The sequence below is a fragment of the Triticum aestivum genome, chromosome 5A, assembly GCF_018294505.1.
Source record: "Triticum aestivum cultivar Chinese Spring chromosome 5A, IWGSC CS RefSeq v2.1, whole genome shotgun sequence".
In the NCBI taxonomy this organism is placed as follows: domain Eukaryota; kingdom Viridiplantae; phylum Streptophyta; class Magnoliopsida; order Poales; family Poaceae; genus Triticum; species Triticum aestivum.
Genome location: NC_057806.1, coordinates 690,547,928 through 690,619,123, shown reverse-complemented (window position 1 = coordinate 690,619,123; position 71,196 = coordinate 690,547,928). Strand labels below are relative to the sequence as shown.

Sequence of the window (71,196 nt, the reverse complement as noted above, 5' to 3'; positions counted from 1 at the left end):
CAGATGAATGAGGTGTCGCTAAAGCCTGAAAGTCTACAAAGGCTAGTAATGGAGAAGAAGATGATAAAATGCTCATACTAGGATAGACAATAATAGTTTGTTGTGAATGGTTCCAATCAGGTAGCTCGGGTCAGCATTGTGATGGTGACATTTATATGAATGGGGCAGCAAGGGATTTTCATCAAGTCAGCAAGCAACATGACTGACCGAAATGCAACTAGCACCATTGTGTAACCTTGGCACTGATAGTGAAGCAGACACGCAAGTGCGAGGGAAAAACTGTGAATCGGTCATGGAGGTTGAATGTTTCTCTTCGCCTACCTGCTCCCATGGCTTGTGTCATGTTGGTGCTATACGTGTCGGACTTGTCCGCGCCTGGCTCCATGGCGCTGTTCTCCGCGCTGGAAGTGGATGTCCCGGATGCCTGCAATCGCAAGTCCGCAAACGCTGAGACAGTTGATTCTGTAGAAACAAAAGCGAAATCGCAGAGGACGTTGGAATGCTTACAGTTTTGACGGTGTTGGAGCGGCGACTCCCTCCGCGAACCATGGCCTGGGCTCGGCCAAAAGCAGCGGGTTAGATTAGAGTTTCGATTCCGTGGCCGGCGAAATGAGAATCGAAATCGAAATCGAGATAAATGGGATCCGCGGTGGTTGAAAAAAGAAGAGAAACTCACGAGGTTGAGCGGCGAGGGCCGCCTCATCGATCTGGATCCCGCTAAGATCGGAGGCTCCCTGGGGGGTGGGGGGCGGCAAAAATCAGCCAAGCTGCGGGGGCGAGAGGCGGCGGCGGCGGCGAAACATGATTCCGGCGAGAAATCGAAAGGGGGGCCCCTGCCTGACTTACTTGAGCAGGTGCTGGAGGCAGTTCATGGCGACGGCGACGGCGGCGAGGAGGCGGAGCTGACAGGAGAAATATCTCGCGGCGGAGGAGGGAAGAAGGGGACGGGAGGAGGAGCACGGGCGCTTGCTCTGCTCTGCCTGCGTGGACGCGGCGTATCGACAGTCTGTGTGGTGTGCAGGCGGAGTGCGCGCGGGGTTTATAGGCTTGGTCCACGGAGACTCTGCGGGATGAGGAGAGAGAGAGAGGGGGGGACCGCGGTGGCCTGTGGCTAAATCGGGCGGGGTGGGGCCCAGTTTTAGTGTCCTTTGACCCGTTCCTCGCCGTCGCGACCGGACGACGTCGTCGGGGCGTACGGCGCCACCGGACGACGGGACAGCTGCCTGGTTGGGGAGTGGGGACGTCTGCTGCCATGCATTCCCTCCCCCCCGCTATCCTCTTCTTTTGTTATTTTTCGGATTCGCTAATTAATTTACATCCATATATGAGAATTATTCTTTTTCGGATCCCTTTGGCTTACTTAATTCTACTTTTAGCCATATATCCTTTTTTTCTAATTCATGTATGCACCAGCTTTGCTTTCTCCGTGAATCCCTAAGATTTTCATGCCTTTGCCCTGTACCCGATGTATCGGACTCATAATGTTATAGTAACTTTTATATATTGCATTACTCTTTCGACACCAATGCCCCTGCCTCCGTTCACTTTTGTAAGTGGTTTATATATTGCATTACTCTTTCGATACCAATGCCACTGCCTCCGTTCACTTTTGTAAGTGGTTTCAGACATCTCAAAATGAGCCGTTTTGCACATTGTCTGAATATCTTCAAGGTCTTATAAAAGTGAACATAAGGAGTAATAAACATTTATGAGATTTGAGATTTTTGAAGCAAGTCGGTTTGGTCTGCTTACACCAAAATGAGATGTCATGACACGTAGCACCAACTAAATGCATGCGCAAGCCAATGGTTTGATGATCATGTTTCTTTTTGCCAGATGAAAAGGAGTTTTATTCCATAATGATACGGTCACAATCTCGAGACAACAAGTCCTCACAATATTGAGGGCTCGAATTCAACCACACCGCAAATACAAGCTTCGGTATGGCTATAATATGCCAATTGATGTGCTGCTTTATTCTGTTCCCTACTAATCTTCAGAGAAACAAACTCTAACAGTCATATTTTCTCTAATCTCAACAGCTGTGTCCATACACCGACCTGAATAAGGTGTCGCCTGCAAGAATGGCTAAAGCATTAACAAAATTTGATTGCGCCACCATTGGAAAATTCGAATGCTTAATCGCCAGTGTCATCCCTTGCATAATCGCATGTATTTCCACTTCAAGGGCGTCATTGCAGTGAAATATGCATCTATATGCCACAAAAATCAACGAGCCACCTTCCCTTCGTAAGACCATTCCGTCCGCTGCCCGATTATCCATGCTCGAAAAGGAGCCATCAACAGAAAGTGCCACCCCAGCCCGACTACGATGGTGGCCATAGCTTAGGGAGATGGTTTGTTTTTACTTGATATAAACTCGTTTGTCATCACACATTGCCAGCTTTTCTTTTATAATTTCCTCCCATAGAGTGAAGTGCATCATAGGTCGTCGAACTATTTCAGAGGTGTCACATAGGTCCTCGAACTATGAAAATTGTCATCCAGGTCCTCAAAATGCAATATGTGTGTCATTCCTGGTCCTCAAACTATTTCAAAGATATCACATAGGTCCTTGAACTATTTCAGAGGTGTCACATATATACACAGTCATTACATTTCAAGGATTTTTGAGGACCTAGATGACACTCTTCTTAGTTTGAGAACCTACATGACACTTTCGAAATAGTTTGAGGACCTAGGATGCACTTGACTCCCTCCCATACTATATCTGTTGACAATATTCAAAGATTTGTAGTAACTGTCCAAATATTGCAGTCACCTCTATTGGGGGCTCCTTTTTTACATATTGGATTACTCTTTCGACAACATGCTAATGAACATTTTCGAGATATGGATGTTGGGGAACGTAGCAAAATTTTAAAATTTTCTACGCATCACCAAGATCAATCTATGGAGTCATCTACCAACGAGGGAGAGAGGAGTGCATCTACATACCCTTGTAGATCACGAGCGGAAGCGTTCAAGAGAACGGGGTTGATGGAGTCATACTCGTCGTGATCCAAATCACCGAAGATCCTAGCGCCGAACGGACGACACCTCTGCGTTCAACACACGTACGGAGCGAGGACGTCTCCCGCGCCTTGATCCAGCAAGGAGGAGGGAGAGGTTGAGGAAGAGGGCTCCAACAGCAGCACGACGGCGTGGTGGTGGTGAAGCTGCAGTACTCTGGCATGGCTTCGCCAAGCTCTTACGGAGGAGGAGAGGTGTTGGGAGGGGAGGGGTGAAGGAAATATGCCCTAGAGGCAATAATAAAGTTATTATTTATTTCCTTATAATCATGATAAATGTTTATTATTCATGCTAGAATTGTATTAACCGGAAACATAATACATGTGTGAATACATAGACAAACAAAGTGTCACTAGTATGCCTCTACTTGACTAGCCCGATGATCAAAGATGGTTATGTTTCCTAACCATGAACAATGAGTTGTTATTTGATTAACGGGATCACATCATTAAGAGAATGATCTGATTGACATGACCCATTCCATTAGCTTAGCACCCGATCGTTTAGTATGTTGATATTGCTTTCTTCATGACTTATACATGTTCCTATAACTATGAAATTATGCAACTCCCGTTTACCGGAGGAATACTTTGGGTACTACCAAACGTCACAATGTAACTGGGTGATTATAAAGGAGTACTACAGGTGTCTTCAAAGGTACATGTTGGGTTGGCGTATTTCGAGATTAGGTTTTGTCACTCCGATTATCAGAGAGGTATCTCTGGGCCCTCTCGGTAATGCACATCACTTAAGCCTTGCAAGCATTGCAACTAAATGAGTTAGTTGCCGATGATGTATTATAGAACGAGTAAAGAGACTTGCCAGCAACGAGATTGAACTAGGTATGGGATACCGACGATTGAATCTCGGGCAAGTAACATACCGATGACAAAGGGAACGATGTATGTTGTTATGCGGTCTGACCGATAAAGATCTTCGTAGAATATGTAGGAGCCAATATGGTCATCCAGGTCCCGCTATTGGTTATTGACCAGAGACGTGTCTCGGTCATGTCTACATTGTTCTCGAACCCGTAGGGTCCGCACGCTTAAGGTTACGATGACAGTTATACTATGAGTTTATGCATTTTGATGTACCGAAGGTTGTTCGGAGTCCCGGATGTGATCACGGACATGATGAGGAGTCTCGAAATGGTCGAGACATAAAGATTGATATATTGGAAGTCTATGTTTGGATATCGGAAGTGTTCCGAGTGAAATCGGGATTTTACCGGAGTACCGGGAGGTTACCGGAACCCCCCGGGAGCTATATGGGCCTTAGTGGGCCTTAGTGGAAAAGAGAAGGGGCAGCCCAAGATGGGCCGCGCGCCTCCCCCCTCCCCTAGTCCTATTAGGACAAGGAGAGGTGGCCGGCCCCCCTCTCTCTTTTCCCCCTCCGCGAATCCTATTCCAACTAGGATTGGGGGGGGGGGATCCTACTCCCACAGGGAGTAGGACTCTCCTGGCGCGCCCTCCTTGGCCGGCCAGCCTCCCCCCTTTAGTCCTTTATATACAGAGGCAGGGACACCCCAGAGACACACAAGTTGATCCACGTGATCTATTCCTTAGCCGTGTGCGGCGCCCCCAGCCACCATAGTCCTCGATAATACTGTAGCGGAGTTTAGGCGAAGCCCTGCTGCTGTAGTGCATCAAGATCGTCACCACGCCGTCGTGCTGACGGAACTCTTCCCCGACACTTTGCTGGATCGGAGTCCGGGGATCATCATCGAGCTGAACGGGTGCTCGAACTCGGAGGTGCCGTAGTTTCGGTGCTTGATCGGTCGGATCGTGAAGACGTACGACTACATCAACCAAACGCTTCCGTTGTCGATCTACTAGGTATGTAGATCACACTCCCCCCTCGTTGCTATACATCACCATGATCTTGCGTGTGCGTAGGAATTTTTTTGAAATTACTACAAAACCCAACAATGGCATCCGAGCCTAGGTTTTATATGTTGATGTTATATGCACGGGTAGACACAAGTGAGTTGTGGGCGATACAAGTCATACTGCCTACCAGCATGTCATACTTTGGTTCTACGGTATTGTTGGACGAGACGACCCGGACCAACATTACGCGTACGGTTACGCGAGACCGGTTCTCCCGATGTGCTTTGCACATAGGTGGCTTGCGGGCGACTGTCTCTCCAACTTTAGTTGAACCAAGTGTGGCTACGCCCGGTCCTTGCGAAGGTTAAAACGGAGTCAAATTGACAAACTATCGTTGTGGTTTTGATGCGTAGGTAAGATTAGTTCTTGCTTAAGCCCGTAGCAGCCACGTAAAACATGCAACAACAAAGTAGAGGACGTCTAACTTGTTTTTGCAGGGCATGTTGTGATGTGATATGGTCAAGACATATCGGCAACTGGCAGGAGCCTTATGGTTGTCGTTTTATTGTATGCAATGCAATCGCGATGTAATGCTTTACTTTATCACTAAGCGGTAGCGATAGTCGTAGAAGCACAAGCTTGGCAAGACGACAACGATGCTACGATGGAGATCAAGGTGTCACGCCGGTGACGATGGTGATCACGACGGTGCTTCGGAGATGGAGATCACAAGCACAAGATGATGATGGCCATATCATATCACTTATATTGATTGCATGTGATGTTTATCCTTTTATGCATCTTATCTTGCTTTGATTGATGGTAGCATTATAAGATGATCTCTCACTAAATTATCAAGAAATGTTCTCCCTGAGTATGCACCATTGCGAAAGTTCTTCGTGCTGAGACACCACGTGATGATCGGGTGTGATAGGTTCTACGTTCAAATACAACGGGTGCAAAACAGTTGCACACGCGGAATACTCAGGTTATACTTGACGAGCCAAGCATATACAGATATGGCCTCGAAACACGGAGACCGAAAGGTCGAGCGTGAATCATGTAGTAGATATGATCAACATAACGATGTTCACCATTGAAAACTACTCCATCTCACGTGATGATCGGTTATGGTTTAGTTGATTTGGATCACGTGATCACTTAGAGGATTAGAGGGATGTCTATCTAAGTGGGAGTTCATTAATTAATTTGACTAATTGAACTTAAATTTATCATGAACTTAGTACCTGATAGTATCTTGCTTATGTATGTTTGATTGTAGATAGATGGCTCGTGTTGTTGTTCCGTTGAATTTTAATGCGTTCCTTGAGAAAGCAAAGTTGAAAGATGATGGTAGCAATTACATGGACTGGGTCCGTAACTTGAGGATTATCCTCATTGCTGCACAGAAGAATTACGTCCTGGAAGCACCGCTGGGTGCCAGGCCTGCTGAAGGAGCAACGCCGGATGTTATGAACATCTGGCAAAGCAAAGCTGATGACTACTCGATAGTTCAGTGTGCCATGCTTTACGGCTTAGAATCGGGACTTCAACGACGTTTTGAACGTCATGGAGCATATGAGATGTTCCAGGAGTTGAAGTTAATATTTCAAGCAAATGCCCGGATTGAGAGATATGAAGTCTCCAATAAGTTCTATAGCTACAAGATGGAGGAGAACAGTTCTGTCAGTGAGCATATACTCAAAATGTCTGGGTATAATAATCACTTGATTCAATTGGGAGTTAATCTTCCAGATGATTGCGGCATTGACAGAATTCTCCAATCACTGCCACCAAGCTACAAGAGCTTCGTGATGAACTATAATATGCAAGGGATGAACAAGACTATTCCCGAGCTCTTCGCGATGCTGAAAGCTGCGGAGGTAGAAATCAAGAAGGAGCATCAAGTGTTGATGGTCAACAAGACCACTAGTTTCAAGAAAAAGGGCAAAGGGAAGAAGAAGGGGAACTTCAAAAAGAACGGCAAGCAAGTTGCTACTCAAGAGAAGAAACCCAAACCTGGACCTAAGCCTGAAACTGAGTGCTTCTATTGCAAGCAGACTGGTCACTGGAAGCGGAACTGCCCCAAGTATTTGGCGGATAAGAAGGATGGCAAGGTGAACAAAGGTATATGTGATATACATGTTATTGATGTGTACCTTACTAATGCTCGCAGTAGCACCTGGGTATTTGATACTGGTTCTGTTGCTAATATTTGCAACTCGAAACAGGGACTACGGATAAGCGAAGATTGGTTAAGGACGAGGTGACGATGCGCGTGGGAAACGGTTCCAAAGTCGATGTGATCGCAGTCGGCACGCTACCTCTACATCTACCTTCGGGATTAGTATTAGACCTAAATAATTGTTATTTGGTGCCAGCGTTAAGCATGAACATTATATCTGGATCTTGTTTGATGCGAGACGGTTATTCATTTAAATCAGAGAATAATGGTTGTTCTATTTATATGAGTAATATCTTTTATGGTCATGCACCCTTGAAGAGTGGTCTATTCTTGTTGAATCTCGATAGTAGTAACACACATATTCATAATGTTGAAGCCAAAAGATGCAGAGTTGATAATGAGAGTGCAACTTATTTGTGGCACTGCCGTTTAGGTCATATCGGTGTAAAGCGCATGAAGAAACTCCATACTGATGGACTTTTGGAACCACTTGATTATGAATCACTTGGTACTTGCGAACCGTGCCTCATGGGCAAGATGACCAAAACACCGTTCTCCGGTACTATGGAGAGAGCAACAGATTTGTTGGAAATCATACATACAGATGTATGTGGTCCGATGAATATTGAGGCTCGTGGCGGATATCGTTATTTTCTCACCTTCACAGATGATTTGAGCAGATATGGGTATATCTACTTAATGAAACATAAGTCTGAAACATTTGAAAAGTTCAAAGAATTTCAGAGTGAAGTTGAAAATCATCGTAACAAGAAAATAAAGTTTCTACGATCTGATCGTGGAGGAGAATATTTGAGTTACGAGTTTGGTGTACATTTGAAAAATTGTGGAATAGTTTCGCAACTCACGCCACCCGGAACACCACAGCGTAATGGTGTGTCCGAACGTCGTAATCGTACTTTACTAGATATGGTGCGATCTATGATGTCTCTTACTGATTTACCGCTATCGTTTTGGGGTACGCTCTAGAGACAGCCGCATTCACGTTAAATAGGGCACCATCAAAATCCGTTGAGACGACGCCTTATGAACTGTGGTTTGGCAAGAAACCAAAGTTGTCGTTTCTGAAAGTTTGGGGCTGCGATGCTTATGTGAAAAAGCTTCAACCTGATAAGCTCGAACCCAAATCGGAAAAATGTGTCTTCATAGGATATCCAAAGGAAACTATTGGATATACCTTCTATCACAGATCCGAAGGCAAGACTTTTGTTGCTAAGTTCGGAAACTTTCTGGAGAAGGAGTTTCTCTCGAAAGAAGTGAGTGGGAGGAAAGTAGAACTTGACGAGGTAACTGTACCTGCTCCCTTATTGGAAAGTAGTGCATCACAGAAAACTGTTTCTGTGACACCTACACCAGTTAGTGAGGAAGCTAATGATGATGATCATGAAACTTCAGAACAAGATACTACTGAACCTCGTAGATCAACCAGAGTAAGATCCGCACCAGAGTGGTACGGTAATCCCGTTCTGGAAGTCATGCTACTAGATCATGATGAACCTACGAACTATGAAGAAGCGATGGTGAGCCCAGATTCCGCAAAGTGGCTTGAAGCCATGAAATCTGAGATGGGATCCATGTATGAGAACAAAGTATGGACTTTGGTTGACTTGCCCGATGATCGGCAAGCAATTGAGAATAAATGGATCTTCAAGAAGAAGACTGACGCTGACGGTAATATTACTGTCTACAAAGCTCGACTTGTCGCAAAAGGTTTCCGGCAAGTTCAAGGGATTGACTACGATGAGACCTTCTCACCCGTAGCGATGCTTAAGTCTGTCCGAATCATGTTAGCAATTGCCGCATTTTATGATTATGAAATTTGGCAGATGGATGTCAAAACTGCATTCCTGAATGGATTTCTGGAAGAAGAGTTGTATATGATGCAACCAGAAGGTTTTGTCGATCCAAAGGGAGCTAACAAAGTGTGCAAGCTCCAGCGATCCATTTATGGACTGGTGCAAGCCTCTCGGAGTTGGAATAAACGCTTTGATAGTGTGATCAAAGCATTTGGTTTTATACAGACTTTTGGAGAAGCCTGTATTTACAAGAAAGTGAGTGGGAGCTCTGTAGCATTTCTGATATTATATGTAGATGACATATTATTAATTGGAAATGATATAGAATTTCTGGATAGCATAAAGGGATACTTGAATAAGAGTTTTTCAATGAAAGACCTCGGTGAAGCTGCTTACATATTAGGCATTAAGATCTATAGAGATACATCAAAACGCTTAATTGGACTTTCACAAACAACATACCTTGACAAAATTTTGAAGAAATTCAAAATGGATCAAGCAAAGAAAGGATTCTTGCCTGTGTTACAAGGTTTGAAATTGAGTAAGACTCAATGCCCGACCACTGCAGAAGATAGAGAGAATATGAAAGATGTTCCCTATGCATCAGCGATAGGATCTATCATGTATGCAATGCTGTGTACCAGACCTAATGTGTGCCTTGCTATAAGTCTAGCAGGGAGGTACCAAATTAATCCAGGAGTGGATCACTGGACAGCGGTCAAGAACATCCTGAAATACCTGAAAAGGACTAAGGATATGCTTCTCGTATATGGAGGTGACAAAGAGCTCATCGTAAAAGGTTACGTTGATGCAAGCTTTGACACTGATCCGGACGATTCTAAATCACAAACCGGATACGTGTTTACATTAAACGGTGGGGCTGTAAGTTGGTGCAGTTCTAAACAAAGCGTTGTAGCGGGATCTACATGTGAAGCAGAGTACATAGCTGCTTCGGAAGCAGCAAATGAAGGAGTCTGGATGAAGGAGTTCATATCCGATCTAGGTGTCATACCTAGTGCATCGGGTCCAATGAAAATCTTTTGTGACAATACTGGTGCAATTCCCTTGGCAAAGGAATCCAGATTTCACAAGAGAACCAAGCACATCAAGAGACGCTTCAATTCCATCCGGGATTTAGTCCAGGTGGGAGACATAAAGATTTGCAAGATACATACGGATCTGAATATTGCAGACCCGTTGACTAAGCCTCTTCCACGAGCAAAACATGATCAGCACCAAGGCTCCATGGGTGTTAGAATCATTACTGTGTAATCTAGATTATTGACTCTAGTGCAAGTGGGAGACTGAAGGAAATATGCCCTAGAGGCAATAATAAAGTTATTATTTATTTCCTTATAATCATGATAAATGTTTATTATTCATGCTAGAATTGTATTAACCGGAAACATAATACATGTGTGAATACATAGACAAACAAAGTGTCACTAGTATGCCTCTACTTGACTAGCCCGTTAATCAAAGATGGTTATGTTTCCTAACCATGAACAATGAGTTGTTATTTGATTAACGGGATCACATCATTAAGAGAATGATCTGATTGACATGACCCATTCCATTAGCTTAGCACCCGATCGTTTAGTATGTTGCTATTGCTTTCTTCATGACTTATACATGTTCCTATAACTATGAGATTATGCAACTCCCGTTTACTGGAGGAACACTTTGGGTACTACCAAACGTCACAACGTAACTGGGTGATTATAAAAGGAGTACTACAGGTGTCTCCAAAGGTACATGTTGGGTTGGCGTATTTCGAGATTAGGTTTTGTCACTCCGATTATCAGAGAGGTATCTCTGGGCCCTCTCGGTAATGCACATCACTTAAGCCTTGCAAGCATTGCAACTAAATGAGTTAGTTGCGGATGATGTATTACAGAACGAGTAAAGAGACTTGCCGGCAACGAGATTGAACTAGGTATGGGATACCGACGATCGAATCTCGGGCAAGTAACATATCGATGACAAAGGGAACGACGTATGTTGTTATGCGGTCTGACCGATAAAGATCTTCGTAGAATATGTAGGAGCCAATATGGGCATCCAGGTCCCGCTATTGGTTATTGACCAGAGACGTGTCTCGGTCATGTCTACATTGTTCTCGAACCCGTAGGGTCCGCACGCTTAAGGTTACGATGACAGTTATACTATGAGTTTATGCATTTTGATGTACCGAAGGTTGTTCGGAGTCCCGGATGTGATCACGGACATGACGAGGAGTCTCAAAATGGTCGAGACATAAATATTGATATATTGGAAGCCTATTTTTGGATATCGGAAGTGTTCCGGGTGAAATCGGGATTTTACCGGAGTACCGGGAGGTTACCGGAACCCCCAGGGAGCTATATGGGCCTTAGTGGGCCTTAGTGGAAAAGAGAAGGGGCAGCCCAAGATGGGCCGCGCGCCTCCCCCCCTCCCCTAGTCCTATTAGGACAAGGAGAGGTGGCCGGCCCCACTCTCTCTTTCCCCCCTCCGCGAATCCTATTCCAACTAGGATTGGGGGGGGGGAATCCTACTCCTAGAGGGAGTAGGACTCTCCTGGCGCGCCCTCCTTGGCCGGCCAGCCTCCCCCCTTTAGTCCTTTATATACAGAGGCAGGGACACCCCAGAGACACACAAGTTGATCCACGTGATCTATTCCTTAGCCGTGTGCGGCGCCCCCAGCCACCATAGTCCTTGATAATACTGTAGCAGAGTTTAGGCGAAGCCCTGCTGCTATAGTGCATCAAGATCGTCACCACGCCGTCGTGCTGACGGAACTCTTCCCCGACACTTTGCTGGATCGAAGTCCGGGGATCGTCATCGAGCTGAACGTGTGCTCGAACTCGGAGGTGCCGTAGTTTCGGTGCTTGATCGGTCGGATCGTGAAGACGTACGACTACATCAACCAAACGCTTCCGTTGTCGATCTACTAGGTATGTAGATCACACTCCCCCCTCGTTGCTATACATCACCATGATCTTGCGTGTGCGTAGGAATTTTTTTGAAATTACTACGAAACCCAACAAGGGGCTGCGCCTTGGATGTTGTGTGCAGCCCTCCCCTTGCCCCTCTATTTATAGGGGAAGGAGGAAGGGGGCCGGCCCCCTCTAGATGAGATCTAGAGGGGGGCGGCGGCCAAGGGGAGGGGGCTTGCCCCCCAAGCAAGGGGGGGCGCCCCCTTTAGGGTTTCCCCCCCCCCCCCAACCCTAGGCGCATGGGCCCAAGGGGGGATGCGGCCAGCCCATGTAGGGCTGGTTCCCCTTTCCTCTACAGCCCATTAGGCCCTCCGAGAGAGGTGGCCCCTCCCGGTGGACCCCCAGAACCCCTCCGGTGGCCCCGGTACAATACCGATATGTCCCCGAACCTTTCCGGTGACCGTATGACAACTTCCTACATATAAATCTTCACCTTCGAACCATTCCGGAACTCCTCGTGACATCTGGGATCTCATCCGGGACTCCGAACAACATTCGGTAATCACATACAAGTCTTCCTAACAACCCTAGCGTCACCGAACCTTAAGTGTGTAGACCCTACGGGTTCGGGAGACATGCAGACATGACCGAGACGACTCTCCGGTCAATAACCAACAACAGTATCTGAATACCCATGTTGGCTCCCACATGCTCCAGGATGATCTCATCGGATGAACCACGATGTCGAGGATTCAATCAATCCGTATAGAATTCCCTTTGTCAATCGGTACGTTACTTGCGCGAGACTCGATCATCGGTATCCCAATACCTTGTTCAGTCTTGTTACTGGCAAGTCACTTTACTCGTACCGTAATGCATGATCCCATGATCAACCACTTGATCACATTGAGCTCATTATGATGATGCATTACCGAGTGGGCCCAAAGATACCTCTCTGTCATATGGAGTGACAAATCCCAGTCTCGATTCGTGCCAACCCAACAGACACTTTTGGAGATACCTGTAATGTACCTTTATAGTCACCCAGTTACGTTGTGACGTTTGGCACACCCAAGGCACTCCTACGGTGTTCGGGAGTTGCACAATCTCATGGTCTAAGGAAATGATACTTGACATTCAGAAAAGCTACAGCAAACGAACTACACGATCTTTGAGCTATGCTTAGGATTGGGTCTTGTCCATCACATCATTCTCCTAATGATGTGATCCCGTTATCAACGACATCTAATGTCCATAGTCAGGAAACCATGACCATCTTTTGATCAAAGAGCTAGTCAACTAGGGGCTCACTAGGGACATGTTGTGGTCTATGTATTCACACATGTATTACGATTTCCGGATAACACAATTATAGCATGAACAATAGACAATTATCATGAACAAAGAAATATAATAATAACCATTTTATTATTGCCTCTAGGGCATATTTCCAACAGTCTCCCACTTGCACTAGAGTCAATATTCTAGTTACATTGTGATGAATCAAACACCCATGCAGTTCTGGTGTTGATCGTGTTTTGCTCTAGGGAGAGGTTTAGTCAACGGATCTGCTACATTCAGGTCCGTATGTACTTTACAAATCTCTATGTCTCCATTTTGAACACTTTCACGAATGGAGTTGAAGCGACGCTTGATATGCCTGGTCTTCCTGTGAAACCTGTGCTCCTTGGCAAGGGCAATAGCTACAGTGTTGTCACAGAAGAGAGTCATCGGGCCCGACGCATTGGGTATGACTCCTAGGTCGGTAATGAACTCCTTCACCCAGACTGCTTCTTGTGCTACCTCCGAGGCTGCCATGTACTCCGCTTCACATGTAGATCCCGCCACAACGCTTTGCTTGCAACTGCACCAGCTTACTGCCCCAGCATTCAAAATATACACGTATCCGGTTTGTGACTTAGAGTCATCCAGATCTGTCTTGAAGCTAGCATCGACGTAACCCTTTACGACGAGCTCTTCGTCACCTCCATAAACGAGAAACATTTCCTTAGCCCTTTTCAGGTACTTCAGGATATTCTTGACCGCTGTCCAGTGTTCCATGCCGGGATTACTTTGGTACCTTCCTATCAAACTTACGGCAAGGTTTACATCAGGTCTGGTACACAGCATAGCATACATGATAGACCCTATGGCCGAGGCATAGGGGACGACACTCATCTTTTCTCTATCTTCTGCCGTGGTCGGGCATTGAGCCATGCTCAATCTCGTACCTTGCAATACATGCAAGAACCCCTTCTTTGACTGATCCATTTTGAACTTCTTCAATATCTTGTCAAGGTACGTACTCTGTGAAAGACCAATGAGGCATCTCGATCTATCTCTATAGATCTTGATGCCTAATATATAAGCAGCTTCTCCAAGGTCCTTCATTGAAAAACACTTGTTCAAGTAGGCCTTTATGCTTTCCAAGAATTCTATATCATTTCCCATCAACAGTATGTCATCCACATACAATATGAGAAATGCTACAGAGCTCCCACTCACTTTCTTGTAAATGTAGGCTTCTCCATAAGTCTGCATAAACCGAAATGCTTTGATCATCTCATCAAAACGAATGTTCCAACTCCGAGATGCTTGCACCAGCCCATAAATCGAGCGTTGGAGCTTGCACACCTTGTCAACATTCTTAGGATCGACAAAACCTTCCGGCTGCATCATATACAATTCTTCCTTAAGGAAACCATTAAGGAATGCCGTTTTGACGTCCATTTGCCATATCTCATAATCATAGAATGCGGCAATTGCTAACATGATTCGGACGGACTTCAGCTTCGCTACGGGTGAGAAAGTCTCATCGTAGTCAACCCCTTGAACTTGTCGATAACCCTTAGCGACAAGCCGAGCTTTATAGATGGTCACATTACCATCCGCGTCTGTCTTCTTCTTAAAGATCCATTTATTTTCTATGGCTCGCCGATTAACGGGCAAGTCAGTCAAAGTCCATACTTCGTTTTCATACATGGATCCTATCTCGGATTTCATGGCTTCCAGCCATTTGTCAGAATCCGGGCCCGCCATCGCTTCTTCATAGTTCGAAGGTTCACCATTGTCTAACAACATGATTTCCAAGATAGGGTTGCCGTACCACTCTGGTGCGGAATGTGTCCTTGTGGACCTACGAAGTTCAGTAGCAACTTGATCTGAAGTTTCATGATCATCATCATCAACTTCCTCTCTAGTCGGTGCAGGCACCTTAGAAACATTTTCTTGAGCTGCGCCACTTACCGGTTCAAGAGGTAATACTTCATCAAGTTCTACCTTCCTCCCACTTATTTCTTTTGAGAGAAACTCTTTCTCTAGAAAGGACCCATTCTTGGCAACAAAGATCTTGCCTTCGGATCTGAGGTAGAAGGTATACCCTACAGTTTCTTTAGGGTATCCTATGAAGACGCATTTTTCTGATTTGGGTTCGAGCTTTTCAGGTTGAAGTTTCTTGACATAAGCATCGCATCCCCAAACTTTTAGAAACGACAGCTTAGGTTTCTTCTCAAACCATAATTCATACGGTGTCGTCTCAACGGATTTCGACGGAGCCCTATTTAAAGTGAATGCGGCAGTCTCTAAAGCATAGCCCCAAAATGACAGCGGTAAATCGGTAAGAGACATCATAGATCGCACCATATCTAATAGAGTGCGATTACGACGTTCAGACACACCATTACGCTGAGGTGTTCCAGGCGGCGTGAGTTGTGGAACTATTCCATATTTTCTTAAGTGTGTGCCAAATTCGTGACTCAAGTACTCTCCCCCACGATCTGATCGCAAGAACTTGATTTTCCTGTCGCGTTGATTCTCAACCTCACTTTGAAATTCCTTGAACTTTTCAAAGGTCTCAGACTTGTGTTTCATTAAGTAGACATACTCATATCTACTCAAGTCATCAGTGAGGGTGAGAACATAACGATAGCCACCGCGAGCCTCAACACTTATTGGACCGCACACATCAGTATGTATGATTTCTAATAAGTTGGTTGCTCGCTCCATTGTTCCTGAGAACGGAGTCTTGGTCATTTTACCCATGAGGCATGGTTCGCACGTGTAAAATGATTCATAATCAAGAGACTCTAAAAGTCCATCTGCATGGAGCTTCTTCATGCGTTTGACACATATGTGACCAAGGCGGCAGTGCCACAAGTATGTGGGACTATCATTATCAACTTTACATCTTTTGGTATTCACACTATGAATATGCGTAGCATTACGCTCGAGATTCATTAAGAATAAACCATTCACCATCGGAGCATGACCATAAAACATATCTCTCATATAAATAGAACAACCATTATTCTCGGATTTAAATGAGTAGCCATCTCAAATTAAATGAGATCCTGATACAGTGTTCATGCTCAAAGCTGGCACTAAATAACAATTACTGAGGTTTAAAACTAATCCCGTAGGTAAATGTAGAGGTAACGTGCCAACGGCGATCACATCGACCTTGGAACCATTCCGGACGCGCATCGTCACCTCGTCCTTCGCGAGTCTCCGCTTATTCCGCAGCTCCTGCTTTGAGTTACAAATGTGAGCAACCGGACCGGTATCAAATACCCAGGAGCTACTACGAGTACTGGTAAGGTGCACATCAATTACATGTATATCACATATACCTTTCGTGTTGCCGGCATTCTTGTCTGCTAAGTATTTGGGGCAGTTTAGCTTCCAGTGACCACTTCCCTTGCAATAAAAACACCCAGTCTCGGGCTTGGGTCCATTCTTTGGCTTCTTCCCGGCAGCTTGCTTACCGGGCGCGGCAACTCCCTTGCCGTCCTTCTTGAAGTTCTTCTTACCCTTGCCTTTCTTGAACTTAGTGGTTTTATTCACCATCAACACTTGATGTTCCTTTTTGACTTCTACCTCTGCTGATTTTAGCATTGAATATACCTCAGGAATGGTCTTTTCCATCCCCTGCATATTCAAGTTCATCACAAAGCTCTTGTAGCTCGGTGGAAGCGACTGAAAGATTCTGTCAATGACCGCGTCATCCGGGAGATTAACTCCCAGCTGAGTCAAGCGATTATGCAACCCAGACATTTTGAGTATGTGCTCACTGACAGAACTATTTTCCTCCATCTTACAGCTGAAGAACTTGTCGGAGACTTCATATCTCTCGACCCGAGCTTGAAAAACCATTTTCAGCTCTTCGAACATCTCATATGCTCTGTATATCTCAAAACGCTTTTGGAGCCCCGGTTCTAAGCTGTGAAGCATGCCGCACTGAACGAGGGAGTAATCATCAGCACATGACTGCCAAGCATTCATAACGTCTTGGTTCTGTGGGATGGGTGCGTCACCTAGCGGTGCTTCTAGGACATAATCTTTCTTGGTAGCTATGAGGATGATCCTCAGATTCCGGACCCAGTCCGTATAGTTGCTGCCATTGTCTTTCAGCTTGGTTTTCTCTAGGAACACGTTGAAGTTGAGGACAACGTGGGCCATTTGATCTACAAGACATATTGTAAAGATTTTAGACTAAGTTCATGATAATTAAGTTCATCTAATCAAATTATTCAATGAACTCCCACTCAAATAGACATCCCTCCAGTCATCTAAATATAACATGATCCGAGTTAACTAGGCCGTGTCCGATTATCACATGAGACGGACTAGTCAACATCGGTGAACATCTTCATGTTGATCGTATCTTCTATACGACTCATGCTCGACCATTCGGTCTTCTGTGTTCCGAGGCCATGTCTGTACATGCTAGGCTCGTCAAGTTAACCTAAGTGTATTGCGTGTGTAAATCTGGCTTACACCCGTTGTATTCGAACGTTAGAATATATCACACCCGATCATCATGTGGTGCTTCGAAACAACGAACCTTCGCAACGGTGCACAGTTAGGGGGAACACTTTTCTTGAAATTATTACGAGGGATCATCTTATTTAAGCTACCATCGTTCTAAGCAAATAAGATGTAAAACATGATAAACATCACATGCAATCAAATAGTGACATGATATGGCCAATATTATTTGCTACTTTTGATCTCTATCTTTGGGGCTCCATGATCATCGTTGTCACCGGCATGACACCATGATCTTCATCATCATGATCTCCATCATCGTGTCTTCTTGAAGTTGTCTCGTCATCTATTACTTCTACTACTATGGCTAACGCTTTAGCAATAAAGTAAAGTAATTACATGACATTTATGTTGACACGCAGGTCATAAATAAATAAAGACAACTCCTATGGCTCCTGCCGGTTGTCATACTCATCGACATGCAAGTCGTGATTCCTATTACAAGAACATGATCATCTCATACATCACATATATCATTCATCACATCCTCTGGCCATATCACATCACAAAACACTTGCTGCAAAAACAAGTTAGACGTCCTCTAATTGTTGTTGCAAGTTTTTACGTGGCTGCTATAGGTTTCTAGCAAGAACGTTTCTTACCTACGCCAAAACCACAACGTGAATTGCCAATTTTTATTTACCCTTCATAAGGACCCTGTTCATCGAGTCCGATCCGACTAAAGTGGGAGAGACAGACACCCGCCAGCCACCTTATGCAACTAGTGCATGTCAATCGGTGGAACCAGTCTCACGTAAGCGTACGTGTAAGGTCGGTCCGGGCCGCTTCATCCCACGATGCCGCCGAATCAAGACAAGACTAGTAACGGCAAGCAAATTGACAATTTCAACGCCCACAACTGCTTTGTGTTCTGCTCATGCATAGTAACTACACATAGACTTAGCTCATGATGCCACTGTTGGGGAACACAGCAGAATTTTAAAATTTTCTATGCATCACCAAGATCAATCTATGGAGTCATGTAGCAACGAGGGAGAGAGGAGTGCATCTACATACCCTTGTAGATCACGAGCGGAAGCGTTCAAGAGAACGGGGTTGATGGAGTCGTACTCGTCGTGATCCAAATCACCGAAGATCCTATCGCCGGACGGACGGCACCTCCGCGTTCAACACACGTACGGAGCGAGGACGTCTCCCGCGCCTTGATCCAGCAAGGAGGAGGGAGGTTGAGGAAGAGGGCTCCAACAGCAGCACAACGGCGTGGTGGTGGTGAAGCTGCAGTACTCCGACAGGGCTTCGCCAAGCTCTTACGGAGGAGGAGAGGTGTTGGGGAGGGGAGGGGCTGCGCCTTGGATGTTGTGTGCAGCCCTCCCCTTGCCCCTCTATTTATAGGGGAAGGAGGAAGGGGGCCGGCCCCCTCTAGATGAGATCTAGAGGGGGGCGGCGGCCAAGGGGAGGGGGCTTGCCCCCCAAGCAAGGGGGGCGCCCCCTTTAGGGTTCCCCCCCCCAACCCTAGGCGCATGGGCCCAAGGGGGGGATGCGGCCAGCCCATGTAGGGCTGGTTCCCCTTTCCTCTACAGCCCATTAGGCCCTCCGAGAGAGGTGGCCCCTCCCGGTGGACCCCCGGAACCCCTCCGGTGGCCCCGGTACAATACCGATATGCCCCCGAACCTTTCCGGTGACCGTATGACAACTTCCTACGTATAAATCTTCACCTACGGACCATTTCGGAACTCCTCGTGACGTCCGGGATCTCATCCGGGACTTCGAACAACATTCGGTAATCACATACAAGTCTTCCTAACAACCCTAGCGTCACCGAACCTTAAGTGTGTAGACCCTACGGGTTCGGGAGACATGCAGACATGACCGAGACGACTCTCCGATCAATAACCAACAGCGGGATCTGGATACCCATGTTGGCTCCCACATGCTCCACGATGATCTCATCGGATGAACCACGATGTCGAGGATTCAATCAATCCGTATACAATTCCCTTTGTCAATCGGCATGTTACTTGCCCGAGACTCGATCGTCGGTATCCCAATACCTTGTTCAGTCTCGTTACCGGCAAGTCACTTTACTCGTACCGTAATGCATGATCCCGTGATCAACCACTTGATCACATTGAGCTCATTATGATGATGCATTACCGAGTGGGCCCAGAGATACCTCTCCGTCATACGGAGTGACAAATCCCAGTCTCGATTCGTGCCAACCCAACAGACACTTTCGGAGATACCTGTAATGTACCTTTATAGTCATCCAGTTACGTTGTGACGTTTGGCACACCCAAGGCACTCCTACGGTGTCCGGGAGTTGCACAATCTCATGGTCTAAGGAAATGATACTTGACATTCAGAAAAGCTACAGCAAACGAACTACACGATCTTTGAGCTATGCTTAGGATTGGGTCTTGTCCATCACATCATTCTCCTAATGATGTGATCCCGTTATCAACGACATCTAATGTCCATAGTCAGGAAACCATGACCATATTTTGATCAACGAGCTAGTCAACTAGAGGCTCAGTAGGGACGTGTTGTGGTCTATGTATTCACACATGTATTACGATTTCCGGATAACACAATTATAGCATGAACAATAGACAATTATCATGAACAAAGAAATATAATAATAACCATTTTATTATTGCCTCTAGGGCATATTTCCAACATTGGAGCAAGTCTAATTTCGTTTAAAGGAGATGCCATGACCCGTAGCACCAACTAAATACATGCGCAAGTCAATGATTTGGGGGAAAAAAATCCCAGTTGATCATGTGTTGCTCCTCTAATTTCTCAAAATGGCATTTCAAAAATTTCTCATTCGCTTGATCCAGGTTGTACATATGGCTTCACACTGCCCATGATCCATTATATATCCTTACGAACATCTCACTTTTTACAAAAAAAAAACCTATTATAAAAGTTCATCAGAAATACAAAGCACCTCCAAAAAAAAAGAATTATATCAAGGTCTCTAGACCACTGACCACTATCACCGTCAGAGCGAGTCACTTACTCGCTGTTGTCGCCGGTCGCTTACCAGAGTTGGATTATCCCCTAACAAAACAGTCCCATAACCGGCGTGGCACTAACAATTCTATACCTAATAATACGATAGGATTGTTTTTGCTCATCCGTTGCCTTTTTTGTAGAAAATCCCCTGATGTTTCCGGTAACCAACCCGCAGTACAAGTTTAAGTAAGTCTTTCGCTTTTGCAGAGAACCCTTATTTTTTTAATAAACAAACCGCAATCTAGATTTAAGTGAGAACATGAAAATGTCTCGCGTTTGTAGAGAATCTCCTGTTGTTTCTCGTAATCAACACGCAATCCATATCAAATACTTTAAGAATAATATCCATCTTTTAAACCCTAACTTCAATTTTAACATGTTATATATGAAATTTGATTAGAAAAACTATATAGAATCTGAATACGATGTTATTTTGCGTCTCAATAATTTTTAAATGCTATTTAAGGTGCAACCTTAATCAACAACACATGATCCGATTTTTTTTCATACCAATGTCGTTTCGGATTGGAAATGAATACGTTAGCAAAAACCAGACTGGAGAAAGAAATCATATATAACCACGCATCTACGCCTCAGCAAAACCTCGCGAAAGCATATTCAAACGCTTGTGATTGCATGAGCATCGAGATCACTGTCGGGGAGAGTGAGAAGAAGGATAAGCGGCATCAAAGATGGGATGTCATGTTTGAATAAAGGACGTAGACCTATTGGGTTTTGAGTCATGATTATTACTAGTTCCTGTAGATCAATCGAGCTGTGTGCTTGGTAGCTTAGCGTGCATGGCCACCATGGGCGCGGTCGCTGCTGGCCGAGGTGCCGGACATCCATGTCGTCGCACCCAAACAATGCTGGCGGAAGCGACGGAGGCATAGTAGGAGAACTTGTGGCCGTCGAAGATGCCGATTGGTGCCTTGTACAGAGCTGACGGCGTCGAGGATGACTATTACGCCGGTGGTGAGCGAGAAGGTGCCGGGGGTGAGCGAGAAGGTGTAGAGGGCACCACTGGTGAGGCTTGTGTAGAAGGCGTTGCCGGCCTCAGCCCCCGTCTTGGGTCGATCCCTTCCTCCTTCCCTCGTGCGCCGCACCAGAAGGGGAGTGCCACATCCTCGTCATCGGAGCAACCATGGCGCCGCCCCGGAGAACCCCTAAGCCGCTCACCTGGATCCGGATGCCACCGTCTTTTTGCGCGTCGAGCCCGTGCGCCACCGCCGCCCTTTGCGGATGTCGCTCGATCCGGAGCCGCCTGATGCCCCCCTGCTCGTTGACTCGCATCGATTAGATCGAATCACGGGGTGAATATACCAAACGACAACATTTTTTTCTTTTACTTAGGGGTGGCAGCGGGTAAATATAGACTTCCAATGAACAAGGGAAAAGAAAGGCAGGCTCAACTCGACCCATCTGGCCCATGAACGTTCCGGAAAGAAAAATCGGACATGTACGTTATTTTAGTACCACCTCGTTAGCAGCGGCTTATGCAAACTGAAAGCGTAAATTCACGGAAAGAAAGCGTATTGTGACGGTGAACCCACGGAGTCAATCCGTGCTTTATTATTAACTAGTACAAATGCCCGTGCGTTGCAACGGGCTAAAAATTCATAAAACATGCTCTGTGTGACAGTAGCGCCATTTCTTAGATCCAGTTCGGATAAACATCGCTATAAGTTTATAATGTTATCTCTTTCCGAAGTATGACGCATGGACGTAAATAAGCCATCCTAACATCTTTCATCAATGAAAGAATAGTGGTGCATGGGATAGTCTAGTAATCAGTTCTATTTTTTATTTCTCAAAAAACACAATTATTTCTTTACTATAAAGTAATTAAAAAAATTGAAAATTTTATCTTTTTATTAGAACTGAAACATCTTTTGAAGATGAATTTTTTTGACCACATGTTTTTTAACTATGAAATTTGAAAATTTTGCGGTCGATTTTAAATGGTTTTGTTAATAATTGGAACATTTTCGAGAGTTTTGTGCATTTTAAAAAAAACATGAACATATTTAAAAGCATGTCTTTCTAAATAAGAAGATTTTGGAACACTCTTTGTCTAAAAAAACACACACACTTGGTGTCCGCAATTAAAAAAATTTGTTGGTGTCCAGACCATGTAGTGTAAAGATGAGAAAGTCATCAGGGTGTCCTTTGATGGCCCCTCCTTCAACTTAGCACTATCATCGGGCAGAAGAACGTAAGTGTTTTTAGCGGGATATACAGATGTTGAAATTGTTGTATACTGTTCGAGAGTTTAATAACTAATCTAAATGTTTTTCCTAGAATTTTCAAAAGGTTTCAATGCAAACAAATTTATTTTGGATGAAAGAGTAGTGGTGCATTGAAGTGGGATTGTTTGTATACATTTTTTTGTTAATATTTAAAAGCAAACTGGCTTTTACTATGTTGACATTTTTTAAGGAAAATGTTGGTTGCTTGGTTTGCAAAATTATATTGTGTTCCTTTTCTTCTGCACTACTTGAAACTTGGCCCAAAGACCGAACCGCACTCACTCTGCATCATCACCATAAAAAGACAAACTTTTTTGATAAATTTCATGTGAAGGCCATGTACACCATCCATCACGTATACGCTTCTTCTACGTTTTAGCAAACAAACAACAGCATATAATTATCCCCACGGCCAGTCGCTGTCTAGTCGAGGCGTTCCTACCCTAGCCGCCGCCACCACCAAGCGTCTAGGGAGAGGCGACCTATTTCCTTTGATCTCCAACGGCCGGGGAACTGGCCCCCTCTCCCTTCGGTCGCTGCTCCGGCGACAGGAGGGAGGGGGACCCGTTCCTCCGCTCTGTAGTTAGGATTTGGATTTATAGGTCGTGGGGCGTCGTTGGGGTGGTGGGAGCAGTGCTTGGATGAATAAATCTGCCTCAACTCCACTCCCACACCGGCGGTGTTTTTCATGGCGGCTTCTCGGAGTTGATGGCATCGTGTCTTTGTCGATCCCTCAGATCGGCAGCGTTAGGGTTCATGGATGGTGTTGGCAAGGCGGCGGCGGCGACTCTATTAGGTGTGTCTCTCCTTCATCTCTGTCTCCATTGTTGCGTTGTTGCCTCCGACATCATGGTGGAGTAGGGAGGTTTTGTCGTTTAGGAGTACGCACAGGCAGTTGTCTACGCAAGTGACAGCTGGAAGATGGAGTATCTTGTGTTGGGTCTGTGGTTGACGGCTGACAGTTCTGGTTTCCTCCTCCGACTTCGTCGTCATGCGGGGGTGTCAGTTTTGAAGTTCGATGGCGTGTCCGGGGACATGTTGCCCCGGTCTGATTCTTTCAACATCTATGGTTTTGCTTCGAACAAACTACTTTGGAGGTCCGTAAAGCTGCTGATTAGTGATGGAGCCGCATCGAGCTTGGGTGAAGAGGTGATATGTCTTTTTATCCTTTGGTGGCCGCTTCGATGGTGTCGAAGGAAAGGGACAGGCGTTGGTATTCTGCATAGGATTTTCCTATCTTTTCAATTATGTATGGTCGGCCCTTACGTGCCTTGTAACTTGTTCTATATAAATGAGACGCGTATTATCATGGAAAAAAAAGAAAAAAGAAGATAATTATCCCCACAGAGAACACATACCAATATCCCCGCCGAGTTATCCTCCTGTGTGGCCCTCTTTTATCCACGCAATGCTGCTCCTCATCACCGAGTAGGCCAGCACCCAACATCCCACCCAGCAGCGCTGTTCGTCCTCTGCTCGGCCCAAGGTTCCCACCCACGGTGCCGTGTACCCCCCCTCTTTCTCTTCCCTCTTCCACAACTAACCAAGAAAACAGGATCGAGCACGCGCGCGGTCACACCTCCTCGGCGTCGACGGTGCACTCCTGGAGTGCCCGGCCTTGTCGTGTCGGCATTCGGCCTGGGCCAGGAGAAGACGCCGGGGCCGGTGGTATGCACCCCCCCCCTCCTTTCCAATCCCGGGTCCGTCGAGTGAAGCGTCGGGGTGGCAGCGGTGTCCGTCGGTGCCCCTCTCCTCTGACGCTCGACCTTGTCGTCTCAATTTCGCTTGGCCCTAGCTCGCGAGGCTCTGCGGTGTGATCACGCTGGCTTCATTCCGTTTCATTTTCTTCATCCTTCTAATTCCATTCCGTTCCCTCTCCTGGGTTGATTTCCCAGGCCGTTGCCGGCGGCTGCTGATTGTCCTTATCTGATTTTCCATATTTGGTTTGGGCCACACACGCGTGGATGTTGGCTGCCCGATTGTGCACTTATCTGATTCTTCCTTCGAACGTACTCGCTCTTCCCTCTCTTGCGGATTAATTCCTTCATTCTTTTCCCCTCAGAGGCTAGTTGATTTCTGATGCGGCAAAGTCACTCACGTATATAAATGGATTGAATTGGTTGAAAAGGAGCGAGGTGAGACTATTTATGAGTTCTAAAGTTTTTTTCGCTGTGCCCTCGTCTTCGCTTCTTCGACTTTCAAGCATGTTCGTCAGCATTGTAATGTTGTGGCTCATGTTTTAGCCAAGTTTTGTAAAAACTCTAGTCTATTTTTTTTCTGTCTGCGTGTATCCGAGACACTTTGTATGTCCAGTCGAGCGACGGACGAGACTCAACCCACCGCCATTTAGTCTCCTTGTCGAGAGGTCATGAATGCCATTGGGGCACTACTGAACTTTAGTCACATGGGCATTGCAATTATATGGATGATGGGTACAAAGGTAACAAAAAATACACCATCAAAATTGTTACCTTTTTACGTTAATGAGATTGAAAAGATGCACCCCGGCCGCATCAGATCAGGACGTGCGATAGGCAACTATGGCCCCGTTGGGCTATAAAGACTGAATGTATGTGTCGTAGCCGATGGCCCCGTTGGGCTATAAAGACTGAATGTATGTGTCATAGCCGATGAAATAGCTGGAGGCACAATAAAATTGTAGACCGAACACCCATGTAATTAGTGTTTTTAAGCTAGCAAATCTAAAATCTCTCTTTCTATTATTTCTCCTTCTTTATTAATTCTCCTTTCTTCTTTTATTTTTCTCATGCCCCTCTATTTTCGTGTATCGTGCAGCCACAACGCCAACCCACATCTCATCCTTCGCTAGTTAATCCTCGAGGCTCCTTGTTGATTGTCATACAACTCATAGTCCTATATAAATCGGTGGAATTAAATTGAAAAAGGCGAGGTGGGACTAATTAGCTGGCAACAAATAGGCCTGTTTGGTTGGCTGCGTCCTTGGAGTGGGCCAGCTCGGCCCATGTGTTAGAGAGATTAGATTAAGTTTCAGTTAATTAACGTGACAAGCAAGCTAGCTGAATTGGCTTGGGGCGCTGGGCTATCTCCAAGCGACCCTGGTTCAAATCCTGTCGGACGCAGTTTTCTGCATTTTTTTTCTTTTTCTGTTTCAAGAATTTTTGTTTCAAGAAAAAGACCTGAAAGCGTAAATTCACAGCAAGAAAGTGTATTGTGACGGTGAACCCGAAGACCCAATCCGTGCTTTATTATTAGGGAGAGAAATAGGGATTAGGGATAGAAGGGATAGATTGGGTTAGGAGCGTGCGGTATTTTTTTTCCTCCTTTGCAATCGTACGAGCTCTTTTTATTTTTTTTATTAGTGTTGCATAAGGCACCTCCCGTTAACTGTCACTGGCCCGTGGGCCCGGCGGGACATCGCCCGGGAGATCCTAGCCGCTCATCCGCGCTAATCTCCCCGCCCAGCATCAACCAGCGTCAAGCGAACATTCAGTGCGAGTGAGGCGAGACGGCAGGAGGCGGCGACAGGCAGAGATGGCCGGCGGTGGCGCCGCCGCGTCGACGCTCTCGAGCCCATGGAGGTTGCTGCTGCAGCGAGCGCTGGACACCAACGCGCACCTCAAGCACTCCACCTTCTTCCAGCTCGTACGCTCCCATCCCCCGTCCCCCTCCCCATCCCCTTCTTTTGGGGAGAAAAACTTGATACCCTAACGGACGGTCCGTCGTTTCAGGCCACGGTGGGCGGCGGCGGCAGGCCGGCGAACCGCACCGTCGTGTTCAGGTGCCGGCCTTGCTGGGAGTAGCTCCCTGCCCTCCCCCTCCATCGCTTACCGGTTTTGACCTGGAATTTTGGTCTTGCTAGGGGCTTCCAAGAACACTGCGACAAGATTCAGATTAATACGGATGCGCGGAGCAACAAGGTTGCTTCCACTAATCCCGTGCTTTTCTAACCTTGTTATATATACATAGTTCTTTTCTTGCTGCTCGCTGATTCCCTTGCTGGTTTGGTTGTGCGAATTGCGAACGAACAGATTGGTGAGATCAAGGAGTGGCCCCTCGGCGAGGTAGGGGATGTGAAGAATTTGCAGAATTGCGTATCACCATTTTAAGCGTCACAAGTGCCGAGTTCTCGCAGAGGAATGCCTGATATTCAATGTCTTGCAGATATGCTGGTATTTCACCGATTCATGGGAACAATTTCGTATCAGCGGCATCATAGATGTGATCGATGGTTCCTGTCCCGATCCTGCCAAGCTCCAGGTTAGAGCTGAGTACAGTCTGCTTTGTGCTCTGCGTAGTGGAGGTGTCTTGCATATGAAATGATATCTGTAATTGAAGATTTGGTTTTGCACAAAACTGAACATAACTGTTCTAGTAGCTAGTTTACTTCGGTATAGTTTCTCACACACAGGGTTTGATCATCTCATTGAGATATGACGGCTTAACATAGTATTAATGTCTCCACAACTTTCATCTTTCAAAGCTTTTGGTGATGCTTAGAAGCAGCACAGCTGCATTCATTGATATTAAGTGCTCTTTTATAATCCTTTTGCTCTTTTATAATCCTTTTGCTCAACATTGGTTGTTTTATCGCACAGCAACGAGAGAAAGCTTGGTTCGCCAGTTCAGTAAAGTCAAGATTGCAATACTTAGGACCATCTCCAGGGGTCCCCGTCGCAAATGATGACCACGTTACGGATGTTCATCTCGATCCGTCAGCTGGCCCAGTTGATGCCTATTGTCTTCTGACTCTTGATCCAGAAAAGGTTAGGTTAAGTTATCTTATCGCTATATCGGTATCTGCCTTTATACTTTAAAATACAGAATGAGTTATACTTATTGCAGATTCATATGCCTCTATCGTGTTGCTTAATACTGTTGATTTTCTTATTCAGGTTGATTACGTGAACCTGAAAAGTAATCAGAGATTGATGTTCACAAGAACCCAGGAAGGAGATGAGTCCAGTGATTGGATGGCCAAAAAAGTTAGCCCATAATTATCTTTTGTTATAGAGGGTGAACATAAAGGTGTTATTAACTAGTACTCTCTCCGTTCTAAAATAGATGACCCAATTTTATACCAACTTTGTACTAAAGTTAGTACAAAATTAAGTCATCTGTTTTGGAACAGAGGGAGTACAACTGATTTTATTGTGGATTTTCCATTGCAAGGAACTGCCTTCATTCCTCAATATATTTTCTAGCCCATCAGAATGCATGTTTGGCAGAGCACCCATGGATTACTTGTACTGGAGAATTGAGCTGTCTGCTTTTCCTGCATTACAGTCCTCTGTGAACATACCGCATATCGTGGAATGGTTCAAAGGCCAGGAAATACATCGAATCATTCTACATTTATGGCTGTGATTACGATAATATCACGCACACAAACTAGATTGGGCACTCACAATCCCTCTTGATGTGACGTGACCTTGGTGGGTTCCATGCCATGTCAGCATGTCATGTTGACCATCAGGTCAAGGACACCAGTGTGGATATGACCGGTTTGCGCTGTCAGATCAACCCCAACGCGTCGATCCAAACAGACGACAGTTTTATCAGTTTTTTGTCCGTTTGGGTCGGCCCGGCGGACACCAATGTCTGCTTCCGCATTTGGGTCGGCGCATGCGTCCAACGCTAGCATGACCTAATTTTTAGTTCACGTGAAAATAGAACACAAATATTTCAAAAATAGAAAAACATTAAGTAAACATTATTGCCGGCCACAAAGGCCGACGAGAGTCCATGCGTCCAAATTACATTGATTAAAACATTAATTAAGATTAAACTAGGAGGCGGCGTGTTGCCCTAGGAGTCCTCCTCGTCGACGTCGGGGCCGGTGAGGTCGATCAGCGTCGGCGTCGGGCCGGCCCAAGGGAACGTCGTGTTCCAGAGCCTGGCGATGTCATCTGCCAGAGGCTGTGCCGTCGCCGGCTGGGCACGGCGTGCCTCCTCCTCGGCGTCTGCTCTAGCTGCTCGAGGTACTCGCCCTCGTGGCGCTCCTCGGCCAGCCTTCGCTGGCGCCATTGCTCGAGGTAGGCCGCCTCCTACGCCTCCATCGCCCTCATCCAGATTGCCGGCTCGCTGACCCACTCATGCACCACCCTGGTCCAGGAGTAGCGCTTGATGGGGGTCAGCTCCGGCTCGGCCTTGGCTGAAGACGGTGGGGCTAGCGACGGCACAACGCAATCGCCGGTTGCGGACAACGCCATGGCCTCCACCATGCGCGCCTCGTACGCCGCCTCCTCCTCCTCCCTACACCGCGCCCTCCTCCTCATTCTCCTGGAGGACAGCCGCCAGGGCCGCCTGGTAGGCGACCTCCGCCGCCTGGTCCTCGTGGCAAACGATGAGGGGCGTCGGCGGGGAGCCATGCGAGATGCCGCGAACGCCGCGCCGCCTGAGCTCCTCGTGCTCGAAGGCGAACCAATGGGCCCAATAGGGCGAGTCGACGTCGTAGGCGGAGTCGCGGTGCTGCTTCGGCGTCAGCAGCGCCCACCGGCGCCACACCTCCTCTGTGTGCGCCCTCGTCGACCGTGGCGCCGAAGGGGTGGCTAGGGTTGCCGTCGACGGGGGAGCAGAGGGTGGCGAGATGGAGAGGGGGGCTTTCTGGAGCGGATGAGGACGCCACCCCCTCGCATGCTCGAATTAAAAAAGACCGACCGCCGTCGCTGACGCGTGGGCCTGAGGTGGGCGGTCATCATAAATTAAGCTGACCGCGGTAGTTGGACAGCCGCCAGGTGAGGACGCGGTGGACATCGAGAAATAAAGGCGCGCGAGGCGTCCGCTTCGCGTCCGCGCCGACACATTTCTATCGTAAATTTGGGTCGGCGCGGACGTGAAGCGGACGCGTTTTGCGAATGGGTCGACGTGTTGGGCCTCTAGTTTTTTTCATGCCGACCCAAACGGACAACGGCTGACGAAATGGGTACCTGTGTTGGAGTTGCTCTCAGAACCAGAACCATCACATCCGGAGCGCGGGAATACCTCATGCCCACGGACCTGCAGCGCGGGAACCAATTCCAACGTGCAGCTCGGTTCAAATTCTTTTGACACTTCTCAGAGACCAAGATGGTGTTGGTCACCTCGGATGTATTTCGATGTCAAGATTTGACTGCAAAGAGATTCTTTCGTCGAACTAGGTTCATGACCGGCGGTTGAAGATGAAGGCAACTTGAATGAGCCGGTTGAAGATGAAGGCAACTCGAATGAGCCGAGGAGAGTCCAAACTTGAAGACTGGTTCATGGGCTACTGATGATATCCTGGCTAGGGGGCCTCTCACCATGTTGACTCCAGGCTTGATGGGTCGGGCTGAGTATCCCATGACGGTTCCGACCTGGGCCATATCAGGCGGCTCATGATGTATAATCAGAAAGTTTCAGAAGACCTCTCACCATGTTGGATCTGTGGAGCACTTTGCCTCCTGGTACGTAGCTAATTAGGATCTTGTAACTCTAGAATCCCCGGTACGTATATAAACCAAGGGGCCAGGCTTATAGAAAACAAGTTACAATCTCGTGATAGTTTACCTGTACTCTATACCCACTCCAACGCAATAAATGCAAGCAGGATGTTGTGTATTATTTGCTTGGAGCCCGAACCTGGATAAAAGTAAAACCTTATGTCATTGTTGCCATCCCTCTTAGACCCTTAGCTTAGGATATTCTACCTCAAGATCTGTCGGTTTAGGTTCCATCACTTTCCCCATGTCTTTCGCCTCGGCCCGGCCAGATTGTGCTCCCCTCTTGGCGCTCTAAGCGGGGATACATTGATCTAGTTGGGGGTTGGAGCCGTGGCCACGTGGCAGATGTGTCTCGTGATGTTTGTGACTCCTAAACTGACCAGATTATTCTCAAATATACTCATACTAGCTGACAAGATAGAAGCGCTCAAACGAATGAGCATGGCTTAGATGGTAAGATTTCTCTTGATGGAATTAAATCCATCGGGGTTCAAATCCTAGACTCGATTTTTCTGACTTTTAAGTGATGTGCATTTAATGAAAAGAGACATTCTCTACAAGACATCTGTTGTTGTGACTTTGTGAACTTCAAGATATGACGGCAGCCTAGTATGTTGAAGGTGTGCACACATGGGTGATTATATGTGAGCGTATGTGGACATCTGTCATTGTACTTGTTAAAAAAACATAGAAGCGCTCGAAGTAAAACAACCAGATAACCACATTTAATAATAATAATAATAAAAGAATAAAAAAGTAAGCAGCAAAGCAGGAGCGGGATGACGGCCGGCGGAGAAAGAAAGCTCGGCGACGGCGGCGCACCTACATGCACACCTTCTCCATAGTCTATCTAGCGTTCCGTTGTTTTCCTCCATAGTCTATCTTCTCCCATGGCGCCCCCCTTCCCCCACCTTCCCCTGCTGTGTCCTGTTCTTCCTCCTCTCTGTCGCCTCTCCAACGGCCATGGCACCTCTCTCCCCGCCCCCCCTAATGCCAATCGGGAAGGAAACTGTACTAGGCCTACCGGCCTGCTTTCCCTCTTCTCCGGCGTCTCCTTCGGCTCCGCTTCTCCAGATCTCCAGATCAACCAAGAGGACCAAGTCCTCTTCGCTAGGTACTAAGGTCTTAGGTCCCTGCTTATTTGATTATCTACCACCTGTACTTTCTGCTGCTTCTTTTGGAAGCGAACTGGTCTCTGGTTGAATGAATGTTACCGATGCATTCGGTACAACTCCTCTGTGGTTCGTGATGCTGTTAGATGATTTCTGTTTCTATCAGGCCAAATTGCTTTTGCTGTAAAATGAATTATTATATGCATTAACTTGTCCGTGTTGCCAGCCACTTCATGGAGGATGCAATTTCCCGAATCTTTCGAACTGTTTACAAGCCACTAGTAAATGTGTACGTGCAATGCACGTTGATATTAGATAATATATTAATTACACGTAAATATTAGGCAGAATATTATTTGCGTATTAATTATGTGATTAGCATTGGCATTAATATTTGGTATGATATTAACTGCACACTAAACGTGTTGAACGCTCATTATTGGAGCAGTCTGAGTCGTTGGATTGACCTGATTTGACGGCCGGGATTTGTTGGATCTGCCCCTTTGAGTCTTTTTATATTGATATATATATAGATGTAATATGCTGACAACTGCTATTGCTTTGTTGCTATTGCACAACACCAGGATTTTTACCTTTTTACATTTACATTATCTGACATATTTTCCAAAGAAATGGCTGCGATAACAAACAAATGCCAACTGAAACGGTAGATGGTGTTAGGAATTAATTAATTAGGTTAATTAACTATTAATCACTGCTATGTCGGTGCCACTTTTGACAACTGCCTCCTTTTGTAACCGCCTTGTAAACTGGGTATAAATAACTGTTCATCTATTATTCTCTCTGCTCGAGTGCGGCGTTTCGGTGCCCGGGTGCATCTGCACCCGTTCAAAAAAAAAATTCGTAAAAAATTCCAAAAAAATTGAGGTGGTAGACAATTTGATGCGTGAGGTGCGCCTCAATTTTCAAAACATTTGGACTTATGTGCAGCTCTCAGCCAAAAAGACAAATCAGACCAAAACAGTATATGAACAGTACACATTTTTACAGACCTCCGATTTGTCTTTTTTGCTGAGAGCTGCACATAAGTCCAAATGTTTTGAAAATTAGGGCGCACCTCACTCATCAAATTGTCCACCACCCCAATTTTTTTCGGATTTTTTTTAATTTTTTTAGTATTTATTTTGATTTTTTTAGTGAGCGCAGGTACAGATGAGCTCGGGCTCAGATTTGGATTTTCGTCTCTGCTCTCTCTTTTCATCTTTACACGTTGTCAGCACCTTGCCCTAACAGAGCGATTAGGCCAGACCTCCTCGACGCCTCGCGCGATTCCCAGCGCTGCCGGCCTTATCTCGCGCGGCGGACTGCAGCATTGAGTCTTGGCGCGGATGGCGACATTAGTCACGGCGGCGCCAACGTCTGCCCCTGTACTCGCGATGTCGACTCCATCCAGCGCGCACGGCTTCAGCATAGGAGAATTTCAGTCGCTGCCGATTCGATCAACCGCAACCCTTCCATGGCAGGAATCAATAGACATGCTTCTGCAAGAGAGGAAAACTGGATCAGGAGATTCTTCTATTTGTTTTTGTCTTCTTGCAATCAATCAAGGATCTAATAACAAGTATTGTTTTTGCAAATTGCTTCATCCGGCGTATGCTCGTGGTGAGATGGATTGATCGCTACTCAAACAGAAAGAGGAAGGAATTCTCAATCAAGAAGAAAAGAAGAATCAGAATCAAGAACAAGGCTAGAAGATGAGGAACAAACTCCAACAAACTTGTTCTTCGCATTTTTTTCTCTCTTCATCGTCCACTATGACGATCTCGTCGCCCATCGCAACTATCAGCAACAAAACATCCAGAGAAAACAGAGAAAAGAAGGGAAGAAGCCCCAGCGAGCGTACCTCGACGTTTGGCGAGGACGGCGTCCTCCACCTCTCCGAAGCAGCATCCGATGCGGCGCTCCTCCCTCAGGCGGAGCACGACCACGGCGCGGCGCGCAGCCCTCCCTCGGACGCGGCTCCCAAGCCGATGGCACAGGTGGCAATCGGCCGGAGCGCGCGCTGTAGCACGGCCCACTCCCTGCAGCGCGATGGAGATGGCCCCCGGCCGGCACAGGACGGGAGCAAACGCGATGTGTCGCGGCAACGCGGCGGTGATCATCGACCGGCACGCGGCAACCCGGGCGGAGGCAGCCCACGGGGCGCAAGGCGGAACGCACTGCACGCGGCATCATCGGTAACCATGGCCAGAACACACGTACAGGAAGGAATCAATTGATTCCAATCCATTCCACGCAGGCACAGGAAGGAAAGAAATTGACTCCTATCCACACACGCACGGGATGTGGATTTGGGGAAACCTTATCCTTACGCACTTTTGCGTTTCCCTCCTTTCTGTATTTATTATTAATCGAAAGGCCCTGCGCTTCTTGTTAATCCCTCAGGCTTAACATTTCTTTTTGCAGATTTCTGTCAAATGTGTGTTCAAGCATAAAAGTTTTTATGCCTGTACATAAACCTATGGTCAGGTCATTGTCAGTAGTGTAATATATACCCTCAGGTTCTTCTGCATTACATTTTGATCTTATGAATGAATATTCTAGACCTATTTTCTAGAACATTATTAGTGCAACAACTGTGTCACAAAATGTCTTGCACATCTTGACAAGAAAAGAGAAGTATCATGAAATGTCATACTCAACATGACTAGTATAAAATTTATTTGTGAATCACAAGGTATTGATGGCATCTACTGCATGGTTTGCAGATTATCCATCATTACTGTGAGGTCTACATCTTGTGATTTCATAAGATGACTACCTTCAACGTGCTCTTCGAAATATTAAATGTGACTACCCAAAAAAAATATATTTGTGAATCACAAGGTATTGATGGCATCTACTGCAAAATTTTCTAGATTATCCATTACTACTGTGAGGTCTACATCATGTCGTCGTGACATATGACTACCTTCAAAGTGATTTTCCAAAATATAGCATAACATAAGGTAATAGAGATATGAACATCTACTGACAAAAGTCGGACTATGTTTTTCTATTACTGCGAGATCTACACCGCATCTGGTGATTTATCTTCAAAGTGTTATCCTATATAAATTGAGGTCTACACATATGAGTGTATAGCATCAGCTATCTAAAAGAAAATGCTCCTCTAAAGCAATTGTTGTTGTTCGCTAAAATTATTTACTCCTACTCCAAGAAGTAAATTAAATAATGCGTGATCATTTCATGTAACACATGACTATTCTATTGATAGCTAAATATGCACATATGCATTTTATATGTCACCAACTTCACTTAGTTCTCAAACTAAGTATATAATGGATAAATATTTATTCAAAAACCTCAAGTCTATCGCAGCTAACAACTCTGTTACTTATTCAACTTCAAGTTGAGATCCCTTGATCAAATTTTCCCTATATACAGATTCAGTTGAAAAGCCCTTAATGCACTTTACCTCCTCTTAAGATGGTACTACCATTTTTATGATCAAGAAACATGAATTTTCTTAAAATCATCAGATTCACCCAATAGATGATATACCATAATTTAAAATTCTTGTTAGTACCGAGAATACTATGCAAGTTAGTGGTCACAAAATCGAACCATGAGGGATTCGAAGTAAAGTGGAGGCTAATAGACAACTAAAGACAAAATTATCTCTTAATAGGAATCGGTCATTTTAAGATGATCAAAAGACAACCCTCAAGTTTGTCAAATGTGTGGTTATATAAATATTGTATCTATGATTACCAAACCCTCAAACATATGGTCAAAACACACCACAAATTTATTAAAAGGCCAATAAGTTCAATGGGATAAATTTGAAAATTTGCAAATAATAACCAAATTCTGGAAAAGGATTGTTCTCGGAATCTTCATCAGAAGGAGGACCAAAATCTAGTGCAGAAAATGGAGGATGAACTCATTTGCATTCAGTAATATCGGAGACCTCAGGTAATCTCCTAATTATCCCAACATATTATTAGCCTATACTTGTAGTACTACATGTAGTAAAATGTCCAATATCATATCCCTTGGATACAGTATTCTATAAATTTGAATGTATGTTTGAATTCATACTCAATATTGCTACGTACACAATGATTTTCTAAGCATCAATAAATTAAATATTAGGCTTGATAGCCTTAGCCATCCTGGTTTGGGGATGATTAGAAAATTGTTGACAATTCGGTTGGTCACACCTTAACAAGTTGCAAAATATTTCCCATATCATCAGATTATATGTGCACCACATGTGCCATAGGGGAAATTTGTTTTAAGGAGCTCTCACCTTAAAATTCTAAATGAGCCACTTATTCTTTCTTGAACACATTCAAAAATATGTGTGGAACGTTAATCCATTATCTGGGGTGATTTAGACACTTCATGGTACTCATATACACATTCATAAAATGTTTTTAAGTGTCTCTTATCACACACAACCATGCATGATCTTACTAAATAAATTGCTCAACTTATCAAAGTAAGAGTAAATTCTCCTGAAAACAGGATATATAAACCCATTTGAATGAACAATGTTGTTGAACTCATTCAATGAACATTTTTTTGCATTAAGTATTTTCTGTGCATACCCAGAATGGTTTAGCTAAATTTCTTATCAAAGAGAGTTAAATGAATTACATGACCACTTTTAAAGAATTGTAAACTTACCAGCCTCTTGCTGGACACATACGACCTTACACACCGTAAGTATGATCTAAATCATACCGATTGCATGTCATACTACTTTCCCCTTGTAGTTACTACGTGGAAATCAACAAAGTATTTCCCATCTGCGATAATTTGGTTATATACCGATATCACCACTCCAGCGTACATCAATGGGCACTCACAAAAATTAGGGATCTATGTGAGGAATAACAATTTAATCGTCAATCAAAATTATTTATAGCCCGTATGCTGATTGCATCAGCAATAAGGATATTTTTCGACATTATGGGGAGATAAGTACCACAAAGAATGCCGAGAAATAAATTAGAAATGTTATTGACATTCAATCCTTATATCCACGTATTCAAAGAATCTGAACTAGAAGTTTAGAGAATCATATATTTTCAACACATTGCAAATCTGCCACATACATTTACTGATGACAAGGTGTTACTAAATTCTACATTCCTGCAGTAAAGTGTCAGAAGAGTGGAGGTACCTGATAAACCACTCTTCTCCCCAAATGAGAGCAAGAGGGGGAGAAAATCTGACAATACGAGATATAACTTCTCATATGCTTCCGCCGAAACAGAGGAAATCACATCCTCAACTAGTAAATGTAATTCAACATCAAGTTGAAAGACACCTCACTGGATGCTCATCATTCAACGCCCGGCATAAATGTGCACAAATGTTTTGGTGCCGGGACATCGAAACACCTTGACTCCATTTGTTGTAGGAAATCACAAGGAGCTAAAAAGGAGTAAATATTTAATCCACAAACTTCAATGATTCCATCAGAATCATATAAACTAAAGACTACATTTGTCGACATATATTTCTTCTCAAATTGCTAAAACCTTTTGGGCCCAGAACCAAAATCCATGGTAGAGTGCCTCTTGCACTCATATTGGTTCACATAAAAGGAAGCAAGTAATGAAGAATAGCACTCGCTCTGCAAACGAGTGGTATTTACTGCAGTAATACCTACTCCTCATAAGTATCTTCCACATGAAATACTAAAAGCTTCTCATTCATAGACAAAGTCAATGAGGTGGTGAGAAAGCGAGGCTTGTAGCAAAAGGGTTCCCGCAGAGACCCGACATCGATTACGATGTAACATACCCTCTTGGTATGAGTGGAATTATGTTTCGATACTAAATATCGTTGGCAATAAAAAAAATATTATCCATGCAGTTGATGGATGAAGTGACTACATACTCATATGAGTCGCTCATTTCGGATATCTCTATTGAAGTCCCTGAAGGGCTAAAACTTCCGAATCCGAACACAAATCGCAACAAGTTTTGTGTAAAACTTCATAAGTCACTCTATGACTTGAAATAGTTGGAAATCATATGGTACTACCGACTAAATGAGTTCTTTCTTCAAAAGGATTACTCAAAGAATGATGATTGCTTGTGTGTTAATAAGGGAATCCCAAAATTTGATTTCCTTATATCACTTAGTGTATATCAATGACTTCATCATCAATGTCTATACAAGACCTAAACATACACAAAATCATCTCAAGGCGGAAAATTTGGATTAAGCCAAATTTAGCTTAAGTTTAAAAACTTGAGCAATCTCTCAAGAATACATATCAGTCTACATATATATCCAAAACATATATGAGAAGTTCAATGTGGATGTATCACACCAACAAAACGTATATGGTCGATATGAGGAATATTGAGTTATATCCCAAGTTCAGAATAAATCTTGGACAATTCCATCAGGAAAACCAAGATTGGACCATGATATGATATATGATATTGGCTCTTTACTTGATCCCAACAAAGCCATATCAATGACTGAATTTGATGGAATAGCCTTCTTATGGAAGTCATATAAATAGAATTTAATGGCTACTTCCATTTACCATTCTAACATAATTACTTTATCTAAAGGCATTGTAAATATGGTTGGCTTAGCAGAATGATTAACCACACGCAAAACCATGTGGTTGAGATTCATCAGAGTAACATAACTTGATTTATCAAGATGCTACCACTTGTATTACTCAATACATACATGTTATATGAAGAGCAATATCACAAAGCACATTGCTCGAGATCACTTATCCTCATAAATTATAGAAAAGTGATGAAACAGTTTGCAAACAAAATATTGGAAAAACCGACATACTATTCATAATGTCATGATCATGTCAATGTAATTGATATGAGACATCCTCCAAATTTGCAAAGTTCAAGGGCAGTAATCTCCCAAAGTATAACCTCTTAACAAACATCAGATTACATATATTGTACTCTTTTTCCCTTCATGAGTTTTTCCTAATGATTTCTCATAAAAGGTTTTTAATGAGACAATATAGATACAAGTGTTCATATATGTCATATCATTTTCTCCTTATATTTTTCCCATTGGGTTTTAAAGGAGTTTTTGATGGCATATATAATCGCACTCTTTTCCCTTATGAGTTTTCTCTCAAAGTTTCTCATAACGGTTTTTAATGTGGCATGTCATACTTTCTATTTTCCCTATCGGGTTTTTTAAAGAAAGTACTCAAGACATATTAATTGTTCTCTAAGCTCATCGATGATTTTTCTCCTTCTTCAAGGGTTTTTCTCATATGAGTTATCAAGAGACAATAATCATTATATGTTGCATCATTTTTTCCTTATTATTTTTTCCACCGGGTTTAAAGGAGTTTTAGCAACATATCTGCACTATTCTCCTCATATTTTTCCCACGGGATTTTTGGAGGAGACTTCCAAGATAAAGATAATGAACGTTCAAGGCAAATACATACTAGGAGGAGTCTACCAAGATGATGTATATTCACAAAGACAAGCATTGATTAGGGGAAGTGTTAGGAATTAATTAATTAGGTTAATTAACTATTAATCACTTCTATGTCGATGCCACTTTTGGCAACTGCCTCCTTTTGTAACCGCCTTGTAAATTGGGTATAAATACCCCAATCTTCAATCAATAGAATAACTGTTCATCTATTATTCTCTCTGCTCTCTCTTTTCATCTTTACAGTTGGTAACATCCTCTTAGGTAGGTAAGGTAGAGTGGAGATGGCGCGGACGGGCTTGCGCGCTCCTGCCAGCTGGACCAACAACCGGGCGCCGCGTTTCCTACTGTATTTAATACGGCCGTATATATACCAAGCAAGGGAGTACGACTAAAACGGACGTGCGGAGACGGACCCGTGCATGATAACGTGTGCATATCGGTACAGGATATTGATGTACCATTGGTACAGATGCGATGGAATTGTACGTGACGACGTTCTTATCCTATCTGTTCCCCTCCCCACCTTGCTCGCCGCCGCACAAATCGACACCATAGCCACCGCAAACCATGCGCCATATCCGGCCACCGCAGTGCAGCTGCGTGCCATCGCCTTCGTACAACATCTCCCGCCCGACGACCATTGCCTCCGCCGCGCGGCAAGAAGCCACACAGTTCCCGCGGCGGCCTCGCGGGGAGGAGCACGACAGGCCCTGGCGGCGGCCTCGTGTGCGGGGCAGGGCACCACGCCAAGGAGAGCGGTCTCGCCCTCCACGGGATCCCGATGCGGGGTGGAGTCGCGGTGGAGGTGCTGCTCGTGGGGGGAACGATGGCCTGCCTCGCGCGATTGCGGTGGTGAGGATGTGGGATGGCTGCGGCGGGCGGCTATGGAAGCTGCCGAGTCGCGGCACCAGAGGCGGAGGGAGCGGCTAGTGATGGGGGCGAGGGCTGGGTGCTCTCCTCGTCTCACGCGGTCGCCGAGGGAAGCCGGCGGCTACTTCTGTTTCCGTTGGCAGCCGCTCCCGCTTCTAATCTGAGTGGATCCTGCTCCCGCTCGCCCCTGGTCAACCTCCTGCATCGGTGCACCCCTGTCGCCTCCGTCGACTCCACCCGTGGGTTGAGGAGATGGCTGAATCGGCCGCCGTGGCGTGCAAGCTGCGGCGGGGAGGTGTTCATCTACTCTTTTTTGTCACTGGAATAAGGTGCACCTGTAATTACGTCTGATGATTTTGCTAGGAGTTAATCTACCTGCTGGATGATGACTACGACCTGCTAGATGATGAGTACTATGAGCTTTTTGAACACAGTTTGCCAAGATGCTTGTGTATGAAACAGTCCCTAAAAATTGCCATGCTACACTAAAATCAGAGTAGCACACACTTTTGACGTGATTTAGTTACTAAATTTGCCATGTGAGTAGTACAGAATTTTAGGATTTTGGTCTATACATGGAAATTTCTAATCATGATGTTTAGCAAAACATGGCAATTTCTTAGATTATTTACAAATTATCACAGCATGGCTTAGTTCATTCACCAAACTAGAGAAAATGTACATAAAACATGGCAAGTTATGAAAGTTTTTAAATCATGGCAAACTTGCCATCATTTGAATAGTTTTCCACCATTTTCTTGAAATTTGGATTATTTTTTTATCTCTTTCAACATGGCAAACTTATTTCATGGACCAGGGCAACATTAAATGACCAAGTTTAATCCATGTACCATGGCAACTAACATATACTCTTACCATGCCAATTTAAGATGTGTTTTTGCCATGGCAAATTAAGATGTGTTTTTACGGTGTGTAAAATTTTGAAAGTTTCTAAAAACCAGGCAATCTTTGTTTTTTTATTAACATATAAATTCTTTGTTTTTTTATTCTTGTAGGCAATGACGTTTTTGGGCTTCCCTCATTTTTGGGCTGGTCCGCCGGAGGGGAAGAGCCAGATCGTTGTCCCTGCTAGCGACAAGTTTATCTGACGTGGGATGGTTCGGGCTAGAGGGGTACTTCTACCGAACGAGTTCGTTCGTTCCAGCGACTCTCCCAGCACGAACGACTCGTTCGGGCTGGGGTGTCCCCAGGCCGATCGTTCGGCAGTTATCGATGTTCAAGATCATGGCTATGGAGATTAGGATCACCAGAGACGAGGAATTGGAGTTCTTATCGGATCTAGTTGACAGGTATGCCTTGCAAGCCGCAATAACTGTTTTTCCTGCCATCCCAAATGAGTACTTCAGTGTGTTTTCGCTCTGCTTGTCAATTTGAAATAGATTTCCCCTGCCGGATCTGGCCGGCGGCGAGCTGCCGATAGAGCACGGCAGAAGCTAGGCTATAATATGTGGACCTGTGGACTCAAGCATTGGCGAAGCAGGAGATGCCATGGCAGTAGTGGAAACAGATTTGAACAACACTTGTCAGGGGGTTGCCCTGTCGGCGCCGGCGTCCGAGCAATCTACAGGGAAGGACGACCCTGAAGCCCCTGGCTGGACGCGAAGGTAAAGACCCACTGCATTGTGTTCCTCGCAGTTAAATAAAGGTCTGTTGGTGCTCGAAAAAATATAATGTGGAAAATGCAGAATCCGTGTTGGGCGTGTGCCTGATGAATGGCCCCCATGTGCTGCCAGGATGAGTGCATTGGAGCTAACAATACGAAGCTATGCAGAGAAAAAAACTGAAACTGTGATAGTTCCTGCTATGGGAGCCAGTTTCGATACGCTGGGGAAGCTTATGACTACTACAATCTATATTCATGGGAGGTTGGGTTCAGAGTGAGATACGGCAAGAGCCATCTAAATGTTGAGAGAACAAAATGCATGCAGGAGATAGTTTGCACACACAAAATGCATGCAGGATACGGTAAAAGAAATTGTTCCAGCAATTGCACCCGCAAGCGGGAACGTTAGTGATGCAGAAGGCAGTGCTATCGGGGATTTCATAGGACTGAAACCACCTGAGTGGAAAAGGAAAGCCGCGCGACCAACAAATAGCAGAGATAAGCCTCTGTATGATGACCGAGGTGCAAAAAGCAAAAGGATGAAGCAACGCACAGCTGCTGAAGATGTCGATAGGTGTGGCACGAGCAAACGCACTCACTTCTGCAGCATATGTCGAGAACCTGGTCACAAGAGCACAACTTGTCCGCGACGAGGAGGTCTTGCACCAAAGGAAAGGAACGAGGCTAAATGCTCTATATGTGGTGTCGGTGGCCACAGGAGAAACACCTGCAACAAGCCAAAGGTTGTTCTATATGTTGCTGGGACAACTAATGTGGACGCGAATGCACTCACCAGTCTGATTTGAGATCGTCTGTTCAATCTGTGTAATAAACCTGTTCTTGAGGGCTCCGCAGCCGATAATTGATAAATCTGTGTAATAACATGTTGCGTCAATCTTTGTGTGCCATCTCTTGTGTTTGCACCTCATTATGTAATGACCTGTTGAATTTCAGATGTGTTTTCAGTTCCATATTTTATTTTTCACGTCATATATTGATGCCCATTGCACATTATCACTGATCCCTCCGCTGAACCCTACAATCATTAAATTCCGAACGCAACTGATTATGCCAGGTGACATCACAAGAGCTGCTGTGTCTGTTGAGCGGGAATCCCTCGTCCTTTGAATTTCAAATAGCATGAGCGCGCTGGGCTCAGCACCAACAGACCTTTATTTAAGAACGAGGCGTTGCATCTCTTGCTGAGCGCGAACGAGAGGTACAGAACCGAGCGCGAACGGCACTTTGCCAAATCGTCGTCAAAACCTCTTCCGACGTCAGCACCAACGTCCTCCACAACGCCGTCTTGTGCCCGTATACGCATTAACTGACCCCAACTGCCACCTGCAATACGTCTGCCAGTCTCGCATCTCCGCCTGATGGACGCCCGACGATAGCGCGCATTAACTGACCCCAACTGCCACCTGCAATACGTCTGCCAGTCTCGCATCTCCGCCTGATGGACGCCCGACGATAGCGCGCATTAACTGACCCCAACTGCCACCTGCAATACGTCTGCCAGTCTCGCATCTCCGCCTGATGGACGCCCGACGATAGCGCGCATTAACTGACCCCAACTGCCACCTGCAATACGTCTGCCAGTCTCGCATCTCCGCCTGATGGACGCCCGACGATAGCGCGCATTAACTGACCCCAACTGCCACCTGCAATACGTCTGCCAGTCTCGCATCTCCGCCTGATGGACGCCCGACGATAGCGCGCATTAACTGACCCCAACTGCCACCTGCAATACGTCTGCCAGTCTCGCATCTCCGCCTGATGGACGCCCGACGATAGCGCGCATTAACTGACCCCAACTGCCACCTGCAATACGTCTGCCAGTCTCGCATCTCCGCCTGATGGACGCCCGACGATAGCGCGCATTAACTGACCCCAACTGCCACCTGCAATACGTCTGCCAGTCTCGCATCTCCGCCTGATGGACGCCCGACGATAGCGCGCATTAACTGACCCCAACTGCCACCTGCAATACGTCTGCCAGTCTCGCATCTCCGCCTGATGGACGCCCGACGATAGCGCGCATTAACTGACCCCAACTGCCACCTGCAATACGTCTGCCAGTCTCGCATCTCCGCCTGATGGACGCCCGACGATAGCGCGCATTAACTGACCCCAACTGCCACCTGCAATACGTCTGCCAGTCTCGCATCTCCGCCTGATGGACGCCCGACGATAGCGCGCATTAACTGACCCCAACTGCCACCTGCAATACGTCTGCCAGTCTCGCATCTCCGCCTGATGGACGCCCGACGATAGCGCGCATTAACTGACCCCAACTGCCACCTGCAATACGTCTGCCAGTCTCGCATCTCCGCCTGATGGACGCCCGACGATAGCGCGCATTAACTGACCCCAACTGCCACCTGCAATACGTCTGCCAGTCTCGCATCTCCGCCTGATGGACGCCCGACGATAGCGCGCATTAACTGACCCCAACTGCCACCTGCAATACGTCTGCCAGTCTCGCATCTCCGCCTGATGGACGCCCGACGATAGCGCGCATTAACTGACCCCAACTGCCACCTGCAATACGTCTGCCAGTCTCGCATCTCCGCCTGATGGACGCCCGACGATAGCGCGCATTAACTGACCCCAACTGCCACCTGCAATACGTCTGCCAGTCTCGCATCTCCGCCTGATGGACGCCCGACGATAGCGCGCATTAACTGACCCCAACTGCCACCTGCAATACGTCTGCCAGTCTCGCATCTCCGCCTGATGGACGCCCGACGATAGCGCGCATTAACTGACCCCAACTGCCACCTGCAATACGTCTGCCAGTCTCGCATCTCCGCCTGATGGACGCCCGACGATAGCGCGCATTAACTGACCCCAACTGCCACCTGCAATACGTCTGCCAGTCTCGCATCTCCGCCTGATGGACGCCCGACGATAGCGCGCATTAACTGACCCCAACTGCCACCTGCAATACGTCTGCCAGTCTCGCATCTCCGCCTGATGGACGCCCGACGATAGCGCGCATTAACTGACCCCAACTGCCACCTGCAATACGTCTGCCAGTCTCGCATCTCCGCCTGATGGACGCCCGACGATAGCGCGCATTAACTGACCCCAACTGCCACCTGCAATACGTCTGCCAGTCTCGCATCTCCGCCTGATGGACGCCCGACGATAGCGAGAGCGCGCGAGCTCGTCCGCGCATGATGATTTCCGTTTGGTCCTACCGCTTCCTTGTGTTTTTCTGCACACATGGACAGTATATACTACTTTGTTAACAAACAGCCTGACTGACTGCTGATTTCCTTGGATCCACAAATTCGTTCATGTTCTTAGCGTACTGGATTGAGGATGTGATTCCTCGAACCTTTGGGGTTTTTGAGAACCCATGTAGTATGCTGACAAGTACCGTCTCTGCAGTGCTATTGCACAAAGCTAACTTCACATTTTTCTGATATGGTGCAAATCATATGGCTCCGATAATAAACAAATGCTTCCTAACTGAAGCGGCTTGTATTATTACAGGGTCATATCTTGCATGCTGTAATTGCTTCTGCTTTGGTAATATATGGTTCAGGCCGGCGTAAACCCGCCGTTGACGCGTCAAAAAAAAATCGCTCCAGATCAAATATCTCGAGCCGAGACTCCTCATTTGCTCCATGCTCGCCTATTTGCTTACAAGAAAACAGGGGGTACGCATCTCTACTGCTGCATCTCTTATCAACGCTCGCTCTCGAGGCCGTATCTTTGAGCAGGATATGCCAAACCTCAACACAGAAACCAAGCACCCCTGAAAAATTCTATCTTTATGTATGTATCGAAGAGAGAGCCTTGATGATGGCTTTAGGTTATACTGTACTACCTTTTTTTGCAAATAAAAAACTAATTTACTGTACTACCTGTATGACAAGGATGTGCTCTGACAACAAGTCAAAACACACTTGCTTTGGTTAGGCTGGTCACAATGGGCAAGAACATAACCTAGTAACTTCACACTTCCCTAGACTATGTTACTACCTCCATAGTGGGTAGGAACATCTATGTAGTGTCATGCAACGATGTATTTATTAGGTTATAGACTCATTGTTTCTTGGAGTGTGTGATGTTCCGGTAACTTAGCTAGTTACCACAAGCACCTCTCTCTTCATTAAATACGTGCCACATAAGCAAAGTTGTATTGGAGTGTGTGATGTTACTACTAAGTTTCTCCTCACTGTGACCAGCCTTATATGAACATGATATCTCTGCAATGCAATTTAATTTAATTAGCTTCTGTGTTGACTTGTGTGAGGGTTCGAGGTAGGCAGGTAGCCATGACGGCTTAAGTCCTACCAAATTGTGTCTACATTTTCAGCTTTCATTTCCTTTTCTGTAATATAAACTAATAAAATTGGATCGTTTCCTTTGAAAAAAAACTTCTGAAACTCTACAATTTCAGCTCTACTGGTTTACCTGGAGCATGAACTAATAATGTTGCCTGCATGCGTACACTTTTGAGAATGGAAAAACAATAACACTGCTTCCTTTCTGAAACTTTCTAGAACTTGCTCTAGAGCTATTATTGCAGAACACCATGGTTCTGCATTTATTTCATACAGTTGTAAAGCAACATAGCTCCTATGAGAGCAATCACTAACTGAAACGGTACATTTTTTTTGGTCATGCAGGATCCGCAGGAACATGAGATTCCGGATGGCCGTGGAGAGTGCTCTGGTGGTGCTGTTCAATCGCAGTGCCACCAGCTGCGCTGGCCTGCGGTGGCTGCTCGTCATGCCTTCCCAGCTGAGAAGCCGGTGCTGCTGTTCCAAGAGGCCGGCGAGCCACCATGGCTAACATGGGCTTTGAAAGCAAGCAACGCAGACTCGCTATGGAAAGTAAAATATAAAATTAGAAGAGTATCAGTTACCTGGAGCAACATAGCCTATGGAACCTCTAATTCCAGTTGAGCTATTTAAAGCTGGCATCCCCTCGCTTGTATTTTCTTGAAGGATCCTTGATATGCCAAAGTCTCCAACTCGGGCGCTCATGTCTTCAGCAAGAAGAATGTTGCTTGGCTTAAGATCACAATGGATTACCAATGGTTGGCAGTAGTTGTGCAGATATTCTATTGCATCCACAATATCAACAGCAATATCAAGCCTTCGGGCAAGGCTGAGTGTGTTGTTTATAGTGGGATCTTGCGATTTTGGATGAAGCCAACCATCCAAGTTACCATTGGGCATGAACTCAAAAACCAATGCCTTGAACTCTTGACCTTGGTGGTTGACGCTCGAACAAGAAGTAATGATTTTAATGAGACAACGGTGTCGTATCCTTCTAATCGCCTCACATTCAACCTCAAAACTCTTGGAATATCTAGAATGACCAATATTAAACACCTTGACAGCCAATGTTCTTTCTTCAGTGTCCAAAACACACTATAAACCGCACCATAACTTCCTCTCCCAAGCAAGCTGACTTCCGAAAATCCGTTAGTTCCTCTCAATAATGCATGATAGGGGATTCTCATGTAATGGTCATCAGCAATTGAATTTTGTGCTAGTGTCTTCTGGCTTGGTTTGAGCTTCTTGCAAAGTATCCAAATAAGAATAGCTGAAAGTGAGAACAAAAACGCTCCAGCTGTCGCTAGAGAAATTACAAGAGACTTTGGCATGTTTTTTTTGTTCTTGCTTATGGAGCATGGGGCCAAATGAAGTTGAGGTGTACCACCACACAAATTGATATTCCCAGCAACCGCTAAGTAAGTGATGTTTCTGAAAACACCTTCATCTGGCACCTCGCCTTGCAAATTATTGAAGGATACATCCAGTTTGGATAATGATGTCAAATTCTGTAGAACTACTGGGATTGATCCTGACAGGTTGTTGTGTGCTAGGTACAGCTCTTGCAGGTTTCCAATACTACCAAGGGCTTCAGGAATATTACCAGAGAACTTATTCATGGTCAGGTTCAGTTTACTGAGCCCCTTTATATTCTTCAGTGACTGTGGTATGCTTCCTTAAAAGGAATTATTGTCTAATAACAGACATTCCAACACTATGCGATTCTGAATACCGTCAGGTATCTTGCCAAACAGCTGGTTTCCTGATAGAATCAGTCGGTTAAGGTTTGCCAAACTACCAACTTCATTAGGAAGGGGTCCAGAAAGGGAATTGTATGACAAGTCCAAAAACGAAGAGAGACTGGGTAATTTGAAGATCTCTCTGGGTATTGAACCGTTAAGTCTGTAATTCATTGACAAATCAAGTTCAAAAAGATTTTTCAACTTCCCTAGGCTTGCTGGAATTGGCCCCTCCAAGTTGCCATTGTTTGCAATAAGCCCATTCAACTGTGAAAGGTTTCCTAGCGACGGCGGTATGGAGCCAGACAAGCTATTGTTGTACAAGCCTAGCTGGATCAAGCTCTTGAGCTTGCCAATGCTCTCTGGAATAACTCCGGATATGGAAGTATTTGCTAACACAAGTCTTGTGAGACCAACCAGATTGCCTATGTACGCAGGAATAACCCCGGAGATCATATTGTCAGTTAAACTTAAGTCCCGGAGAGTCGTTGATAGGTTGACAATTGAACCTGGTAGTTGTCCACCTAAAGGATTGACGCTGAGTTCTAATATCTGCAGTCGGCTGCAGTTTGCCAGAGAGGTGATGAATTCCCATCCCTTGTTGTCATTTGCTTCGAGCCGATTGTCAGCCAAGTTCAGATATTGGAGAACTCCCAGTCTCCCCAATGTGGGAGGCACATACCCACTAAATCTATTTTTCCAGAGAAAAATTCTTGTGAGATCAGACATATTGGATATTGATGAGGGGAGGGGCCCACTGAAGTGATTGGAAGATAAGCTTAGAGCTTTCATCTTGGGGAACTTGCTTCCAATATCATCCGGAATGGTTCCATATAACATATTTAGAGCTACATCAAGTACTTCCAATGATGACCAGTTGTAGAGAGAAAGTGGGAGCATACCAGAGAGGAGGTTGTCGTAGAGACTGAAATATTGCATGTTCTGGATGCTTTCGAGGCCCGGTGGGATCGAGCCCACGAGCTGGTTACTGGTGAGATCGAGGATTTGTAGATGGGATAGATTGGCCAGTGATGCCGGGATGTGCCCTGTGAAGCTGTTGTTACTCAGCGAGAACTCTGTCAAGGATGTCAGCTTCTCACCGAGCTCAGCCGGGATGCGCCCGCCAATCTTGTTGTTGTCCAGTACCATTTCGTTCATGCTGACGCATGAGCTCAGGTTCACTGGGAAGGTGCCGGAGAATGCATTGTCGTCCAAGTAGAGCCCCTGTAGGCGGCCGAGGCTTGCCGGAATGCCCCCATGGAGCGAGTTGAAGCTCAGGTCGAGCGTCCGCAGGAACGTGAGGTTCCCGATGGCCGGGGAGAGTGCCCCGGCGAGCCCAGTGCCGTTCAATAGCAACGCCACCACCCACGCCGGCCTCCGACGGCTGCACGTCACGCCTTCCCAGCTGCAGAAGCCGGCGCTCCTATTCCAGGAGGCCAGCAAGCCACCATGGTTGATCTGTGCTTTGAAAGCTAGCAGCGCGGCCTCGTCGCTAGCGGTTGCCATGGCAACCATCAGGACGGCTAGCAAGGAGCATAGCAAACACATGTCCCCCATTGCCATGCCCTCTTGGTTTGGTCTACTTTGGTTGGCAAGTACATTAGCCTGCTCTACATATGCTTTTGGCCTTTCTCTTGGTTTGGTTTGCAAGTAGTGTGCTAATATTCCCAGCAATAATGTAGACTTTGTTCTCTTTTGACCACTTTGGAATGACTAGGCCTCAATCCTTTCAGTGGCTGGACTGAATTTGCAGCGGGTGCATGAATGGTACCCACCCAGTCCAGTCCACTTGCACTAGTAGTCCCGGTTGGTAACACTAACCGGTACTAAAGGTAATTTTTCTGATTTTTTTTGAAATTTTTTTTTATTTTTTTATTTTTAAATTTCTGATTTATTTTAACCTCTAATCTCTAATCACCCCTCTCATCACTGCTCAATTTAATCCCTAATCACCCCTCATCATTCTAAATCATCTAACTTCCCGGACGGTCATCCATCCTCCCACTCCTCCAGCCTGAGCACGCTTAACTTTCAGGTTCTATTCTCTCTCGTTTCCAAGTCTGCACTCGTTGTTTTCCTGACAATAGTAAGATGTTAATCCTATTAACCCTCAGGATTTTAGCTTGAGCATGAAGTCACACATTTCACTGTTTGAGTTTGAAACTATTGTTCTAAAAAACAATAATTATTTAGTTACACTAATATTTCTTGAATAAGTAGTTTGACCATAGTTTGACCAGATTTGACCAAAATTCAAAAAAACTGAAATAATTATTTAATAACACTAATATTCTTGAATAATTATTTAGTAACACTAATACTTCTTGAATAAGTAGTTTGACCATAGTTTGACCAGATTTAATGAAAATTTAAAAAAAAACTGAAATTTGAGCATAACTTTTTTTCCTTTTGGAATTTGAGAATTCTACAAATTTGCAAACAGGCCGTAGGCAGTCTCCATCGGATGTAACTTTTTGAGTAGATGATTTTTCATATAAAAAACTTTTTAATCCGAGTTCGTATGCAAAAGTTATGCCCATTTTACAAATTCCAGAGAGATTTTGTAAATAAAGTCGAAATTCATATTTGTAAATTTTCCCAACAACTAGACCACATATCACATGGGAAACTTGTTTTATTTTATTTTTTTGATATTTCCATCATTTTCTTTTTTTTTCTAAAACTGAAAAGGCGGTCCGGGGGGGGGGGGCGAGAGTTTGAAAATTAAACCTTTAGTACCGGTTCGTGCCATGAACTGGTACTAATGCCTCAAAGGCCATTAGTCCCGGTTGGTGGCACCAACCGGTACTAAAGGTTAGACCTTTAGTCTCGGTTGGTGCCACCAACCAGGACTAATGGGCATTGCACCCTTTAGTCCCGGTTCGTGGCATGAACCGGGACTAAAGAGCCAAAGTGAACCGAGACTAATGCCTTAGCCGCACGAACCGGGACTAATGCACCCATTGGTCTCGGTTCTGGACTGAACCGGGATTAATGGGGTTACCCAGCCTGGACCAAAGCCCCCTTTTTCTACTAGTGTTGCGTGGTTAATTAGGCAGTAGCACGACTGGTGCTGCTGCATGTGCCAAGACCGACGACCAAAGTCTTGGCATGAAGTTTCGTCTCACATGCACTTCAACTCTTGTGTTACTACTTAGGGCTCTTTCCATTTGCAATCGAATCTACTCCCTCCGTTTCTGAATATTTGTCTTTCTAGAAATTTCAACAAGCCGCACTTAAAAACCGAGTACTCTACCATTGAGTTAACAACCTAGATAAAAGAAAAGGATCTTAGATACGATCGAAATCCAAAAATTAATGGAATTACACCGCGTGCTTCTGTCAAAACATTGAACTAGCACATTTCAACAAGTGACTACATACGAAGCAAAATGAGTGAATCTATACTCTAAAATATGTCTATATAATACATTCGCATGTGGTAGTCCATTTAAAATTTCTAAAAAAACAAATATTTAGAAACGGAGAGAGTAAAAGATGATGCATGCATGCATATAATCTCAATCATACAAAGAGCATCACTCTTGATTAGACAAGTCTACTGAGAGATACTCCCTCTGTCCATAATATATAAGCAAAAACGCTCTTATATTATGGGATGGAGGGAGTAACAAAGAAAGTAGAGGCTTGCAGCTGCATTTTTTGTGTGTGTTGGTGCAGGAACACTCGGAACAGAGAGAGATACAGGTGTTTGCACCATGTAAGCGACTTCAACCTTGCGTACCTGGATCCATGGCCAGCATCGATAAAAGCTTCTTTCCAAGACATGCACAAGGAATTTGATTTATTTATTTTTGCCCCAGGGACAATAGCAGCCAATTCACTCGGCGTGGACCTGATCTGAGAGGCGGCAGCATGAAGACTTGGGAGTTCGTATGCATGCTCGGTTGGCAGGTTGTTTCGGACAACTGGAGTGGTAAATATTTACAAATTCGGCTCCATCTGAAGCAATAACGCAGACGCGGTAGCTGTAAGGAAGTTGGGACAAGGAAGACGTGTGAACCTGTGAGCAAGCACCACTACAATTAAGCAATTTGGAAGAACGCAGACCTCAAACTCACCGCCTGCAAATCAGCTAATTTGCAAGTTCGTGTGTATACTAATTTCTGAGAAGCAACTGTATGCAATATTTTTTTTAGAAATGGAGGAGGACCCCCGGCCTCTGCATCTAGACGATGCATGCAGCTGTTGTGATTGTAGATCGGTTAGGCTAGATTAGATCGGTGGTCCTACCTTCACTTGTGGCTCGAGGAGGTTCCGGTGCCGGCCATGGTGACGGTGGCCGGTGATGGCAAAGAGTAGCGATGGCGGTGCTTCCCGTCAGCACTGCACTAACCCTAGATCGATAGGGGATTTAGGTGGGGTGTGCGGCGTCGTAACGAACCTCATGTAGCGAGCCGCCGGCCCCCACCTCTTTATATAGTGCAGGTGACAAGGGCCCGTCACCCATAGTGGGTTGAGCGCCCTCGATCAGGGCGCGGATCTAAGGGCCTGGTGGGCCGTTGGGCCCATGCAGTGGAGATCATCCTAACATTCTTCCCCTTGATCTCAATTTTTACTTTTGACCTTATACTTTTACTTTACTCGTTTCATAACAGATCAATACATAGAACATGTTTCATGGTTACAACTCAATTGCCGATAGAATCAGACAGCCACAACGTACCTCTCTGTTTTGAAACAAATTCTTTAACCTTGGACCCTTTATTGTCCGGGAATGTTAGACTATACCATAAAACCCATGTCGACTGTGTGTTCTTCGAACACACCGGGCGGTAAGCCTTTAATAAGCAGATCTGCAAACACTTCTCTGTTGCTTTTATGCTTCAAGCATTTCTACATAATTTTGGACTTTCTCCTTTACAACACATAACTCTGAGTCAATGTGTTTGGCATCAACACTTGACTCGTTGTCATAGTAGCGAAAAAATTAAAATGGTTATCGCTGTTGTCAACCATTATCAACTCCGGGTACAGGTCTCTTTAACCATTTTGCCTGTCCCTCAGCCTCATATCAAGCTATAAAATATCCTTGCATCACATTGATGATAGTTGTTTCATTCTTTGGAGCTTTTCCACACAAAAACCTCCAAGTATGAAAATTAGCGACAATTGTGGATTTCGCTATACATTTCACAAGTCCTGTCTTTGTACTCACAATCTTTTGAGAGCACTTATTTCTTTCAGCATGAGGCCGATATCTTTGAATCCATTCCAGTGATCTATATATGGACTGGACATTGCCAAAACAATCCGGATACGTGAACTGTGTCAGGGTAATGTATTGAGCTTCCAACAACTCAAGCATATGGTACCATATCCGTTTTCAATCTTTTCTCATCAACTCTTGGAACACCATAGTTTCCAGTTCCATTACCCTTGACTATAAGAACAAGCGTAGGTTTTCTCGCATGCATACTTTAGAGACCTATTTCTTAGCATGTCCATTCGACATCCCTAATACCCCCCTTTTATTCTTTTCTTCGTGAATCTCGTTACTTATAATGAGAGACACTCTACCGAGAACATTCTTTTGAACTTTGAGGACAAGAACTTCTTTTCTCCTCTCGTAGTAGGTTGACATCACCACTAGCAAGTAGGATGTCATCCACATGCATAGGATTAGGAAATGAATTTCCCATTCTATAACTTTGCACGAATAAAATTGTCCTCTCATTTTCTTTAACCCAAAATAACATATGATTCTTTTAACTTTAAATGCCACTGCCTAGAGACTTGCTCTAGTCCATAAAAGACTTCTTGAAGCAGCATCCCTTGTGTTCTTTACTTTCATCTGATGTAACTCAGATCATGCACAAAACTTTCAATTTAAGTCGTGCTTTACACCTTTACATATTTCCTTTGGAGTCACATTGACCTTGTAGACCCTTTACAGCCTACTATTTTGGCTCCATTGAAAATTACTTATGAGTCTCAAAACTCGATTGAGCGCTTTAAATGAGGTGTGATCAACCTCCATTTGAATTTCACTAACATAGACTTTATAGTAATCAGAAGTATCTGATTTTCTCATTCCTTAAGACCATCTGTGTCTTAGGTACTAGCACTTCTTTCATATGGGGCTGTTGTTGCTTTGTCATTGCCAAGAAGCAAATTAATTCTATAGTCTTTGGTATTTTCATACCATGCTCCCCCAGATTTACTCCATCTTCACTAAAATGGGGTATCTTTAAACTTTATTATTTGGGTTTATTCTGTTAAAACTTTCTTCTTTATGGCACTTTTAAGCACCGTCTTAGTATTCCTTAGTCTGCTGTTGAAACTATAAAAGATCCAGGGATCCAACTATTTCTATTCTTTAGGGGTATTATTATGACCGTCGTACTCCCCCAGACGATCACATTCTTCATTAATGGATCACTTTAGATGCATAATGTGCATCACATCATCTAAAGTATAGGGGAGTTTCATCATTCTTAATTTATCTAATATTTCTTTCTCCCCCTCGAAATGTTGCAAGAAATTTTCTACCACAATTTCAAAAACCATTCATAACTTTTGTGAATTGAGGAAACTTCAATTATCTATTTCATTCATCTGTTTACTTCATGTGAAATGAAGTTATCTGTTAACTGATATGGGAGTACTTTTTCATCATTCCATTTCAGAAACTCAACAGAGTTCTTTATTATTAGTACTTTTGCAAGTCACACTTGCATATTAATCTTATCTTTAGGTTCGTCTGTCACTTTTATTCTCTTTGGATTTATTGAGTGGTTAATGACCGTTACACATAAGGTGTACGGACGATACTAGGAAAGTATAATAGCAACTCCATACTTTTCTCCTAGAGTGGGACACATTGAAAGCACATGAGTCATCATATCTTTCTCCTGTCATACAGGATAAGTCCTTTGCCAAAATTTCTCCCGCCATACAGGATATATATATATACTATGTCAACTTTACCCCGTTATGCAGATATTGTCCCAGACTTTTCCCGCCATGCGGGTTTTATCATAATCATCTTTTTCCCGCTATGCGGGTACTTCCCTATAAGGGACATAAATGTCAAAATTGGCTCTTTTGGTTGCATATTCATTCATCAAATTCAGAAATAAATTCGAATGCTCTTTGACATACATGCTTCATCCGACGTTGGTCAAATTAAACACACATGTTGCTTGTTTCAGCTCAAATCGTGTTGACTGAAATCTTCTTCATAGAGAGTACATGAAAAACATTCGTCAACCAAGACTCTCAATGATCTATCTCTTTTCTTTCTTGGATTAATATCCAATAATTATTTTCTTTTGAAGCCATTCTTTGGAGAGAACATACTCCCTCACGTTATGACCTTTCTTGGTCATCTTTCGGGTCATAAGTACCCAACCATTCGCTTTCACGAATGAAAGCATGGAAAACTTTTTGTCTAAGAAAACTTAGTCAATAATCAACATTAATGAGCATAAAAAATAACCCTACGTTGGTCTGGTTAAAAAATATGCACATTAAACCATTTAAAACTTTCTTTTTATATTCTAAATCAGCGTTGTGGCAAAATTAGAATAAAACATCATCCTTTTATATTAATTCCATATCACCAATGGGCGAAAATGGAAATAATGCATATAACTCATAAACAATGTGATGATAGTATTTCTATTAAACAACTTTGCTAAGAAATAATCATCATCATCAACTTTATTGCAGCGGGAACAAGAAATATACATTTCTCTAGTTCAAGAGCATTTCTTGATCTTTATCTGTTCTCTGAAAATTGATCACTTTGATACAAAATTTATCAGAGATTTAAGCTTTGAACATAAGACTCATAGAATTATAGTACAGTTATCATCAACGTTGGTCAGAAAATAATAATACCATATTTTAACTTTAAAACAAATATCTTTCTTTTGTCAAAGCGGAAACTATCTGCATCTTATTTCACCCACAGGGGAAAACATTGCTAAGAACAGTTCTTCCAATTAAATTTTCCGATTGGTTCCAATTTAATTGGAGGATAAAACTTTTTCTTTGCAGCAGAAACTTTCAATATTCTATGCAGAAACAATTCTGTACGCTTTTACTCTCTAAGCAATTTTAACCGGTTGGTTTAAAAAGCATTAGAGAAGCAACAATTTAATCTTTTACTTTAGTTCTATTCACTTTTAAAGGAGCACTTTTATTTTTATTTGCATTGGAAAAACATGAATAGAAAATTCATGAACTTTTTATTCTTTACAGAAACTTTTCTTTGACAAAATCAAAATTCATGAACTTTATTATTTTCTTTGTAAAATTCATGAAAACATTTCTTTTTCTGAAAATTTTCTATTTTCATTTTCAGAAACTTTTTTTGTTTAATTTTCTATTTACTAAGACAAAATTTTCGTTGGAAAAAATTGGCATAGAAAAACTATTTGAAAAACTGCCCAAAAACTAGACTAAAACTATTAAAAACAAAAATAAAAAATGGCAGTTGGCCCGGCGTGTGGCTACGGCGTCGACCCAGCGGCCCGCGCGCGCGCCCGCGACGACTGGCCACGGCCCAGCAGCGGCTGGCCTGGTCCGGCTCCTGCGCCCGCGCTGCCGAGGCCGGCCTGTGCCACTTTCGGCCCAAAAGGCCCGTGGCACCGGCTAGGGTTAATCGCAGCCACCGGTTGCCATCCGACGGCCACACGTGCATATCGGGTGAACAAAAAATCGGGCAGCACCCGTTGGGGGAAACCTAGCCCATTTCCACATCGCTCGCGCCGCTCGCCTCTTGCGCTGGCGCACGCATCGCTCGACTCCTCTGTTCATTCGAACACGGCGACGGCGGGCCACCTGCGGCGCTCAGCCAGGCCGCCAGCGACGGGGTCGAAGACCACCGCGCCGCCTCGCGCTCGCTTCTCCTTCCTCCCGTTCCCCTTCTCTTTCCTGTTGCAGAGAGGGCGGGGCCGAACTGTCTGCGCGGCCAGGGCCCGAGGCCACCGGCGAGCTATGTCTGGCCGCCGCCGACGGCGACCTGAAGCCACCGCGCTGCGCGCGTGACCCTCTGTTTTATCCTTTCCCTTTCCCGTTCCCCTTCTTTCAACCCCCTGTCCGTCTCCACCTCTCATCAGAGTAAACGACGACGGCGAGATGCAGCGCCGTGGCCATCCCCCTCGCCGGCTGCACGTTCCCCTTGAGGTGAGTGCGCCGCCGTCGAGCGATTTGGCTGCAGTGTACTTTGCCCCTCGCGGGGTTGTTCTTCGTCCGAATGGCTCGGCTTGCCGATGCCCGTTCGGATCGAGAGGAACCGGTGCGGCCTTGCGGCGACGCATCTTTGCCGGCGAGCCCAAGGCCCTTCTCCGGTGGAAATTTTCTTTGCTCTGTTCTAGGGTTCCAGAGGAGGGGATAACTTTCTGTGATTTCTTTTCAACCGAAAAAATCTAACCCAATCTGGCTGATACCATTGTTGTCACTGTAGATCGGTTAGGCTAGATTAGATCGGTGGTCCTACCTTCACTTGTGGCTCGAGGAGGTCCCGGTGCTGGCCATGGTGACGGTGGCCGGTGATGGTAGAGAATAGCGATGGCGGTGCTTCAGCACTGCACTAACCCTAGATCGGTAGGGGATTTAGGTGGGGTGTGCGGCGTCGTAACGAACCTCGTGTAGCGAGCCGTTGGCCCCCACCTCTTTATATAGTGCAGGTGACAGGGGCCCGTCACCCATAGTGGGTTGAGAGCCCCCGATCAGGGCGCGGATCTAAGGGCCCGGTGAGCCGTTGGGCCCACACAGTGGAGATCATCCTAACAGCAGCCACTTTATTAATTATTCACACAAGACCTTACAAAGTCATACAACAGTAAGATTGAAGTCACCGTCTAGGCAAAAAGTGTCACTACTCCTATCCAAGTGATGATGAGATGCTGATAGTCTGGGCCTAGTACCGAACATACCTCGCAGCCAAACCTAACATCTAAGACCTGAGGTCCCAATCAGGACGCCTGCCAGGTATGGGTCACCTACCAGTCCGGCGCACTCCTTAACCAGGACGCCTGCTGGGTCTGAGGCCGCCGCAACCACCTGCCACCAATCCATCTTCAGAGTTGTACTGCTGCATCTATCTTGCCCGGTCTAGCTGCCGCCGACGCCACCACGATGCCATACCGCGTCACCCTCCTGCGCGCATCGGACGCAGAGTCACCACAACGCTATGCCGTCGAGACCTGCCGCCATCAATGAGTGAGATGCCGCACCGCTCCACTAAAGAATCCGTCCTCTGGTCCTGCATCCAGCCGCTGCTCAAAAAACGATGCCCCATGAGGGAAAACGACGCCAAAAGCACCATCATCGTCCGATCCGGAAACTCCGGGTCTAGGTTTTCACCCAGAGCAGCGCAAGCAAGTCGACAGAAGCTGCAGAGGCGATGTCTTCAACAAGATAACGACATGAAAATGCCGCCATCACCCGCCATGACCTGAGTCATATCACGGTTTTCATCGGCAGCCTCATCTCCCCACTATACGCCGGGACTGGATGCGAGAATCCACAACCATCTAGCCGACCACCTCCGGCGAAGAAGATGGCCACCACCTCCATGCCCAGGGGCGGAGCCCCCGACGTCCTCGTGTCGCGTGCCTAGTCCAGAGGATGCGCACGACGGCTCGAGGAACCACCATCCAGATCCGAATGGGATCCAGATCGGACACCCTAGCCGCCGACGTGATCTCTTCGTCATCGCCGCCAGCACAACAACCTTGGTTGCCACCGGCCTGCGCCACCACCCTTGAATCGGCCGGAGTGGGTCTCCGCCACCCAGATCCGATCGCCGGCCGAGGAAGATTGCCGCCACCGCCGCTGCGGCCCGCAGGCTTAGCATGTGATGCCCTCGGCGGCGGTGGCGGGAGGAGAGGGAGGCCCGGCGGGGAGGCCCGGTGCTGCGCGGCGCCGCCACACGGGGGAGGAGGTCAAACTGTATGCAACATGCATCTATTTCTGTTTCGTTGGATGGTTCTTGATTGCAAGGAATGCACTGGAACAGTTACAGAGCATTGCTTTCGCATCCTGCAGTTATGTTTTTGTGCACAAATCGGTGCCTTATTACAATCTGCGTAGAAAATACGAAAATAATCATTGAAGCACGCGAAGTATAGTTACTTTCACGAGCGAACAATTTATATATATGTTTTTTACACTCGTATGAAACTAACAAATGTTGTTCCCAATTCGCTGTTCAACCGGCATCCATGTGTAAAATTGCGAATTCCATGTTTCTTTTTTCCTTTTTGAGGAATCAATTGCGAATTCCGTGCTGACCGGTATCACCATTTTCACCCGGCGCACCACATATGTTCCATGCGTCGGAAATTATCTCGGTGCATCTTGAGATTTGGTGCCGCCCATGGCGCCCGCCCAACACCCAGCTAAAATCACCCTCCTCTAACAAACTACTCCCTCCATCTCATAATATAAGACGTTTTTGTATACTATGTTAGCTTGCAAAAACGTCTTATATTGTGGGACGAAGGAAGTAGTAAACTACAAAAAGAAAAATGAGATTCAGGTAGGACTCGTCACATGACTATATTATATGACAAGTTTTTATATTCAAACTAGAAACAAACATGTAAAACACGCACGAGAGTACGTACCATATATTAAAGGGGAGAAAAGGGTACAGAAACCTAATCATTTGGGTGGGAGGCTGGGAGCAGATTACACGGTAGTCCACCCGCTCCCGGGCCACTCACACCATTTAGAGAGCTACTCCGGATACACCCACCTAGACCATACATGTAAAATTCATGTACGGTGAAGAAAAAAAAACATGGCTGGTTCGAGCGACTACCATGAACCGTGCATGTAAAATTCATGTACGATGAACAAAAAAATGTTAGTAATGTATTTTATAATTTTGTATCACGTACATTTATAAAATGTTGGACGTGTATTTAAAAAATGTTACTCATGTATTTTATAATTTTGTGTCGTATACATTTACAAAATGTTCAACGTGTATATAAAAAATGTTCATTTTATTCTTAAAAATTGATTAACTGCATATTTAGATAAATGTATGTCGTTAACTAGAAATTGTTTAGCGTGCATTTTTAAAACTGTTCATAGTGTATTTTAGTAGTATGTGACCAAATTTTCAAAATTGATTGATTTTCTATAAATAAGCGAATACTTTTTATTGCAATACATGACCATCTTTTCACTTTATATATATAATACTAATTATTTTCGTGCGTTCATATGACCCACCGGCGGCCCACGTAGAAAGCTAACACACTACGCATCATGTTAATCTCCAAAACTTGTCATATCCAAACTCAAATCGGCCGAAAGTATTACACCAAATATCTAGATATCAGATCAACAGATCCAACAACCGAACTTTGCATGGTTGTACTGATTTATATGCCAAGTGGATGAAAATTTCACATTGAAGAACATGTCCATGATTTTTTGTCAAAATTCCAGATTTCATTGTATACTTGCATCACAATTCACAAATGATGACAAGAATGAGTGCGTGTCAGGCGAGTTCTTGTCGGGTATACTTACACCACAAGTGTATGTGCTTTCCTCGTCCATCATCTTGGCAGTGGCACGGCGACCTTCCAGTCGTACACCGTGACGTCGAGGCCGGCCGCGGAGTCCTGAAGCACGCGCCGGAGGTCGACGGCGTGGCCTGGGCTCCTGGCGAGCAGGAGGGCGAAGCCGCCACCGCCGGCACCGACGAGCTTGTAGCCGCAGCAGTAGGGGTCGGCGAGCGCGAACAGCTCGTCCACCAGCCTGTTGCTGCAGAAGGGGTCCAGCTCCTGGTGCAGCCCCCAGGCCTCCAGCATGATGCCGCCCAGCTCGTCCACCTCGCCGTTCATCAGGGCCTCCCTCCCGGCCCTGGCCAGCTCCGCCAGCCGCTTGATGCTGGAGATCAGCAGGCTGTCGCGCCGCAGGTACCGCGTCACCACCTTCTCCAGCACCCGGTGCGCCAGCCTCACCTGCCATTCATTTGTTCAACGAAATGCGCAGTCCATTCAGGATGTGCAACCTCAAGATATTTTGACAGTGTATACTCTGGCCATGCAAAAACAAAGAATGCAAACTTACTTGGCCGGTGAACACGACGAGGAGACGTTGCTCCAGTTCCTGGATCAACTGGGGAGATGCCAACAATGGAACAACCTGCAAGCGCAACGGCTGTCCTGGGAAGCTCTGGGTGCACTTGATCCCAGGATACAGGCCACCAATTTGGTCCTGCCACCCTCCACCGGTGCCCATTATCTGCTCTACTACCAGCACAGCCCTGGCGACATTATCATCGCCTCCATCGTCTTCCATGAGTTGGAACAGACACTTGACTACAGCAGCCGCTAATATGCTCGAAGTTCCGAGTCCGCTTCCCCGAGGAACATTTGCCCAGGTCCTGATCTTCAGGCCTGACGTCAACAGCATTTCATGGCCAAGGATGCCAGTGACGATGAGAGCAGACTTCACTAGACGGAATGGGTCGTCTTCTTTGAATGGACAAGAGATGGATGACAGATCATCAATGTAGACCTTTCTGTCGGTGTCATCTTCGATTAGAACTCCATGGTGGTCTTCTGTTGCCTCTGTTGTAGCCCCGACTGGAAGGCGTCCTTCCAGGCTTATTGCCATGTTCAGAACACAACCTGGACGCTCCAAGCTCCATGGAGGTGTATCACTCCAACCCCCAACAAAGTCCACACGGACCGGTAATTCTACTACAACCTTCTTAGGACGCAGGTTTCCATTGCTTGACGTCATTGCACTGCTTGATGGTTCTATAAGAAATGGTACATTTGTTGATTAAGGTAATAGCGGTGTTTATAGTAAGAAAATAGAACTAAACTCATTGCCAATGAAGATTCCGTTTTGCTTCCATAAAGAATACGGGATGTGGTATATTTAATTTTAGAAATACAGTGTTCTACTCCCTCTGTACAGAAATACTTGTCCTTGGGGAAAACCAGTACAAGTTCCCCCGGCGACAAGTATTGTGGTACAGAGGGAGTTAGTAAGATAATTTTGCATGGAATGGAACAGACGCAAGTTCATCTAAAATAGTACAAGGTTTTAGTGATTTTCAGTGTCTACAGTACGTACCTTTAGACCCATATTTTATAGCTGATGCAGTTTCACTTGCAACAGAAGCCCATACTTTCTCTTCAACCAAAGAAGCAGTAGAAAGATCTCCAGAAGCTCTAAGTAGATCCATTTTGACCTGATATCCTCTGCTCTGAGGAAGAACACCAGAGTACTGATCCCCGTGACTTGGAAAAAATGTAAGTAATTCTTTGCAGACTTCTACACTGGAACTATCATTTCCTAACATGTCCTCACACAGCTGAAACAGGTTACGCCCGAGTAAGCCATATGTCATGCAACTTTTGGCTACGGCAGCTGCAAGATCTGCTTGATGCTTGGCTGAATCCATGCAAAGCTGATGGTAGTCGATTGAGCGATGCAGCTCTTCCAGGCTGACTCTGCGTGAATTTCTCCAAATGCAACTAACTTTTCCATCTGGGTCATGTCCTGATCCCATGAGCCACATGCCTACATTCAGCATTTCAGGGGGAGACACGATGGGAAAAAGCCTAGCATTCCATAAGCACTTGTCAAGGTTGGATGTGTCCCAAATATCCGTATCCTGGATTTTAAGATCTTCCAAAACATTTTTCCATGGCTTTCCACAGAAAGTCCCGTCCCTATTCATAGCAACTTTTGGATTGTCATGAAGACCGCAGTAGACCATGACTCTTCCCATGGAGTTTACCAGTGGCACTTCCCACAGGCAATGCCGATCAGGTAGCGTGAAACAGGTGCTACTCCTGATAATTTGAGGACTATCCCCATGTAACTCATGTATATTCACCCCAACAACAATGGACTGTGACCCAATCCTTACTCTGCCTGAAAGTGATGAATCATAAACCAATGAATCCTCTCCAATTGATACCCCGGCAGAAATTTTGCTACACAAAATGACTGTTGTCGCAGCAATATCACAAGCAGTGGTCTCTGGTACCGAACACATGTGCCTTCGACCTACAAGTCCTGAATATGAACCCGCCAAATGATCAAGAACCTCAGCAGATGTACCAAAATGCAAAAATGAGAAGTCATCTGAAAAGGAAAACAGTCCCAACTTAGCATTCTATTTGCACAACTGCTCCAAGAAAACAGATGAACTATTCATAAATTCACGAAAGTTTAAGCATATAAGCTAGAGATAGAAAATCAATATAATACAATACCACAAACATAATAAGCAATCATAACTAGATAACTATATATAACCAGGAACATACATGAACAAAAGCTGAACATCTTATGTCTTCCTAAAGCAGCAATTAGTTCCTTGCCAAATGGACGGTTCCTCAACCATTCATGTTTGGTTGGTACCCATGCAGCCACAAGATCTTCATATAAACTCAACTGCAGTAGATTGACAAGTATGAGCGGACAGAATGAAAGCTAAAATGGAACATCATTAATTATGTCTCTGAGGTTAGCAATCTAAATTAAACATGGTAAGATAAGAACAGCTGGATTTTGAACATTTGCTTTCTTTCCCCTTGCTTTTGCAAGAAATCTGCTTTCAATATGAGACACATAGTGAACTTATCCATCTGGTAGCGTTTCTCTTTGACAGAAAAGTGATCATTCAGAGAGAATGCATATTCAAATCCTATAACAGAATGTGTTCGGCTGCCGGCATATCAGGGTTAAGAGCAAAACAGACAAGGTCAACACAAATTGCAATGTCGTATTCTTCAGGGATAACAAAATGTAGACAAATTCATCAAGTATTTTTGCATAATAATCGCACTGACATAATTTCCTGAACCTAGTTTGCATAAACATAAATTGGCTGTTGTCCGGCATGCAAAAGTGATTATGTGGGGGCACAGAAAGTGATTTAGAAAGATGTCAGAAAGGAAATCTATGTTTGTTAAATGTTATAGCTCACATATCAATGCCGGAAACGGTAGCTTGCCTCTTTTCTGCTGGTTATGATCTCCTCAATCATGGTAGCGTTTTTACAAATTCATCAAGTATTTTTGCATAATAACTTCCTGAAACTAGTTTGCATAAACATAAATGGCTGTCGTGCAGCATGCAAAAGTGATCATGTGGGGCACAGAGAAGTGATTTAGAAAGATGTCAAAAAGAAAATCTACATCTACATTTGTTATATGTTATAGCTCACATATCAATGCCGGAAACGATAGCTTGCCTCTTTTCTGCTAGTGATGATCTCCTCAATCATGGTCTGGCTAGATGAGTATGCAAGGGCAACAAGCTCCTGCCATGCTTGACCCCTCACAGCTATTATCCCCGTGTCAAGTAGTGCTCTACCATCATCTAGAATGGCCTGGCCCTCCACAAGCTCCCTCACTGTCGGCTTCTGCAGGAGATTATCAACCAAACAGAGAGAGTAATTCTGCCCCTCGGTTCCATCCTTGGACGCCACCACCACTCCATGATTAGAGGCCACATCGAGCGTGGTCGGCGCGGTGACGATGCACGCAGCGTCATCGGGGAGCAGTAGGTTCGCGGCATCGAAGCAGGGGAGAACATCCCCGGTCATTATGAAGATCCCACCTGATCAGGCTATATCAATCAAATGGAACCTATTTATTACTCAGAAATTGCTAGTTTTGCCTGCAAAGTCACAGGACAACCTTGGTTCTTGAATGCTTGCCTTGCGCTGGCTGAGACGGCGAGGATGTGGTCGAAGAGCAGCGGGACAGGCCCGTCGGGGTTGTCCCCGGCCAGGTAAGGCACCGGCAGGAAGGCCTTCCCCATGGGGTTGGCCCAAGGAACCCTCTTGCTGTCGCCGCCGGCGTGGAGCAGCAGCACGTGCTTGGTGGCCATGAAGCGCACCACGGATGCCAGCGGCATGGAGGAGCCGTTCGCCTCGGGGAGGAGACGGAATTCGGCGATCTCTTCCTTGGTGGCCTGCAAGAGAAATTCAGTTCAGATGTCAAAATTCTTCAGGTCAAGGGAGAAGAAATCTACTGACTTGACTGCTAGTACAGTTCTGTGGCGCGAGCAGGCGAGGGAAGGGCGAAGGGAGGTAGGGCCTGACTGACCTGGGAGAGGAGGTGGCGGGCGAGGGAGGCGACGGCGTGGAGCGTGGCGGCGCCGGAGCCGATGCGGGCGCCGTCGGGGTCCGGGACGGCGAGGGCGGCGGTGGAGGGCGGGAAGAGGCCGAGGCGGCGCGCGCGCGCGAGCTGGCGGCCGTAGAGCGCGGCCTGCTCGGGGCTGGCGGCCGTGAGCACGACGGCGTCCCACGGCGGCACCCGCGCCGGGTCGCGCGCCGACAGCCGCAGCCGGCACCAGGCCTTGCGCAGCACCGCCGCCGCCTCGTCCGCCGTGTGCGCCCTCCGCCGGCGCCGACGGGCCGGCTCCATCTGCGGATCGCTCGCTGGCTCGCTGGATTGGTCAGCCTCCGCGTCGCCCTCTCCGGAATTATGTGAGCCGACCGTGGACCTGGACCTGGAGTGACAGGCAGGGTGTGTGTGCCGCCGGTTCATGGGATTTTTTTCTGGTCTCTCTGGTTCTCAACCTCTGTTTTCCTTAGCACAAGGTGGGAGGACGACATCAACTCAAACCTCTCGAAAAAAAAACTTATATTTTTTCATGTGATGTAACCAAACAAACTCAAAACCTATAGGCTTTGAAGTTTGAATGAGCATGACATTTTATCCCCATTGTTCTCCTAATCTTGCGTTTTTAAAATCATGTGAATCAGAGAGGCCCTAAAGTATCTCGGCAACAAAAAAGAGAGGCCCTAAAGTGTAACGCCATCATTGTTTTTTTTTGGTATCGTTTTGGGAAAACAACGTGTGATTAGGAGACTATGACCGAAGGAGGTCTAGTAAGGTGAGCACAACAAATATTTAATTAGAGGGTTTGCACGACTTGCCTTACAGTGAAGGTCATCACACACCGACAAGATTGGCACGTTGGTGTTTTTTTAGTAGGCTCGCTCACCTCAATGGACCGTGAGGCCTTGTACAATGCAAGGTGCTTACGGGAGGTGCTCAGGCCTTGTACAATGCTAAGTGCTTAGGGAGGTGCTTAAAAAAATAAACCGGGTTTTCTCTGAAGCACCAGTGTCTATTTCTACACGAGAGACACCTAATTAAGCGTCTACCCTGTACAAATAAGCACCGGTGCTTAAGGAAAGCCTGGTTTATTTCTCCAAGCACCTCTCCTAAGTACCTTGCATTGTACAATGCCTTAGAGAAATAAACCAGCCTTTCCTTAATCACCGGTGCCTATTTGTACAGGGTAGACGCTTAGTTAGGCGTCTCTCCTGTAGAAATAGATACCGGTGCTTCAGAAAAATTCGGTTTATTTTTCTAAGCACCTAACATTGTACAAGGCCTAACATAGTCATGCATTAGGAGGGCATTGAGGGTGGTTCGATCACATGCCCAAGTTGTTTGAGACTCCTTGGTACCCTCTCCAAATTTTTCTTCCTCGATTTTGGCCCGTCGTACGGGACTCCTCGGACTCGAACTTATAGCTCCCCGAACGAGTCATGGAGCACTAGTCCCCTTCCCTCGAGTTTATTTCAGTGAGAGTGAACGAGTTACATGCTTGCGAGACCTTGTATAAGCCAGGGACCCTTAACAGAGAACCAATGTTACACTTGAGATGGTAGGTGGAAAGAACAAAAGAGATAATTCACTGGGCCATGGGTACTAGAAGGGGTAATGAGTCCATGGCCCATATGAAAAAAAATGCCCTAGAGGCAATAATAAAGTTGTTATTTATATTTCCTTATATCATGATAAATGTTTATTATTCATGCTAGAATTGTATTAACCGGAAACTTAGTACATGTGTGAATACATAGACAAAACAGAGTGTCCCTAGTATGCCTCTACTTGACTAGCTCGTTAATCAAAGATGGTTAAGTTTCCTAGCTATAGACATGTGTTTTCATTTAATGAATGGGATCAGAATGATGTGATGGACAAGACCCATCCGTTAGCTTAGCATTATGATCATTTAGTTTATTGCTATTGCTTTCTTCATGACTTATACATGTTCCTCTGACTATGAGATTATGCAACTCCCGAATACCGGAGGAACACCTTGTGTGCTATCAAATGTCACAACGTAACTGGGTGATTATAAAGATGCTCTACAGGTGTCTCCGAAGGTGTTTGTTGGGTTGGCATAGATCAAGATTAGGATTTGTCACTCCGTGTATCGGAGAGGTATCTCTGGGCCCTCTCGGTAATGCACATCACTATAAGCCTTGCCAATGTGACTAATGAGTTAGTTGCGGGATGATGCATTACGGAATGAGTAAAGAGACTTGCCGGTAACGAGATTGAACTAGGTATGAGGATACCGACGATCGAATCTCGGGCAAGTAACATACCGATGACAAAGGGAATAACGTATGTTGTTATGCGGTTTGACCGATAAAGATCTTCATAGAATATGTAGGAGCCAATATGAGAATCCAGGTTCCGCTATTGGTTATTGACCGGAGATGTGTCTCGGTTATGTCTACATAGTTCTCGAACCCATAGGGTCCGCACGCTTAACGTTCGATGACGTTTGTATTATGAGTTATGTGATTTGATGACCGAAGTTTGTTCGGAGCCCCGGATGAGATCACGGACATGACGAGGAGTCTCGAAATGGTCGAGAGGTAAAGATTCATATATTGGAAGGCTATATTCAGACATCGGAATGGTTCCGGAGAAGTTCAGATATTTTTCGGAGTTCCGGGAGGTTACCGGAACCTCCCGGGGAGTTGATGGGCCTTAGCGGGAAGGAGAGGCAGCAGCCAGGAGGTGGCGCCCCCCCCAAGCCCAGTCCGAATTGGACAAGGGGTTGGGGGCGCGGCCCCCCCTCTCCCTTCCTTCCCCCTTCTCCTTTAGGTGGAAACCTACTAGGACTTGGAGTCCTAGTAGGATTCCCCTTCTCCCGGCGCGCCTAGCTTGTCCGGCTGGCCTCCCCCTCCCTCCTTTATATACGGGGGTAGGGGGCACCCTAGAACACACAAGCTTCTCTTAACCGTGTGCGGTGCCCCCCTCCACAGTTACACACCTCGATCATGCCGTAGTGCTTAGGCGAAGCCCTGTATTGGTATCATCATCATCACCATCCCCACGCCGTCGTGCTGACGAAACTCACCCTCATCCTCAACTGGATTAAGAGCACGAGGGACGTCATCGAGCTGAACGTGTGCTGAACGCGGAGGTGCCATACGTTCGGTACTTGGATCAGTTGGATCACAAAGATGTTTGACTACATCAACCACGTTACTAAAACGCTTCTGCTTTCGGTCTACAAGGGTACATGAACACACTCTCCCCGCTCGTAGCTATGCATCTCCTAGATAGATCTTGCGTGATCGTAGGTAAATTTTTTGAAATACTACGTTCCCCAACAGTGGCATTAGAGCCAGGTCTATGCGTAGATGTTATATGCACGAGTAGAAGACAATGAGTTGTGGGCGATAACAGTCATACTGCTTACCAGCAATGTCTTACTTTGATTCGGCGGTATTGTTGGATGAAGCGGCCCGAACCGACATTTGATGACCACGTTCATGAGACTGGTTCTATCAACGTGCTTCGCACACATGTAGCTAGCGGGTGTCTGTTTCTCTAGCTTTAGTTGAATCAAGTTTGACTACGCCCGGTCCTTGTTGAAGGTTAAAACAGCACACTTGACAAAAAATCGTTGTGGTTTTGATGCGTAGGGAAGAACGGTTCTTGCTGGAAGCCCGTATTAGTCACGTAAAACTTGCAACAACAAAGTAGAGGATGTCTAACTTGTTTTTGCAGGGCATGTTGTGATGTGATATGGTCAAGACGTGATGAGATATAAATTGTTGTATGAGATGATCATGTTTTGTAACAGTTACCGGCAACTGGCAGGAGCCTTATGGTTGTCGTTTTATTGTATGAAATGCAATCACCATGTAATTGCTTTACTTTATCACTAAGCGGTAGTGATAGTCGTAGAAGCAATAGTTGGCGAGACGACAACGATGCTACAATGGAGATCAAGGTGTCAAGCCGGTGACGATGGAGACCATGACGGTGATTTGGAGATGGAGATCAAAGGCACAAGGTGATGATGGCCATATCATGTCACATATTTTGATTGCATGTGATGTTTATCTTTTATGCATCTTATTTTGCTTAGTTCGGCGGTAGCATTATAAGATGATCTCTCACTAAATTTCAAGGTATAAGTGTTCTCCCTGAGTATGCACCATCGCTACAGTTCGTCGTGCCGAGACACCACGTGATGATCGGGTGTGATAAGCTCTACGTCACATACAACGGGTGCAAGCCAGTTTTGCACACGCAGAATACTCGGGTTAAACTTGACGAGCCTAGCATATGCAGATATGGCCTCGGAACACTGAGACCGAAAGGTCGAGCGTGAATCATATAGTAGATATGATCAACATAGTGATGTTCACCATTGAAAACTACTCCATCTCACGTGATGACCGGACATGGTTTAGTTGATTTGGATCACGTGATCATTTAGATGACTAGAGGGACGTCTATCTAAGTGGGAGTTCTTAAGTAATATGATTAATTGAACCTTAATTTATCATGAACTTAGTCCTGATAGTATTTGCATATCTATGTTGTAGATCAATAGCTCGCGTATAGCTCCCCTGTTTATTTTTGATACTTTCCTAGAGAAAACTAAGTTGAAAGATGATAGTAGCAATGATGCGGACTAGGTCCGTGATTTGAGGATTATCTTCATTGCTGCACAAAAGAATTATGTCCTTGATGCACCGCTAGGTGATAGACCTATTGCAGGAGTATATGCAAACGTTATGAACGTTTGGAAAGCTCGATATGATGACTACTTGATAGTTTAGTGCACCATGCTTTACGGCATAAAACCGGGACTTCAAAAACCGTTTTGAACGTCATGGAGCATATAAGATGTTTCAAGAGTTGAAATTAGTATTTAAGAATCATGCCCGTGTCGAGAGGTATGAGACCTCTGACAGTACTTTGCCTACAAGATTGAGGATAATAGCTCATCCAGTGAGCATGTGCTCAGATTGTCTGGGTACTACAATCGCCTGAATCAAGTGGGAGTTAATCTTCCAGATAATATAATGATTGCTAGTGTTCTCTAGTCACTATCACCAAGCTACTAGAACTTCGTGATGAACTATAATATGAAACGGATGACGAAAACGATTCCCGAGCTCTTCGTGATGCTGAAATCGGCAAAGGTAGAAATCAAGAAAAGCATCAAGTGTTGATGGTTGACAAGACCACTAGTTTCAAGTAAAAGGGCAAAGGAAAAGAAAGGGAACTTCAAGAAGAATGGCAAGCAAGTTGTCACTCCCATGAAGAAACCCAAAGCTAGACCCAGGCCTGAAACTGAGTGCTTCTACTACAATGGAAATGGTCGCTGGAAGTGGAATTACCCTAGATACTTGGTGGATAAGAAGGATGACAAAGTGAACAAAGCTATATTTGATATACATGTTATTGATGTGTACTTTACTAGTGTTTATAGCAACCCCTCGGTATTTGATACTGGTTCAGTTGCTAAGAGTAGTAACACGAAAATAGGAGTTGTAAGATAAACAAAGACTAGTTAAGGACGAGGTGACGATGTGTATTGGAAATGATTCCAAGGTTGATAAGATCACCATCGCACACTCCTTTTACCTTCGGGATTAGTGTTGAACCTAAAATAAATGTTATTTGGTGTTTGCGTTGAGCATGAATATGATTGGATCATGTTTATTGCAATACGATTATTCATTTAAAGTCAAAGAATAATTGTTGTTCTGTTTACATGAATAAAACCTTCTATGGTCATACGCTTAATATAAATGGTTTATTGAATCTCGATCGTAGTGATACACATATTCATAATATTGAAGCCAATAGATGCAAGGTTAATAATGATAGTGCAACTTATTTGTGGTACTGCCGTTTAGGTCATATTAGTGTAAAGCGCATGAAGAAACTCCATGCTGATGGGCTTTTGGAATCACTTGATTATGAATCACTTGATGCTTGCGAACCATGCCTCATGGGCAAGATGACTAAAAACTCCGTTCTCCGGAACAATGGAGCGAGCAACTAACTTTTTGGAAATAATACATACTGATGTATGCGGTCCGATGGGTGTTGAGGCTCACGGCGGGTATCGTTATTTTCTGACCTTCACATATGATTTGAGCAAATATGTGTATATCTACTTGATGAAACATAAGTCTGAAACATTTGAAAAGTCCAAAAAATTTCAGAGTGAAGTGGAAAATCATCGTAACAAGAAAATAAAGTTTCTACGATCTGATCGTGGTGATGAATATTTGAGTTATGAGTTTGGTCTTCATTTAAAACAATGTGGAATAGTTTCACAACTCACGTCACCTGGAACACCACAGCGTAATGGTGTGTCCGAACGTCGTAACCGTACTTTATTGGATATGGTGCGATCTATGATGTCTCTTACCGATTTACCACTATTATTTTGAGATTATGCATTAGAGACAGCTGCATTCACGTTAAATAGGGCACCATCTAAATCCATTGAGACGACACCATATGAACTGTGGTTTAGTAAGAAACCTAAGCTGTCGTTTCTTAAAGTTTGGGGCTGCGATGCTTATGTGAAAAAGCTTCAACCTGATAAGCTCGAACCCAAATCAGAGAAATGTGTATTCATAGGATACCCAAAGGAGACTGTTGGGTACACCTTCTATCACAGATCCGAAGGCAAGATATTCGTTGCTAAGAATGTATCCTTTCTAGAGAAGGAGTTTCTCTCGAAAGAAGTAAGTGGGAGGAAAGTAGAACTTGATGAGGTAATTGTACCTTCTCCCAA

The 71,196-nt window shown here is 45.3% G+C and overlaps 4 protein-coding genes, 1 long non-coding RNA gene and 1 pseudogene across 7 annotated transcripts in view; 2 read left to right on the top strand and 4 right to left on the bottom strand.

Moving 5' to 3' along the window:
• LOC123106032 (phosphoglucan phosphatase DSP4, amyloplastic) overlaps positions 1-1,116 on the bottom strand; it is a 5,236-nt gene extending 4,120 nt beyond the window's left edge. Inside the window, exons 1-4 of one of the 2 annotated variants that reach the window (XR_006451173.1) lie at positions 847-1,116; positions 677-734; positions 508-552; positions 322-424 (exon numbers count right to left, since the gene is read on the bottom strand). Coding sequence is in view for 1 of the 2 variants with exons in the window: in XM_044528228.1 (XP_044384163.1) it covers positions 322-424; positions 508-552; positions 677-734; positions 847-872 (232 nt within the window). In the remaining variant the exon portion in view is untranslated. The remainder of the gene's footprint in view (positions 1-321; positions 425-507; positions 553-676; positions 735-846) is intronic. The other variant, XM_044528228.1, reaches the window with a different exon arrangement.
• A 25,162-nt stretch (positions 1,117-26,278) lies between these two features.
• LOC123106033 (pyridoxine/pyridoxamine 5'-phosphate oxidase 2) lies at positions 26,279-28,033 on the top strand. Its single transcript, XM_044528229.1, has 7 exons — positions 26,279-26,460; positions 26,547-26,596; positions 26,678-26,735; positions 26,847-26,879; positions 26,980-27,075; positions 27,414-27,581; positions 27,711-28,033. Exons 1-7 carry the CDS (start codon positions 26,350-26,352, stop codon positions 27,810-27,812), a joined length of 618 nt encoding a protein of 205 aa, XP_044384164.1. The 5' UTR covers positions 26,279-26,349; the 3' UTR covers positions 27,813-28,033.
• A 4,459-nt stretch (positions 28,034-32,492) lies between these two features.
• Positions 32,493-33,695, bottom strand: LOC123106034 (uncharacterized). Its single transcript, XM_044528230.1, has 2 exons — positions 33,252-33,695; positions 32,493-32,889 (listed from the first exon to the last, which is right to left on the bottom strand). The coding sequence occupies exons 1-2, from the start codon at positions 33,508-33,510 to the stop codon at positions 32,813-32,815; spliced, it is 336 nt and encodes a 111-aa protein (XP_044384165.1). The 5' UTR covers positions 33,511-33,695; the 3' UTR covers positions 32,493-32,812.
• Positions 33,696-39,250: 5,555 nt separating this feature from the next.
• LOC123106036 (uncharacterized) lies at positions 39,251-42,176 on the top strand. Its single transcript, XR_006451174.1, has 4 exons — positions 39,251-40,011; positions 40,699-40,992; positions 41,083-41,307; positions 41,389-42,176. It is a non-coding gene; the product is annotated as an uncharacterized lncRNA (long non-coding RNA).
• Positions 42,177-45,944: 3,768 nt separating this feature from the next.
• Positions 45,945-48,909, bottom strand: LOC123101812 (receptor kinase-like protein Xa21; annotated as a pseudogene).
• A 10,762-nt stretch (positions 48,910-59,671) lies between these two features.
• On the bottom strand, positions 59,672-64,866 carry LOC123106030 (bifunctional fucokinase/fucose pyrophosphorylase). Of its 2 annotated transcripts, XM_044528226.1 has the most exons (7): positions 64,425-64,866; positions 64,014-64,290; positions 63,566-63,933; positions 62,637-62,763; positions 61,432-62,451; positions 60,415-61,109; positions 59,672-60,305 (listed from the first exon to the last, which is right to left on the bottom strand). In XM_044528226.1, the coding sequence occupies exons 1-7, from the start codon at positions 64,743-64,745 to the stop codon at positions 59,898-59,900; spliced, it is 3,216 nt and encodes a 1,071-aa protein (XP_044384161.1). In that variant the 5' UTR covers positions 64,746-64,866; the 3' UTR covers positions 59,672-59,897. The 2 variants fall into 2 exon arrangements, with proteins under 2 accessions (XP_044384161.1, XP_044384162.1); XM_044528227.1 differs by lacking the exon at positions 64,425-64,866 and having other exon boundaries at positions 63,566-63,942; positions 64,034-64,277.
• Between the last annotated feature and the right edge of the window lie 6,330 nt (positions 64,867-71,196).

What these genes read in the sequence shown, in the direction of transcription:
- LOC123106030 (XM_044528226.1), bottom strand. Translation starts at nt 64,745, where the DNA reads ATGGAGCCGGCCCGTCGGCGCCGGCGGAGGGCGCACACGGCGGACGAG. An exon ending in CCCGCCACCTCCTCTCCCAG is followed by an intron (nt 64,291 to 64,424) that starts GTCAGTCAGGCC and finishes TTTCTCTTGCAG; the next exon opens with GCCACCAAGGAAGAGATCGC. An exon ending in TCGTCGTGTTCACCGGCCAA is followed by an intron (nt 60,306 to 60,414) that starts GTAAGTTTGCAT and finishes AATGAATGGCAG; the next exon opens with GTGAGGCTGGCGCACCGGGT.
- LOC123106034 (XM_044528230.1), bottom strand. Translation starts at nt 33,510, where the DNA reads ATGATCACCGCCGCGTTGCCGCGACACATCGCGTTTGCTCCCGTCCTG. An exon ending in CGTCCTCGCCAAACGTCGAG is followed by an intron (nt 32,890 to 33,251) that starts GTACGCTCGCTG and finishes CCTCTCTTGCAG; the next exon opens with AAGCATGTCTATTGATTCCT.
- LOC123106033 (XM_044528229.1), top strand. Translation starts at nt 26,350, where the DNA reads ATGGCCGGCGGTGGCGCCGCCGCGTCGACGCTCTCGAGCCCATGGAGG. An exon ending in AACCGCACCGTCGTGTTCAG is followed by an intron (nt 26,597 to 26,677) that starts GTGCCGGCCTTG and finishes TGGTCTTGCTAG; the next exon opens with GGGCTTCCAAGAACACTGCG. An exon ending in CGGATGCGCGGAGCAACAAG is followed by an intron (nt 26,736 to 26,846) that starts GTTGCTTCCACT and finishes GCGAACGAACAG; the next exon opens with ATTGGTGAGATCAAGGAGTG.